At 44.7% G+C, this 65,406-nt stretch overlaps 2 protein-coding genes and 1 pseudogene across 7 annotated transcripts; all 3 read left to right on the forward strand.

Moving 5' to 3' along the window:
• Positions 1–11,650: 11,650 nt before the first annotated feature.
• On the forward strand, positions 11,651–31,919 carry GOT2 (glutamic-oxaloacetic transaminase 2). The gene is made up of 10 exons (XM_010967245.3): positions 11,651–11,857; positions 19,209–19,365; positions 20,936–21,064; positions 23,201–23,260; positions 23,795–23,956; positions 24,270–24,374; positions 25,591–25,741; positions 26,200–26,365; positions 29,514–29,664; positions 30,674–31,919. Exons 1-10 carry the CDS (start codon positions 11,775–11,777, stop codon positions 30,794–30,796), a joined length of 1,287 nt encoding a protein of 428 aa, XP_010965547.2. The 5' UTR covers positions 11,651–11,774; the 3' UTR covers positions 30,797–31,919.
• Positions 31,920–36,470: 4,551 nt separating this feature from the next.
• On the forward strand, positions 36,471–48,301 carry SLC38A7 (solute carrier family 38 member 7). 6 transcript variants are annotated; one of them, XM_010967246.3, is made up of 13 exons: positions 36,471–36,527; positions 37,125–37,253; positions 38,125–38,218; positions 38,320–38,742; positions 39,372–39,570; positions 39,801–39,945; positions 40,844–40,942; positions 41,533–41,590; positions 41,771–41,885; positions 43,187–43,334; positions 43,886–44,085; positions 44,978–45,032; positions 46,292–48,301. In XM_010967246.3, exons 4-13 carry the CDS (start codon positions 38,473–38,475, stop codon positions 46,392–46,394), a joined length of 1,392 nt encoding a protein of 463 aa, XP_010965548.1. In that variant the 5' UTR covers positions 36,471–36,527; positions 37,125–37,253; positions 38,125–38,218; positions 38,320–38,472; the 3' UTR covers positions 46,395–48,301. The 6 variants fall into 6 exon arrangements, with proteins under 6 accessions (XP_010965548.1, XP_010965550.1, XP_010965551.1 ...); XM_045504545.2 differs by having other exon boundaries at positions 36,509–36,527; positions 37,128–37,253; XM_010967248.3 differs by lacking the exon at positions 38,125–38,218.
• A 110-nt stretch (positions 48,302–48,411) lies between these two features.
• On the forward strand, positions 48,412–59,346 carry LOC141578677 (26S proteasome regulatory subunit 7-like; annotated as a pseudogene).
• Positions 59,347–65,406: the final 6,060 nt, after the last annotated feature.

A 65,406-nucleotide genomic window follows, 5' to 3' on the forward strand; every position in this document is an offset into this window, starting at 1 on the left:
AGTCCTGGTTTTGCCAGTCATTTCTCTCTCTCGGAGCCTTCATATTCTCATTTCTAAAATTAGAATATTGAGAGAGGTCAACACTTTAAAGATTTATTCTAAGGAATGTTAGACTCATGAGATTATTCTTAGGGGGAAAAAAAGACATAGAAGTCTGGGAAACTTTGCATCTTACATATCCCCCCTAGAAATCTATAATGCATATAGCAAAAACTCTGAGAAGCCCTGCAGAAAGGAAATCTGTTCGATTTGAATTAAGCCAAAATGTCCAAAAGTCATTTGACCACCAGGCCCTTTTTTCCTCCTGACAGCAAATTAGCATCCCATGGATTGTACTGTAGGAAATGTTGAAATGCTGAGCTAGTTGATCTAAGAATCTTTCCAGCGTTAACAGTCTTCCTTCTCTCTACCATCATTACCTACATCTAATGTTTCTCTCTGTAATTTCAGGTTCAGGTATGAGTGGGGATGGTCTTGTTGACAGGGGCCGTATTTATCACTTTTGAATCACAGGGCATAAGCAACTGACAGGTCTGTACTCTGAGTCACACCAGTAAAATACACACCCATAAGCAAGCACACCAAGAAGACAATGATATTGGAAATCTGTAAATGAGCTGCTCAACGTTCTTATTGCCACCAATACATTGTTTTCCACTGTTCCCAGGCAGCATTTCTTTTAATAATTAGATAGAAAGAAAAACTTGGAACCAGAAGTCTTTTTGTTTTTCCCTGCCTTCAAGCAGCTAAACCCATTAAGAGTAATGGTCTGGAATCTGGAAGATTTGGATTCGCACTCTGCCAACCTATGAACTCACTCTTGATTTAAAGCAAGTCATCTTTCCCTGTGTTCTCATCAGTTTGGGAATGTTGTTTCATTCTGAGTAAAAAGCATCTACAAGAAGCTTTTGATCCAGCAACATCATGGTTTGTCAGTACAGCCTTTGACAGGGGCCATCTGGTTCCATGGAGTGTGCAGTAGCCTCTCCAGCCTCCAAGAAGAAATAGCTGGAGATGGAAACAACTCAAGCCCATGTGGGTCTTTTTCAAGGAGGCAGCACCACACCCTTCAAGGTCAGTGCCCACACTGATGTCACCCTCACTACTTGGAACATGCATTCTCCAGTTTGGGGACAACCTGCATCCAATGGATCCATGGCTTGGACTGTTGTGATCCTCATATTCTCTTTTTTAATAATTAAAAAAATCAACAAGACCCTTCACTTAAGTTATGCTAAGCAGTTTACTTCAACCTACAAAATCTATGACAGCTATACCTAGGGCTGGAAGTGGGGCCAGACACAATGGCTTAGATTAAGGCAGGAGAATAGCTTCAAGTTTGAGATTAAAGTTTCTTAATTTTTTGTGCGAGGCTCGATCAGGCTCCTAGCATGATTCAAGCATAACTTAACTGGGGGAACCAGGTGCTGTAAAAGTGCACACTGGCTTTTCTTTCTCCAAACTGTGCTTAAGAGAAGCTCAAATCCTCTTACTATTGAGCACATGGAATGTCTCCCCAGTACAGTCTCCAGCGTTGGCTTTGAGGTCACTGACTGCACCCCTCTCCCTGCCTTTCCTACTGTCAGCTGAGTGACATCTGGGGCTTGTCTGAATTCCCCTCAGCCACCTGCTCAGGACTACAAAGTTGCAGGGAGAGGAACACTAAAGACCTGGTTCGCTCTGAGTTTACCCATCTGTGACCTTGAGCCAGTCATGTGACCTCTCTGGGTCTCAAGCATTTTCTTTGTATAATTGGGCTTGATAATCATGAAAACAGCAGACTGCTGGCGGTACATCTCTTGCCCTCCTCAACTTGTGCTGTAATATCTGAGAGCACCTTGACTTTGTCTAACTACCTGCACTTCATCCTCTGCTGTCTTCCAGCCTTGACAAATACTGCAGTTCCATTCTCCTAATATCCTTCCTTTTTTTACTTAATAAACATTTACTCATTCTTCTAGACTCAGGTCACTCTCCAGGTGATTTTTTTTTTAACATTTTTTATTGAGTTACAGTAATTTTACAATGTTGTGTCAAATTCCAGTGTAGAGCACAATTTTTCAGTTATACATGAACATACATATATTCATTGTCACATTTTTTTCACTGTGAGCTACCACAAGATCTTGTATATATTTCCCTGTGCTATACAGTATAATTCTGTTTATCTATTCTACATATGCCTGTCAGTATCTACAAATTTTGAACTTCCAGTCTATCCCTTCCCACCCTCCCCCTTGGCAACCACAAGTTTGTATTCTATGTCTATGAGTCTGTTTGTTTTGTATTTTTATTCTTTTTTTTTTTTTTTTAGATTCCACATATGAGCAATCTCATATGGTATTTTTCTTTCTCTTTCTGGCTTACTTCACTTACAATGACATTCTCCAGGAATATCCACATTGCTGCAAATGGCATTATGTTGTCGATTTTTATGGCTGAATACTATTCCATTGTATAAATATACCACAGCTTCTTTTTCCAGTTATCTATTGATGGACATTTAGGCTGTTTCCATGTCTTGGCTACTGTAAATAGTGCTGCTATGAACACTGGGGTGCAAGTGTCTTTTTGAAGTAGGGTTCCTTTTGGATATATGCCCAGGAGAGGGATTACTGGGTCATATGGTGAATTTGTTCCTAGTCTTTTGAGGAATCTCCATACTGTTTTCCACAGTGGCTGCACCAAAGTGCATTCCCACCAGCAGTGCAGGAGGCTTCCTTGATTTTTTTTAAATATATACTTTTTTTTATTTTATTGAAGTACACTTGACTTACAATATGATATTAGTTTCAGGTGTATAACACAGTGATTCAGTGTTTTTATAGACTATACTCCATTTAAAGTTATTACAAAATAATAGGTATATTTCCCTGTACCATATATCCTTGTTGCTTATTTACTTCATACATAGTAGTTTCTATCCTTTAATCCCCATCCCTACCTTGTCCCTGCCTCCTTCCCTCTCCCCACTGGTAACCACTAGTTTGTTCTCTGTATCTGTGGGTCTGTTTCTGTTTTGTTATACACATTCCTTTGTTGTTGTTGTTGTTGTTGTTGTTGTTGTTGTTGTTTTAGACTTCATATGTAAGTGATAACATACACTATTTGTCTTTCTCTGATTTATTTCACTCAGCATAATACCCTCTAGGTCCATCCATATTGTTGCAAATGGCAGAATCATTCTTTTTTATGGATGAGTAATATTCCATTGCATATAAATATCACATCTTCTTTATCCATTCATCAGTGATGGACACAGGTTGCTTCTGTATCTTGGCAATTGTAAATAATTTTGCTATGATCATTGGGGTGCATGTATCTTTTTGAATTAGTGTTTTCATTTTCTTCAGATACATGCCCAGCAATGAGATTGCTGGATCATGTGGTATTTCTGTTTTTAGTTTTTGAGGAACTTCCATACTGTTTTCCATAATGGCTGCACCAATTTACAATCCCACCAACAGTGTACTAGGGTTTCCTTTTCTCCACATCCCTCACCAACATTTATTATCTGTAGACTTGATGATAGCCGTTCTGACAGGTGTGAGGTAATATCTCATTGTGGTTTTGGTTTGCATTTTGCTGATGATTAGCAATGTTGAGCATCTTTTCATGTGCCTGTTGGCCATCTGTATGTCTTCCTTGGAAAGTCCAGGTCATTTTTCTGGACATCCCAGGCTGAATGTCTCCGTTCTGCACTCCTCTGGCAGAGGCAGATGTATTTATATTTGTTGGCACACTTAGAGAACCCAAAATCACAGTTCTGCCCTTTAAGATTTTCAGTCTTATGGCAGATGCAGCATAGTGTTTTGTAGCTGCCTTTTTTGCAATGTCCCGTAGAGTGGTTATATGTTTTAGAAGGATCCTGCTGGCTGCTCTAAAGGGAACATCCTGATGGGGCAAGATTGGAGTCCAACAGTCCAGTGAGGGGCTTTTGGTTTGACCCAAGAGAGGGCTATGATGTGGCCATGTGAATGAGAGGCATGTGGTTTCTGCTTCCTGTGGTAATGAGAGACAGTCGTGCCTGAATCCTGGCTCAGCTCCCCTCTGGCTATAAACTTTGGGCACCAACTTCCTGGCACGACTGTGAGGAATAAATGAGGGTATAAACGTTTAGTAGTAGTAGTGGTGTTCCAGATATATTCTGGAGGTCAACTGGGGAGTGTGGAAGGTGACAGAGAGCTGGATCAAGGACGACTCTTGGATTTCTGGTTTAAGCAAATGGGTGGATAAGTCAGAAATGACTCAACACTCAGCAAGTCAGGTCTTGATGGGAGGGCATATTTGGGATCTGAGGGTGGAATATGTTCAGCCCCTCACACTCATCCCTAGCTGGCTCTGAATCCTAGTGCTCACCCCAACGGGCAAGGCAGGGTGGATCCAGCATAGGCAGCCAGAGAGAAGGAACGGATTGGAAAAAAACTAAAGGCTAGACCCTACCAAAGGTGCTCTGTGTGGCCCTTGGTCAGTCACCTTACTGTCTGGGGCCTGAGCTCAGACACATGTGAATGAAGGAGACAACAGTGCCTGTCCCTGGCCTCCCAGACACTGAGCCATTAAGGACAGATGACAATGATGTTGAAACACCTCCTCTTCCTTCAAGGTCCCATTCATGTGTCACCTCCTCCACATTACCTCTCCTGGTTCCCCAGCCACAAGCAACCCCTCTCCACTCTGGGCTCCTAGAACCTCCCCCACTCTGGGCACTTACTCACAGGGATGTGTCTGGCCTCAACCCACCCCACAGTCCTGGCACAGCCTGGCAAAAACAGGCCACATACTGTTACGTTGGCTGCTCCCTCCCCATCCTTGCAAGTGGCCAGGAGGAGCCCAAGGCTGGTCCAGAACCCCCAGAGCTACTCATGATCCTAGCTGACAGGAGAACTGGGGCTCTTTGGGTGAAATATCTGAGTGTGAAGCAGAACAAAAGGAAATCAAGACAGACGCAAGGGATGTACACAGGGAGCCACAGATGGACACCATTCATAAAGGATTTTTTAAAATCATTTATTAAAATCCTTATAGTTATCAGGTGGAGGTGGGGGGTGTATTTTCCAGAGTAATTTCATATACACAGAAAAGTGTTTGGAGATAGTCTATGAGCCAGTGGGAGAGGTTTCCAGAGGGTCCACCAGCCAAAGACCAGTGTGTTCTATGGGGGCTTCTGGAGATGCTCTCTGACCCTAAAATGAGGGGCAGAGTCACCAGAAACTCCTCTTCCTGCCTCCTGTCAGCAGGAGGCTGACTGAGGTGAGGCAGTGCCTGCAGCCAGGCCTCCCCCAAGCTTTCTTCTGAGGCTTTGCATTTCCTGGGACAGGCTGGGCATGGAGGACAAGGGTTGAAGGGATACTGGTCAGTCCAAAGAAAGGGCTACTTCTTCAGACAAAGTGGTCCTCATCCAGCACCATCCCCTCCCCACCCAAGGCCACTGAGGCAGCCCAGCATGCCCTACCCTGGCTCAGGTAACCACCTCTGTCGTCTTCAGGAACAGGAAGCCACAGGCTTCTCATCTGATGGTTCTGGAAGCTGGCACACATCCATCTGCCACCATTCCCACATACAGAACACCTGCATGCAAACAGGGCACACCTAAACATCAGCACAGAGCCACACACCACTCACTGAATTCCATGTGTGCACACAAATGCAAGACAGGACAGGGTCACACTCAGACACAATCACCCCAAGTGCACATGAACACTCTCCATAGACTCCAAAGACAGGCAGGTTCATGTACAGCTACTCATACACACACATACACACACACCATACATACATGTGGGCACCTCACAAGTACTCTCCCCTTATACACTTCATATAAACGTCCATGCAGTAGCTGCTATTGGGTGCCACTCAGATCCCCTGCACCACCTTTCCCCTGAACCATTCACTTGTCCAGGCAAGGTCACACAGCAGAAGGGGGAGTCAATGCACGGATATAAACGCCAGGCCCCCTTGCCCCAGGTCAGGACCACTCTTCCGCACCATTAGAGCTTCAGAGACTTTGTTATTGGATAACACAGCTCCTCCCTCTGCTCAGTCCTGCTTCCTTCATTCCCGATTGGTGACGGCCACAGTGTTCCCTTAAAAAGTACAAGTCTATGCAGAGCTCCCTCTCTTTTTAAGCTCTCTCTCCTCTGGCCTGGAGGAGACTACATCTTTTCTTCCTGCAGCCTGAAGGCTGACCTGCAGCACCAATCCACAGCCTGTGCTGGAGCGGAAACCTCGAGATGATTCCTGGACAGGCCACCGCGGGCTGACTCAGGGCTGGGAACAGATTTGCATTTGGTGCTGAAGCTGGTAAAAGGAATCTACCCTCCATCTGTGCTTTTGTTCCTAGTTTCAAACTCCAGTTGGCTATGTGACTTTAGGCAGTATTTCTCTCCTACTGCCTCAGATTTTCCGTATATACAGTGGGAAGTCTGGAGTTTGGGACACAGGTTTCCTGTGACATCTATAAAGGGCTGGTAAGGCATGGTCCAGATTTACTCTGCTTAAAATGTGGTCACCTAGGAGCTTGTTAGAAAAGCAGAACACAGGCCCCAACCAAGATCTGCTGAATCAGTGCATTTCCACAAGATCTCTGGGTGGTTCTGATGCACATTACAGTGTGAGAAGCACTGTGCGGAAGAGCTCTGAAAGCCCTTTCAGTGTCTAGAGCTCTATAATCTATAGGTTTGGGGTGGAAAGTGTGGGACTTTGGGTTGAGAGTGGTTACTGATTTGCCAGTGAAGTTTTGTCTTTGTTGATCCCTGGCGACCAGACAGCTCAACTCCAGGCAGCTTTCATGACTCAAGCAGAATTCCCAGCACTGTGTTAGTTTAAGATGTGCAGCAAACTGACATATATATATATATGTATATATATATATACACACACACATATATATACACACACACATACACACACACACACATACATACATATAAATTTTTTTAGATTCTTTTCCTTATAGGTTATTATAAGATATTGAATAGAGTGCTATACAGTAAGTCCTTGTTATGTATCTATTTTATATATAGTAGTGTATATCTGTTAATCCCAAACTCCTAATTTATCCTTCCCCCTACCTTTTCCTTTGGTAACCATAAGATTGTTTTCTATGTCTGTGAGTCTGTTTCTGTTTTGTAAATAAGTTCATCTGTATCATTTTTTAAGATTTCACAAATAAGTGAGATCATATAATATTTTGCTTTGTCTGACTTACTACATTTAGTATGATAATCTCTAGGTCCATCCATGTTGCTGCAAATGCCATTATTTCATTCTTTTTTTATGGCTGAGTAATAGTCATTGTATATATATACATACATGTATATATATACACCACATCTTTATCCAATCATCTGTCAGTGGACATTTAGGTTGCTTCCATGTCTTGGCTATTGTAAATAGTGCTACTATGAACATTGGAGTGCATGTATCTTTTCGAATTACAGTTTATGTCTTTTCCAGATATATGCTGGAAATGGGATTGCTGGATCATAGTAACTCTGTTTTTAGTTTTTTAAGGAACATCCAGACTTCTCCATATTGGCTGCACCAATTTACATTCCCACCAACCGGTTGTACAGAAGGGTTCCCTTTTCTCCACACCTTCTCCAGCATTTATAATCTGTAGACTTTTTGATGACAGCCATTCTGACTGGTGTGAGGTGATACCTCATTGTAGTTTTGATTTGCATTTCTCTAATAATTAGTGTTGCTGAACACCTTTTCATGTGCCTATTGGCCATCTGTATGTCTTCTTTGTAGAAAGTCTATTTAGGTCTTCTGCCTATTCTTGGATTGGGTTGTTGTTTTTTTGATATTGAGTTGTATGAGCTGGTTGTATATTTTGGAAATTAAGCCCCTGCCAACAAGGGCCAATGGTTCGTGAATATTGGTAAGAGTAACTTTTAAAATAATAATACAAATGATGATGGGGGTCGAGTATGGTGAAGAACAGACTTCTCTGTGACTCAAGACCTCACCATTAGACATTCCCCACCCCCTTTAATCCAGGAAAATCCAATAAACATCTACCTGGAGCCCTGGAGGCTGACTTCTCTGAGCTCATCCTGGAAACACTACCTCTGGCTTTGCCTGGGGGTGACCAGGAAATGGGAGAACAGCCTGGAGAAGCTCCAGACAATGTGGAACAGAGCATGATACCTAGTAATTTCTAACTGCTGGAACCCAGAGCCTGTGAATGTCTTGAACCCAAATGCTGCTCAGACTGCCTAGTCCAGGGGCTTGCATGTGCTTTATTAAAAGTTACATTAAAAAAAAAAACTGATGGACTTTACACATATACATATACGGGCTTATTTGGAAGTTTATATTGTAAAATACAGAGAAGTACAAATATCAGGTTGACTCTAGGGCAGGACTGGCGGCCAGAGACTCTCTGATTGCAATGGCAAGTGGATGGCTTAAAGGATCTGCAGCTGCTAATTGGAAAATTAGGACCAAAATCTAAAATGGAGGATTCAAGAATCAAGTAATTAATAGTAGGACTGGGGATGAGAGGTGGGAGGGTGAAAAAAAATGGGAAATGGCCATAAGGGGTGATCAGTCAGAAGAAGGAAGCCAACCAGCCACTGCCTTCTCCTGGAGGGCGAGTCAAGAGGTAAAGAGCTGTGAGCTGGCCTTGAGATGAGTTAAGGCCGTGGCACCCAAGGCCACGATCAGAGCATGTTTGTAGTATGCAGTAAATAATTGCTGTACACATGCATCAATTATGGAAGATTTAGAACAAAGAAACTAGAAGTATGCATGTGCTAGAGATATTCTGTAAGCCTAATGAACGAAGAAACTCACATTGCGCATGTGCTGACAGAGAACACATAAAAAGCAGGACAGGTGCATCACAGGCGCGCACCTCCCTGTGGCAACAGAATAAAGTGTTGTTAACCCCATGGTGTCTCCTGCTGAAGTCTGTCCGGCAGTATGGCAACTCCTTGTGCATTTTTTCGTTTGGGCCACTCACCTCCTAGAAACCCACGTCAGCCTCCCTTGGCTGACAAGAGCCATCCTGATTTTGGTGAGGGAAAGAACAGAAGACAGAGGGGGCAGCAGGGACAAGTTAGACAGTGAGGACGAACATGGGCCATGCTTTTGCCTTCCTTCCTCCCCCACATGTCAAACACAGTATGGCCTGCAAAGTTCAGATAAAATGCTATCTCCTCCAGGAAGACCTCCCCGATTTCCACAACTAGCACTAAGCCATCCCTCCTGTGCCCTCCCTGGCTCTCTCTCCTTCAACTGATCTTTGCCACATTCTGCCTCCTCCCATTATATGTCTCTTAGAAGGTAAATAGTATGTACTCTTTGTACTTGATTTTTTTTGCCCCTTCCTTTAGGACCTTGCTTGGAATGGAGACGTGGTGGCTGAAGTTGTGACTATTATCTTGGACCACTGGGTGAGGGACACAACTTAAGGAGGGCAGAGGCACAATTTGGGTCCCTGAGAGCTTATAGAGGCAGAAATGCCACAACAACCCTGGACTGCCTATCTTCAGATTTTTATGTGAAAGAAACACATTTTATCTTGCTTAAGCCAATTATTTTGGGTCTCTGTTACTTGCAGACAACCCCAATTTTAACTGATACACTGGGAATTGTTTCAGACTCCTTTCCTGCTTCTCCCTGCATTTAATCACCAAACAATTTTGATTCTTCCTCCTTAATATGTCCCAGATCTGTAACCTTTTTTCCATCACTGCACTTCTACCTGAACTCAGACAATCAAGAATTTCTTGCCTGGATTACTGTGTCAGTCTTCTTTCAAGCCTAGTCTCCTTACCTCTTAGGGTTGTCCTTTCCAATCCGCCTTTCAGACCAGTAACCCAAATTAGCTTTCTTATGAGAAAATTAAATGTATGTATACATCACCCAAAATGGTGATAATTGTTAATATTCTTTTTTTATGAAGCAATATGACAAAGTTGTCTCGTTCCCCTCCCAAAGGCAAACACCCTCTTGTACCCTCCCGATCCTGAACTGAACTGTGTCCTTGGTGTAATTTTCCAAAATTTTACATACATTTATGAATGTTTATACAGTATGGTTTTGTGTATTTTAAAATTTTATCTAAATGGTCATACTATACCAATAGTTCTGCAACTTTCTTTTTTTCTTTTTTCCTCCTTCCCCCTACAACTTGCTTTTTTGCGTCTGAGGTCTATACATGTTGATACCTATAAGCTGAGCTCATTCATGTCAGTAGTCTGTAGTGTTCCATTGTGTGACGGTAACAACACATCTGTTTCCCTATTGATAGGCAACTAGGTTGTTCCTTGTGTTTTGCTTTTATAAACAAAGGTTCACTGACATTCTTAAACATGTGTGAGGTCCCTAGGATCTGTACTCGGAAGTACAATTGTCCCGTCCTGGGGATAGTGATTGTTATGGGTTGAAATGCATCCTCCAAAAAGATATGTTGAGGTTCTTACCCCACGTACCTGTGCATGTGACTTATTTGCAAATAGGGTCTTTGCAGATGTAATCAAATTAAGATCAAGCCATTAAAATGGGCCCTAATCAATATGACCGGCGTCCGTGTAAGAAGAGACACAGAGACACACAGACAGAGAACGCCATGTGAAGATGGAGCCAGAGATTGGAGTGATGAGTCATCAAGCCAAGGGACTGGCAAGGATTGCTGGCAACTTCCAGAGCTAGGAGGAAGGCATGGAACAGATTCTGTCTCAGAGATTCCAGAAGGAATGAACTCTGACACCTCTGGACTTACAGCCTCTAGAATTGTGAAAAATGACTTTGTTGTTATAAACTATCCAGTTTGTAGTAATTTGTTACGGGGGCTGTAGGAAACTAACACAGTGGTGGCTTCAAAGTGCTGGCCTGTGGGAGCACCGGCTGAGGTTAGAGAGAGCAGTTGAGTCTAAGAAAGTAAATTGGGGCTGGACTGGGAACGGTCTAGAATGTGACCCTAGGCGGGCAGCTAGACTTATTTATTCAGGAAACGTGACGCCAAAGAAGATAAATTAAGTTGCCAAGGAACACAGTTCTATCTGGGTTTTAGAGAGAAGTGTCAGAGAAACAGCCACTGTTTAGAGTGGACTTGTTTGAATCATTCAACTTCTGGAGTCTCAAATTCATTCGCCTTTTCCTTTAACAATGATTAATTCCGTACCACACACAACTGCACAGACTTTACAAACTCAAGTTTGTCATTAATAACCACGGGTTGTTACGTGTTTACTAAACCAGACCCTGTTTTTAGATATAATCGGCTAATCTCACTTAATCCTCACAAGTGCCCCAGGAGATAGGCATGTTATCTTCTCCATTACAGAGATTAGAAAACGTTCAGGAAGAAGGTGAGGTGATTTGAGGGAAACATCCAGCTAAAGATTTAGGGTCGCTGGCTCCATGGCCTTAGGCAAATTACTTCACCTACGTCAGCCTACCTTTTCCCATCTTTCAAATTGGCCTCTTCGGTCCAATCCTTCGTAAATAAATAAATGAAGCGTGTCGGGCGCTGTGAGCAGCGATAAACTGTGCTGTCACTGTTTTCTCGGGACCACTTGGCCCTGGCTGTGCAGACTCCCCGGCAGGCCGACCCGAGGCTACGCGGAGGCCTCGCCGCGCCGCTCCGGCCGCCAGGGTGCGCTGTGACACGGTCCCGGGTTTGGCGGGCGGCCGCTCTAGCCTCGCCCCGGGAAGTCGCTGTCCTTACCTTCAGCAGGAGCCGGCGCCTCTGTGTCCGCGCCCGCTGGCATCTCTGCTTCGTCCTGCATCAACCCACTGCCCTCTTGCCGCCCACCATGGCCCTGCTGCACTCCGGCCGCGTCCTGTCCGCCGCTGCCTTCCACCCAGGCCTCGCTGCCGCGGCTTCTGCCAGAGCCAGGTAAGCAAGGGATAAAGGAGCCGGGGCGACGGGCCTGCGTGGCCTCGCTGCCCGTGCACCAGGACAGCTAACTCGCCTTCAGAGCACACACGTGCACCCGCCACACACACTTTCTCTGCTATCCCCTCGGCTTCACTGGGGGCTGAGGGTCGAGCGTCCGCGCCTCACAATGACCCTTTGGGTCCTACAGCTCTCCTCTACCCTGCTCTTATGACCGTAGGCAAGCGTGCCAGCGCGTTCCCCTGGGTTAGGAAGTGTGGCCCTCTACGGCACCCGGACTCCCATTCAAGGTAGACGGGTCACGACAAGCAGATTCGGCGCAGTGGGGGTTGGGGGGCGAAGGGAGAGCCCGGGGCTGCGGCGCCGAATCACGCCTATTGGCTGCGGTGCTGGGGCTGCCTCGCGCCGATTGGCTGCGGTGCCGGGGGGGGGGGAGCCTTTGCCCTTGACCTGCTGCCCTAGGCGGCGGCGGGGCTCACCTGTCGTGGCCTCACTGGGCCCCAGCAGGGTTGGAGGGTCGACGACTGGCTGCCGTTTGTGCGTCGAGGAAAGGAAGCTCAAGGGAGGAAGGTTCCCAGAACTCTGGCTTTTGGGACCCGCTTTCCTCTCTGCATACTGTGACCTTGGCGCGCGGCATCTTCCCGCCTGAGTCACCCGTGACCCCCCCCCCCGGCCCTTTGGCCTTTGGATGGAAAAGAGTCTGAGTGTAATACCTTTATTTTTTTCTTTTAGCCCTGAGGAGGTCTAGCGGTAGGGAAGTTGCCTTTCTTCCCCTCCCTCTCGCTCTGCTCTTTTATTTAGTGAATATTTCCTCACCCCAGTTTCACAGAGCCAGGCACTGGACCAGATGCTAGTGCTGGATACAGTGGTGAACAAGCCTGAGGGAGGGACAGGTATCACTCAAAAAATTCCAAATATGTAACTTCTTACTGTAACGTGTTGCGGAGAAAAGGTTAACAAGCATAAACGAGTCTGTAATCCCTTCCTAGTGGAGAGACCTAAGCCAGGATATTTAATTCACTCAAAAAGCCGATTTGGGACAGTGCCCTTAATTCCTAATCAGGAACCGGGTCTCCAAACCACCCCAATCAGATATTAACTCTAAAGAGCAAAGCCTTGACCTCATACGTGCCTTGGCCTTTCCTTTGAATGTATGTACGATGTCTTTAAGCCAGCATAACAGTTTGTCCTTCCCAAAGCCCCACACTCTTGGCAGTACAGTTTTGCCCAGACTTTCTTCTCCCTGATTTGGTTCCTTCTTGGCCCACTGTCAAGGTGTGCTCTTTAAGGCAGCCTACCTCATGGACCAGAATTAGGGAGGGGTTATCATTTATGCAGCAAATTTGGAGAACAGAAGGAGGTATCTACAATTATGGGCAAGTAAATCTATTTCAACACTATAGTAATCTTCAAATAATCTCATTTTATGGACTTGGCTAGGTGGCCTACAGCTCTCCTTACAAAGTCGTTGGTAAGAATCCCTATGGGTGTGACCTTTTAATCATCGTTTCACTTCAAGAGCCTGACTCATTTTTCTTTTCTGTCTTTTCCCCATTAGAATGTAAATTCCGTGAGAGCAGAGACTGTACCTACTTTTTTCACTGTTATATCTCAGCAGTTAGAACACTGGATGGCATGTCTTTAAAATTGAATATTTTAACTTTAGACCTTGATTTTTAAATTAATGTCGTGGAAACAAATAAAACATTTTAACATCATATCTTAGTTCCAAGTTAAACATGAAAGAACCACAATGGTGCAAAAGTATACAAAAAAGTTTTAAAATATTTGAGTACCTGCAGCTGAGGAAGTGCTGTTCAGGTTTAACCAATGATGCACAATTGGGTGATAGAATCAGATGCCATATCTGGATATGACTGTTAACTGTTCAGACAAGGAAGAACCTCCACTCCCACCACTGTAGATGTGATCTTTACCCAACAAAAAATGGTAAAAGTGGAAAACATTTAAAATAAATTCAACTAATTGAAGTTTCTTTCTTTCTTTTTCTTTTTAAACAGCTCATTCTAATACAATGAAACCTTGGCAGTTGGTATTCTGAAGAACTGAGGATTTATCCTATGAAATACTTAGTTTTCATCCTTGGGTCATTTTAAATGGAACTCTCTAAGTTCAAATGTTTAACTGCATTTTTTTTTTTTTTATACAGAAAGCACTTGTTGACCTCTGCTGTAAAAGCATAGTAACATTAAATTAGACATGGTCACAGGTCAGTGAAGAAAAGAAAATATGCTAATGTATTTTTATTGATAATTATCTGTCCTTAATTATTTAATTCTGATTATTTAATTTATAGTGAAATAACTGAAGGAGTATCATGAGACCTTTTTTAAAATCTTATAGTTTGCAATTTCTTTCTTTCTTTTCTTTTTTGGAAGGGTAGGTAATTAAGTTTATTTATTGATTTATAGAGGAGGTACTGGGGATTGAACCCAGGACCTTGTGCATGCCAAGCATGTGCTCGACCACTATGAGCTATTCTCTCCTCTGTTATGAGACCCTTTAGAAAGGCAATGTGCAATAGTGTTACAATATCCAGTAAGAAAATGATAGTAGTATTGTCTTTGCCATTTTTAGCTCTGTGATCATGAGCAAGTTAATTAACTTCTTATTTTAAAATAAGAATGTGAGGGGAAGCATTTTTAAAATTATAAAGCACTAGGTAGGCTCCCAGAAAAACTGCAAGGTGTTTGAGCTGGAAATGCTTATCTGGATACTTTGTACCTAACAGCTTTTGGTTGGCTGATCAGTATTGCTCAATGGCTGACACTTTGCTCTTTTGTCCAAAGTGCACAGATAGGAATGCTTTGTCGGTCACAAGTTATCAGCATCAATTTTGTCCCTAGAGCACTCTTGGTTTCATCTAGCACTGTCTCTTAAAAACAGGAGAGTCCTTACAGTATGGACATGGTCTTTACCCTTTTCAGGAATGGAATAATAAAGGGTGTAGAGGATTGGAACATAATTACTGATGTAGGACTAATCAAATCAAGTATCTCTGCCTATATGTTTAGACTGTTTAACGTTTAATATTTTTAAATTCTTTTAGAATTCTTCTTAAAAGATACCTTTCTCGGTTAGTTCTCTGCCAGAAGACTCAAGGCTATGATTTCTGAGAGAATTTCTATACTAAATAAGCTTTTTAAAGAACTTGGTAAATAAGTGCTTTTCACACCCTTTAGTAAGAACTAAAAACAGTACCTTCTTGTGGTTTAGGAGCAGCAGCTCTGTCATTGTTGATGGAAGGCCTTGGAGACAGAACCATATTTTCAAAAATGAAAATCGCTTACCAAAAGTTCTCTTTAATATTTCCTTAGCATTCCGGGCATTCCTTGCACTCATCAGTTAATGACAGTGATATATAGACAGGCAGGTGGCTACATGTTCGCAGGGTCTGAATTGTGAGCAGAACATAATGAAAGCTCTCTTCAGGCCCAATTTAGAAGTTGCTTTGTGTCGCTTAGTTATTGGAATCCCCCAGGCAGCCTAGAACAGTTAAAAAAAAAAAAATGAGAAGGATTTTGAGTCCTGGCAGTAGCACTGGTGAGAAGGAAGAATGATAACGTCTTCCGAGACTCTAGGAAAGAATAAGTAGTAATGATTGAAAAGCAGGAAAGACCCTCATTTGATCATAAAGTTAAGACTTGAATTCTTTACCTACTTGCCTCACCAGTCTCCACATTAGTGGCATGGGAATTCTAAATTAAAGTGTAACAGTAATAATTTAGTAACGATACCAGCTAAAATCAAGCATTCACTCTGTACCAGGCTCTGTTCTGAGTGTTTTATATTTAATAACTCCTTTCATCATTATAACAACCTTATGAGATAGGTACTGTTCTGCCCCCATTTTATAGATAAGAAAAGTTGAGACTTAGAGAAGTTAATTGCTTTGCCTGTTCTCACAAAGCTGCTAAGTGGTGGAACATTTGAATCCATGCAGTTTGCCCAGTACTGACATTGCCCAGAGGAAGCTATTAAAAGAAGTAAAAGCCTGGGAAATCCAAAAATGAAATAATCCACCTTTTAATAACAGAGAATTAACTGTACATGCCAATTACAGCTGTTGAGACTGAGGCAGTTTTCAGCTTGTCAGGAGAGCTTACATTTAACTCTGCTGCCACATCCAACCAGCCATCCAGTGCCCCTCATGGCGGAGTGAGGTATATAAGTGCTGACGAGCCACAAGTTCAACAGGATGATTTTGGGAAAGAAATTCTAATGAAATAATTCACCAAGCTCTCAGCCTGGATGGTGAGCACAGAGAACTTGTACTGTGCTGTGCTGAAACCTTTGATTAGTTGAGACTGGATAAATGATTACTGAAAGAATGTTGGCTTTCTCACCTAAGTCATCGGGAACCCTGCTTCCCTAGCTTCCACTTTCTACCGCATCACCCCCAGCTCTTTGTCACCCTTAACCTGTATTCTGATGCCTCTGCTTAGAAGGTCCTTTTCCTCCTTTCATCTGTAGCACTCATGTCACCTCCTGGAAGCCTTCCTAAGCCTATACTTACCTCCCCTTCCCAGGCTATCTCCTCAGGGCCACCGTAGAAGATAAGCTGTGCCCTGAGCCTGTCTTCATCACTGTACATTATCGCCCCGTCTCCAGCCCACACTGTGTATAACTCCCTACTGGTCACTCCACTGGGCTCATCTGGTGGCGAGGGATTGATTTACTCTTCTTTACACCCCCAGCTCTTATCATACAGCAGGTTATCGATGATTTAAGAGATCATAAAGACTGTTTTCTATAATATGAAACTGTGTAAAACTTTTTGCTCATGTTTTCACTTCTTGCTCATTTTCCTTGGAAAACAAAAACATACACAGTTGTATATCTCTGTCACTATCAATCCTAGTATAGTCTCAACCATTTATTAAGTATAACTTTACCCCAAATAACTTCCATTTCACAGATAAAACGGGAGGATGTTGATTTCAGTCCTACACAAGCATTTTAGCAGATTGGTAATGCTCATGAACACACGTAGTACCACTTCGGTAGCCCCACCACCACCACACACACATCCCTTCCATACCTTCTTAAAATAGCAACAAAGAACATGTTCACTAACATGATCCAAAGCTATAGCCTCTCTGAAGCATACAAAAATAAGTAAAAGTATGTAAATTTTAAATTAGGCTTAGTAGTTAACATGTTGGTACTTTATCATACTTAAAAATTATTTAGGTATCCAGTCAGTAATTAATCCATTAACTCATTGTAATTTTAGTCCAAGATTTTAAGTTACTTAAAGATCTTGGAAATTGTCTTCAAGCTGACATATTAAAAAATATAATTACTGTTCTTCCCAAGACCCATAGCCCCATTCTAATCATAAGAAAAACATCAGATAAATTCCAATAGAGGAGCATCCTACAGTATCCTTAACCAGTACTCCCCCAAACAGTTAATGTCATCCAAACCAAGTTGTGTCTGATACTGACAGCCAGGAGGAGCCTAAGAAGATATGACAACTAAATGTAATGTGGTGTCCTGGAACGGATATATAGAACATTAGGTAAAAACTAAAGAAGTCTGAATAAATTGTGTATCAACACTGATTCATTAATTGTAAGAAATGTACCCTGCTAATATAAAGTGTTAATAAGAGGAAACTTGTGGGGGGAAGCTCTACTGTCTACTCAGTTTTCTCTAAATCTAAAACTGTTCTTAAAAAATAAAGTTAATAAAAGTAAAAAATATTGCTACTGTTGAAATTTAAAATTTGTCAAATAAAAATTAGTTTGACACATATCTACATTTTCCATAATTTTAAACATTATATAGGAGAAATGTTAGCTTGTTTTATTAGTGAACCAGTATAAGTTTAGGAAAAACAGACCCTCATAGAATAAAGTAAATAAAAGATGCTTTATATGAATATATAAAAGATATAGCTGTTTTTTATTCAAAATTAAACTAGTTTTATTTATCAGATTTATCTTATATGAACTTGAATTTTTAAATGTTTCTGAGTTCATCTCTTTAAGGAAAAAAATTAAATCTACCACATTTTAAGCACTAGAAATTCAGCTTCTGTAACAATCAGACAGAGCACCTTTAATGTGAGGTTTTTTTTCATAATTTATCACTACTCTCTGAGATGGAAGATATTTCACATTCAGACACCCAAAGGGGTAAAACCAAAAAAAAAAAAAAAAAGCCTTCCTGAAAATTATACATAGAGAGCTTATAGCTCTTCAGATCTACAACTTTAGCCACAGGTATAGAGTAAACACACAATCTCACAGCTCTGACGAGAAAGATTCAAAAAAAACAACAAACCAGATTATCTGTCATCTCAACAGAGAACAGATCTCTGCTATCCATTTACAGAGATCACTGAATGGTCACAGCATAAGGCCAAATTCACAGTCTGTTGCCAACAGGGACTACCTTATTGGTCATAAGGCAACCAGAAACCACATATCAGGAGGAAGTGGGGAACAAGCTAGAGAAAGTTATTTTAAGTTATACTGCCTCTTGGGATTCACTCAGGGAGTGCACTCCCCCAGCAACACAGTTCACTTGGCCCCACCAGGTAAATCCATTGGGCATCAGTGGATGACCCCTAACACTGTTAAATGATAATTTTTTAAGGGGAAATCTTGACTCATACAAATATAAAATAATGAACATTGTCAAACATTTTAACTCAATAAGTAACGAGGAAATCAGTAAGATGTTACATTCGGTTAGTTGCAAATACCTAGCAATTCTCTGTCCTCTCTACCCCTACTGCCTCACACCCTGGGTCAAGCCCTTATTTCTGTTATCTTTCTTACTGGGTAAGAACCAGATTTTTCAGTAAACTACATCCAACGTAGAGCCCAGGAACCTGTATTTTTTAACACACTCTCCAAAGGATGCCCTCAATAAGTTTGGAAACAAGATAAAACTCAATCTCCTTGGAGGGCCAAGGTGAGGGGTGGGAGGGATGGTCATGTAATACTGTCACATTGGCCCTTGCCTACTTCTCCAGCATCATATTTTACCACTCACAGCTTCTCATTGCCAAATTACTTGAAATATCCTTTGCCTGGGATTTCAGATCAGGTTTGAACTGCTCACACGTGCACCCTGTCCTCCCTAGCATGATTCAGTTGTTCTGCTTCTCATCGCATTTGTATTAATATGTTGGTCTTTACTCCTCTACAGTGTGCTCTGAAGTCTTATGCATTGTTGGATTATCGGTGCTTATTGCTATACCCTGTGCATAGTAAACATGCAAACACTTGTTGAAATGGAGTTTCGGCAGAACCAGGACACCTCTGGTCATGGAAATCTAGTTACTGTGACTGATGTCTTCTGTTTCCCATTCCAGCTCCTGGTGGGCTCATGTGGAGATGGGGCCCCCAGATCCCATCCTGGGAGTCACAGAAGCCTATAAGAGAGACACCAACAGCAAAAAGATGAATCTGGGAGTTGGTGCCTACCGGGATGATAATGGAAAGCCTTATGTGCTCCCTAGTGTCCGGAAGGTAAGTGTGCCAGACATCTCCTGTTTGATGGGGATGAGTAACTGAAGGGTGCCCCTGAAGAGACACAGAAAGACTGTCATACTGGGAGCCAGGAAACCTGGGTTCTAGTTCTGATACTAACTGCTTGAATCACTTAGGTTGTCTGGGCTGTAGTCTCCTTGGCTGTAAAAGTGACGGGTTGGAACTATGTGGTCTTTTCCAGGATTGAACTTCTGTGATTATCTATAAAACAGACATAGTGTCATATTTAATCCACAGGGTGTAGAAAAGGACCAAGAATTTACACATTGTCTCTTGGTGACAGAATTAATCCTTTGAGGATGGGGATTACTGTTGTTATTTTGCATTTCTCTTATTTTGATCACCTTAATAAAGCCATCCTATCCAGGCATACTCTGTCCTTTCTGTTGAACTATAGAGTAATTTTCTTCATTTTGTGTTATTTTTATTAGTAGTAGTCTGTTGGTTATCATAACTGTAAATAATATAATTAATTCCCTTAGAACAATTTTTTGAAAGTAAGTTAATGTTTCCTTTTCAACTACACCCTCTCTGATGAAATATGAATGTGCTGCTCTGTCGTTTCCAAAAGCGGGGTGATGATGTGTTGTTCCTCCGTACAGCAGAATTAGGCATCCTGAGTGGAAATTACAGGAGCATACTTTTGGGTGGGAGTAGAGAACCCTGTACACTGAGCTGTACACTATGCAGTAGGCTGGCTCAGGCTCTTATGAGCCACTGCAGTGATCGACGACGGGCTGAATGAACCACTGCAAGGAGAAATTTCTGAGTGCGTGGGAGTGTGAATTAGGTCATGTCTCTCTTAGAATAGAAAAAAAAGGACTCAAAAAATGTTTGTGATGAGAAGACTGATGAAAAATTGCCAGCTCCTGGGTCTCAGGTCATGCAGGGATTGCTTGTGTCAGTAAGTCAGTTTAAAGTATTTGGCATGTGTTAGCCATTGGTACAAGCTGGAACACCACCACACACTTTTGTACATTACCTCATCAACTCTTCACCTCAATCATATGAAGGGTAGAAACAGCTGTTCCCCATTCAACAGATGAACAAACTGAGACTCAGGAAGGTTAATAAATTGCCCAGGGTCACACAGTAAGGGACAGCCAGGTCTCTGACTGCAAAGCATGAAGATATGTGCTATTACTACTAAACCTTTGAAGTTCTTAAAGTGGCATATACCTTAAAATACTTCTTTGTATATTTAATTTGATTTTATCTCTCATACCTATTTTAAGTACTGCTCTTAAAGTTTGTTCTTGTGCATCCCAAGAATACCATTTTATGTTAAATGGTAACCAAGAGACATTGTATACCAATTTACATAAAACCTAACTTTAAAAAAATTAAATATGATAAAAATTTTTTTACTGTTTCTTCTCTGCAATATAAAATGTACTTACTTACCCATCATCTTCTTGGACAGTATCTCTAAATAAAAAACAAGGCTAAAATGTAACTTCTAAAATGTAACTTATAAAACATTAAGTGTTATTCACAGTAATTCCAGGTAAGGAGAAGAATCTAAATGGATGCATTTTCTCTTGTCTAGGCAGAGGCCCAGATTGCTGCAAAACATTTGGACAAAGAATACCTGCCCATTGCAGGACTGGCTGAATTTTGTAAGGCATCTGCCGAATTAGCCCTGGGTGAGAACAGCGAAGTGTTGAAAAGTGGCCGGGTAAGCAGAGCAGGCTCTGGCATCATACAGGGTCTGTTTCAAATTGAACAGTTTAAACAAACTGGAAATAATTTAAGCAAATGAGAAAGGATACATCACTTTGTGTGGGATGATTGTTTTGAGGTAGCCACGCTATTCCTAATATCTCTTCTTTAGATAGTAAATTGGCACTGATTAAGTGAAAGAGTTCATATAATACCAATTCCAAAAAATTCAGTAATCCTGAAAATGTAGTAGTGATTTTACTGAAGAGCTGACGCTGCTTTTGCTGTTTGTCTCTGTGTGCTTATGTTCATTTTACACTGAATAAATGCTTTTAGGAATGCCAAACTGTACCAAGTTTCAAAGCCTGTAATTAGCCCTACCCTCCTGCCCCAAGCTTCCAGCTTAGATGGAGGAAGCAGGCAGAAAACAAACCACAGGTGGACTGGTGGGGCCAGGACAAGTCTGGCACTCCTCTGCTGCCCCTTCATTGCCAGCCTGGACATTGAAAGGGAGTAGACCATGCTCCCTCCCCCTTCAGAGGGCAGAGAGCATCCCTGCTGCCGTGAGGGGAAAGACAAGCAGCTCCTAGGTATCTCCTCCTTCCAGCTCCCAGGGGACCCTCTTATTGTGGACGAAAGAGACCCTAAAGATCACTAGACCTAAGGTTTTTACAAAAAGATTCCTGTATGCACCCACAGAGTATATGCAGGCCCAGTGCTCGTAGTAGAAGACTAGCATCATGTGGGTGGGATGCAGCCAGACCACTGAATAGCCAGCCTGACACGTGAGCTCATGTACATTATAGTTTACTTTCTTTGGAAACGAATTTTTTTCCCCCTTAATAGAGGCACTGGGGATTGAACCCAGGACATTGTGCACACCAAGCATGCACTACTGCTGAGCTATACCCTCTACCCTTCTAAACAAAAGTGTTTTTTAATGGGTGCATTTATATGTTTAAATATTTATTTTTCCAGATAAGTCTGGGGGAAAACTCACAAAGTAGCAAAACTTAGCTAACACTTCTCCCCTCCCCACTCCCAAGGCCAAAATAAATACAGTTTATTCACAAGGCTGGTCTAAGTCCACACATTAGATCATTAACTCAGAGAAGAGCATACAGCCTCAACCCTAGGGTAATGTAATAATGATCCTAAGTCACAGATTTGATTGATGTCCATACAATCAACCACCTATGAACCCTCAGGAAAAAGTCAGCATTTTTCTGTAATTTTTGCTTAGTCTGTGTCCATCTAGCAAGTTGTAATCTAAGTATAAGACTGGCCTATCTTAAAATAACATCAACTTGTCTTTTATAAATTGCTGTACGTTGGTGAATCTTACTGTCACATCTACAGTTAAGTTTTTATTTCTATCTTGCCAGAGTTTGCACAGACAAACTTTGTTTACTAAAGAGTTTGTTAGTTGGGTTCTCCCCATTTAATCCACTGCCTCCCAGTCCACGAAGCAGATTTAGGTTTTGTAGAGCTTGTGCTGCTATGCTGCCTTAAAAAAACGCAAAACCTGCTGTGGTTTCCTGCTCATCCCCTAAAGCTGACCAGTTTGAAGAAACAGATTTTCCTCAGGCATCTCCCTGTTACCCAAAAGATAATAGTTTCAGATTATGGAAATTTACAGAAGGGGACCTCTTAGCCTTCAAAGTATAACAGTGTTATTCTAATGTACTTGTTGACTTTTCAAGATGACTTGCTTTTTGATGTTCAGAGAATCATTCAATTTTGCATAATTCTAGAATAATATTTTAATGTAGTGACTGTCATGTCTTTTTTCCTATTTATTAATCAGTCCTTTTTCGTATCTGGTGGGGGATTGTATCCTGAGAGTTTCTCATATAACTCAGTGCGATACTAACAATGGGCCATAAGGAATCAGCTTCCACGTCAGCAAAGATGTTGGAAACTGATGAGACAGCTCTCTTAAGAACCCATGAGGAGAGTCAGTCTGTCTCTTAGAAAATGGAATGAAACAATAGTGCTGTTCTCGCGTTTCTAAATATTCATTTGGAAGGGTGTCTTCAGCTCCTAAAGAGGGAAGGGTGTGCCTCTCAGTGGACTGGAGCTCAGGTTTACAGCGCTCAGGGCCTGTAGAGAGAGTGTTGCACCTCACTGACCCGGGGTGTCTCTCCTTCAGTATGTCACGGTGCAGACCATTTCTGGAACTGGAGCCTTAAGGATCGGAGCCAATTTTCTGGTGAGTCTGGGTCCAGGAAGGAGCGGTAAGATAGTCTGTAAGTTGAGATAATGGGGTTTCCTATTGCGTATGTGTTTGACTTCTGACCTAGAAATAGATTTCCTCTTTCTACAAAGCTGGAAGATTTCCTGTTCTCTGATAAATGGAATTGGGGGGAAAAAATGAAAGTACTTAGAAGAAATTATAAGTAAGAGATTGTAATAATAATAATATTAAATACAACTTACTGAGCACCTACTAAAACTAGAAGCTTTTATATTTTAACTCATTTAATCTTTATGAGGGAGGTACAATTAACGCCATTTTACAAAAGGAGACAGTAAGGCTCAAATAGGTCCTTGGCTACACAACCAGTATAACTGTCAGAGCCTGGATTCCAACCCAGGCAGTCTCGCCATTCAGTCAATACTGTCTCTCAATCATAGAGACAAGCTGAGTTTCAGCAGGAAAAAAATGTCCTATCAGTAAAATATATCAACTTTTTTTCCCCTCTCCTTGCTTCACTTTTCCATTCGGTTTCTTCTCATCTTTTAGCAAAGATTTTTTAAGTTCAGCCGAGATGTCTTTCTGCCCAAACCATCCTGGGGAAATCACACACCTATCTTCAGGGACGCTGGCATGCAGCTACACAGTTATCGATACTATGACCCCAAGACGTGCGGCTTCGACTTCACAGGCGCTATAGAGGATATTTCAGTGAGTGTGGCTTTCTGGGCAGGAGGGGTGAAGGAACAGGAATAAACCTCCTTGTAAGAATTTGGTGTATGTCAGCTAGGTCTCAATATTGGAACTAAAACGGGATTAGGGGGAGGGTATAGCTCAGTGGTAGAGAGCGTGCTTAGCATGCATGAGGTCCAGTACCTCCATTAAAAAAAAAGAAATAGTGGGGATGAGCTGATTCCCAGACCTCAGGTTATCTTTGTTACTTATCAAATAATAGTGACCCTGTGGCATTTCAGGTAAATGATCTCCTTAAAGCTACAAAGTAATCTGTTGTTTTTCACTTTAGAAAATACCAGCGCAGAGTGTTCTTCTCCTGCACGCCTGTGCCCACAATCCCACAGGAGTGGACCCTCGTCCTGAGCAGTGGAAGGAGATGGCGGCAGTGGTGAAGGTAGGGCGGTGAACTGACCAGCGACAGTTCCATGCTTAATAGCTAGCATTGGATGCTTCACTTGGCAAAGTCTTACAGTGAGAATTAACCTTGAGGCTGCATAAAATTTTCATGCATTGTGAAGTTGCCAGGAAAACACTCCTCGTTTGCATAATTAGCAGTTCTATTTCATGATACATGAGCAGTTTTAAAATAATTTTTGTTCCTCAGCCAAGATGTATGAAACTCTGATAAAACTTGTCACTGGCTATTCAGCACAGTTGGCATCCACCGGCCCTAGGATGTCTGCTTTTGGGGCCTACATTTGCCCTGGTCAGTGGTTACTTGTCCATCTTTTTTTTTTTTTTTTTTTTAATGACTCTTTTTAATCTGTTTTATCTATTGCTCTTATATTTGCTTTTTTTTTTTTTTTTTTGTCTTGGGGAGGAGGTAATTAGGTTTGTTTATTTATTAATTATTATTATGACTATTTTAACAGAGGTACTGGGGATTGAACCCATGACCTCCTGCATGCTAAGCATGCACTCTACCCACTGAGCTATACCCTCCCCCCAACTTGTGCATCCTTTTATCCATTTTTTTACGTCCCCTCCTGTCTTTGCCACTCTCCTCAGCATTGCTGTTATCATTCACAGTGATTTTTGTTCCTCTGTGAGAGAAGGCACTAGCCAAAATTCCTAAGGAGAAAGATATTTCTGTTGCCTCCGATCCCCATTCTCACTCCTTTTGGTTTCCCTTTTACATTCCGTCAAACCTAAGCTGTGAGCAGAATGAGACAGAGAAACAGCATTCAGAGAGCACTTTAAAGATGAGATGGTTATTAAGAGGCTATCTCATGAGCCCTGGGAATAAGATGATCTGCCAGAGTCATGTCAGCCCCAGTAGAGACTGTGGCTGGTCCTGTGTTGGCAGGATCAAAATAGTTACCCAGACTCCTGTGGGCCTTAGAAGAGCTTCCTGTTTGACCAAGCAGCATCCTGTGCAGATTGGATTAAAATTACCTTTTCTGAATAACTTCTTGAAGGCCCATATCCACCAAAGTTAAAAAGATGTTGGTATCTTAACTCTTGGAAAATTAAATATCTCCAGACTGCTATATGGGGAGAAAACTCTTGACTGTGTGAAGCTGGCAAGGTCCCGATAAGTTCAGGTAACCATCTGGGGCATCTTGAGAGGGACTGCCTAAAGCTTTGGCCATCTTTTCTTTTCTTCCCAGAAAAACAACCTCTTTGCGTTCTTTGACATGGCCTACCAAGGCTTTGCCAGCGGCGATGGTAACAAGGACGCTTGGGCTGTGCGCCACTTTATCGAACAGGGCATCAGTGTTTGTCTCTGCCAGTCCTATGCCAAGAACATGGGCTTATATGGTAAGCTGCAAGACCCTCGTGATGTGTGTTCTGTTGAGATTGAAGAAGTGCTGGGAGAGGATGCCACAAACGTGCAGACTTCAGGGTGTGTCTGTGTGTGCGTCATCCATGTCCTTCTTACCCAGAGAGGAAAGATGGGTCAAGTGGATTTTTTACTGCTCTTAGCCATATTTCCTTTAGAGTCCCTGAATTCCTCCAGCAAAGGAAACTGATCACTGCTTCTCTAATGAGCCAAGAAGATGGATACAATGAAAAGAGACCTCTGACCACTCTTGAGTACTCAGATTTTCTATTGTGCCTAGGTTCACCATTCTGCTTGTTGAACACCTACTTATAACAAAGAGTTATTTTTGTGGTGCATCTGATGGAAGCAGATAATGTGTAGCAAATGTAATCATGATTGTCTTTAGCATTTTAGATAGATGAACCAGAAGACAAGGTCCGTTTTATCTTTTCAGGTGAGCGTGTGGGAGCCTTCACTGTGGTCTGCAAAGATGCTGATGAAGCCAAAAGAGTGGAGTCACAGTTGAAGATCCTGATCCGTCCCATGTATTCTAACCCTCCCCTCAATGGAGCCCGGATTGCTTCCACCATTCTGACCAGCCCGGATTTGCGGAAGCAATGGTAAAGGCACTTTGCCACTCCCCAGCCATCTGCCTTTTGCACCACTGATCCTTCAAAGCTCCTTGATGGTTGGCTTATAGGGACGTACAGTATCACACAGCTTCCTTATGTGGATGGGGAGGAAGGAGAGAGGAGTGTGCATCTTAGCACTTTCAAACAGATAAGTTGGTCTTTCCCTGTAAGAAACAATTCAGAAATGGCAGTTCCTTTTAGTCTGTCATCTCCATGTTAAGTAAAACCTGCCTTCTAGACCTAAGTTCAAACTGAGGTATCTTACATAGGAAAACTTTCTTATGTATTTTTTACATTTATCCTAATAATAACTAGCATTGAATCCGTATTTCTGCATATTTTTCATTTTCATTATCTATACTATCTGTGCTATAAGTTAATGTTACTCATTTTTTTTTAACCACGATCCACATAAAGCTTATATTTTACATCATGACCCTGAACATACATCACCTATGTATGTATGTATATATAACTGAAGCAGTTTTCAAAACTCAATACTTGGGCTTCATGAGCTGTACTCCAGTATTTTTCAAATACCAGTTACATCCAGCTGTATTGAATTTATGAACTAATAATGGGTGATAATACACAATTTAGAAAACACTGCTTTAGATCAGTAGTTGGCAAACTATGTTTTGCCACCAGTTCTTATAAATAACACGTTACTGGAACACAGCCATACCCACTTCTTGATGAATTGTGTATGGACTCTTTCAGGTCATAATGACAGGGTTCAGTAGTTTTGACAGAGAACATACAGCCCACAAAACTTAGCGTATTTACGATTTGGCCCTTTAGAGAAAGCTTGCAAACCCTTGCTATATGCACTTAAGAGTTAAGAAAAAGCCAAGATGCCTATGGAAGATGTGTTTTGTTCTATAAGAGTTTATCCTGTATAGCTGATTAGCTGAGGGGGCACATCTCTAAGAAGCTTATTGGATAGAAAAGCTAAGTCTGTAAGAAACTTCATCCGCAGCTCACCTAGAAATCATGTGACAACTATTTTTTCTACCTTAAATTAATCCTCTGAACACTGAAGTGAATAGTCAGAGTCTAGTTGAGGATATTTCTTTTCAGTACAAGAGAGCCATGCTAGGCCTACCGAAAAAACACAACAGTTATTTAAATTAGAATTTTATTTTTTTCTGTTGTAAAATCAATGTCTAAGTACGTTTGAGAAAGTTTCAGAAAGTCACTATAACCCACCTCTTTTTTCTTTGCTCGTTATTATTCCTAGTTGTAATATGTTGTATTACGTTCTGTTATATATGTATGTGTAGAGTTGGTTTTGTTTTTGTCACTAAGAATTATACTAAGCTCTTTTTTTTAGTTAATATTTTTAAGTGGTTTTTTTTACATTTCCATAGTCCTTAATGATTATCAAGATTTTTTTTTTTTTAATATGTCCATTTCAGTACTCATTTGAAGCCTATCATGTTCAAAGATGACAGAGACACAGTGCTAGGTGACTAAGATGTCTCTCCCCTTGGGGAGTTTATAACCTAGTGAGAAAGATACACGTATGGTGTTGATACAAGACAGATGGAATAAATGCTGAGTAAAGGAAGAGAGCTATTAATTAGTGGGGAATTAGGATGTAATGCAGACAGCAGCATTTGAGCTGTGCCTTCAAGAAAGAAAGCACTTTTCTCCAAAGGAAACGAAGGGGAGAGGAAAACCGGACAGAGACGTGCATGAGGACAGCACAGGCACATGACATGTATCATGCAGGGTGTGCTTCGAATATCCCGAGTGGTTCTTGTGGCAGAAACACTGAGTTTGAGGAGGGTAGACAAGGCAGCAAAAATGGGAAAGTGGGAGCAGATCATGAAGCCCCTTGATAATTGTGAGAAGTCAGAAATTCATTCTGTGATCAACAAGGGGCATGGAGGAGGGCAGTGGTTGTAAGGTGGCCCCAGATCTAGCCACGGTCATGTACTCAGTGCCTTTAGGGCCCAGGCCTCAGTGGATGGTGCTGGATGGATGGGACTACAGGGAGTTTAAAGTCAAATGATATCCTTTAGTGGGGTCAGGGGCTCTAGCTTCAGCCAGTAATCGCGCTGCTGGTACAGTGTCACCAGCTTCTCATTTTTCAAGAGGCTACAAATTCACCTTTTTTATGTACAAGCACTAAATTTAAGAATGTTTAACTGGGTCAAATAAAACATGACTAAGACTCTTATTTGGCCTTTAATTGGCAATCTGTAACCTCTGTGCTAAATCTGCATGACATCATCTAGGAGAGATGGTTTGGAAAGTGAACACGTAAGAACAGGGAAATAAACTGTAAATGTATCTACAGTCATCTTGGTGAGAGCCCACAAGAATTTCCCATGGGGCCACAGGAATGGAATGATAAGGTAGATTTTGAGGAAGGGGAAGACTGTTCTGAATCCAGCGAGCCATGTGTAGTCAGAGGGTTGCCTCCTCTGCTCCCCCAGATAGAATTAACCCTCTCTTCTTGGGACTCTCTCAGCACAGCACAATTCTATTTTCTTAGCTTGTTCTGCCTTGTTCCATAGTTGATTGTTTACAGGTTTGCTCCCAGCCTCAATGGTAAGCTTTTAGAGGCAACGACCAGGTCTCAGTCCTCCTTCTTCTCAGCCCTTGGCACATGGCTGGGCACACTGGAGGTTCACTGTGCCTTGTCTTAATTGTGAAGGCAAGAATGTTTCTTCCACCCATGTTAAAGAATAAGATCATGTTTTACTGTTTAATCCACAGCTTTTGCCCTTTCTCGCCTTCACCCTCCTAAGTTTTAGAGTGATTTATTCATTTCTTTTCTTTTTCCTTTTTTTTAATTTGATAATCTTATTGGCTTTATTAAATAATTCATGGGTTGGACAGCATCCATCTAGTAAATAGAAAGGCACTTCCCATTCATTTTTCTTAATAACTCAATTATGTTAATGATTATAGTTGCCTGATCAAAATAGTGTTCTGATATAAAACAGAGTGCTACAAAATAGCTTTCTTCCCGGACCAGTGGCAACACGTGACTCGGTCAAGAATAGGTAATTGAGGCACACCAGGGGAGTACTCAAGGGAGGTAAAAATGCTGGGAGCTGGCTTTCTGTCAGTGCTTGGCCAGAACTAAGCTGCATCTCGGGTTTTGTTTTGTTTTTTTTTAAAGGTTGCAAGAGGTAAAGGGCATGGCTGACCGCATCATTAGCATGCGGACTCAGCTGGTCTCCAACCTCAAGAAGGAGGGCTCCTCCCACAACTGGCAGCACATCGTAGACCAGATCGGCATGTTTTGTTTCACAGGCCTGAAGCCTGAGCAGGTGAGTGGACTCCACTTTCTCTGCAGCCGACTGATTGACCAGTCCTTGCAAACCAGAATTCTTCAGAGGTCACCTGCCTTATTTAGGATTACTCTAAAAACAGTCATTTTGGAGCCCTCTTAGGTCAAAGAAGTATGAAGCATTCATTTCGTTTTCTTCTTTGCTTATCATTTACCTGTCTGTATCCTCTATGAGGTTGCAGACTTCTGAAGAACAGAGCTTGTTTTGAGCATTTTTACAACTACTGCTGCTTCTATGAGAGAACCCAGAACAAGCGGGAGGAGCCTGAATATTAAGAGAAGTAACTGTTCCGTACCTGGATTCTGGATCAGTTTTTCTACAGATGCTTACTCTAAGATTTTTTTCACCTGTTCACACCTCAGAATTCAGCAGCCTAGCTTTTTTATTCTTTTTTTTAATTCTTTTTATTCTTTCATTCTTTCATTCTTTTATTCTTTCATATCTAGGGGAGCAGAGGAGGCAATCCTCTGACTACACATGGGTCGCTGGATTCAGGACAGTCCTCCCCTTCCTCAGAATCTGCCCTTTCATTCCATTCCTGTGGCCCCGTGGGAAATTCTTGTGGGCTCTCACCAAGATGACTGTAAATACATATACCGTTTGTCTCCCCCGAAGCTCCGGTGGCGCAGTCAGTTAGCACGTGGTACTTACATAGTTTATCTCCACGTTCTTACGTGTCCTCTTTCCAAACTATCTCTCCTAGATGATGTCATGCAGAGGTAGCACAGAGGTTACAAATTGCCAATTTAAAGGCCAAATAAGAGCCTTAGTCATGTTTTATTTGACCCACTTAAACATTCTTGTATTTGGTGCTTGCACATAAAAACGTGGATTTGTAAACTAGCACACCAAATTCTGGGAATAGGGTTCAAGTGAAAAAACCGAGCATCTGCTATTTTTCTGTGCTAACCTATTGGCTCATTGTGCCTTGCCAGGGCCGGGCAGACCCCCCTGACCAGGAAGTGCCCACACACTCTTCTCTCTGCAGGTGGAGCGGCTGACCAAGGAGTTCTCCATCTACATGACAAAGGATGGCCGCATCTCTGTGGCAGGGGTCACCTCTGGCAACGTGGGCTACCTTGCTCATGCCATTCACCAGGTCACTAAGTAATTCCCCCGGTGAGAGGGAACAGAGACAACCTTCCTGTCTTCAGCCTGTGCTGTTGTGAGATTCACATGGAGGGAGAGGGAGGGTAGATGGTGGCAAGCGGATCAGTTTTTCCAACCAGTACTTAAAACTCAGAGACTGAATGTGTTTCTCAGAAAAGAATGTGCAGTGAAACAGGGCAGAGGCACCTGTGTCTGGTGTCTGGAACTTTGTGGCTGTAAACCAAAATCTCCCTCATCCTTTTATCTTGTTTTTTCAACAGAGTTTACATATATGAGAAAGACATAAGCCCAAAAAAAAAAAAAAAAAAAAACTTGTCCATCACACTATTGCAATACTTCAGAAGCTTTAACTGAAGCACCTCTTGGTGTTACGGGTTCCTCTGTAGAACCAGCAAGAAAATAGCACCTATTAGAGGCTTTGTAAAAAGACCTAGTTCTAACATTAACAGTCAGCCTCATGTTTGTGACTGAACAACCTTATCAACAAACATATTACAGAGATTATGTTTTACAGGCAGTCTGCTACCACTGCCGCAGAGAAAATAAAAGATGCTGTGTCCTGTCTTATTTAAGAAAAAAAGAAAGAAAGCTCTCCTTTTTAATACTTGCAGGCATTTTAATATTCCTCTCTTCTCCCTAATCACTGCTGTTCTTTTCCTTAGGCACAAAGATCTATACCTAGCCTAGATTTTCATCCTGTTATACTCTCTGACCATCAGTCCCATCCCATAGGATTGACTTATTTGAAGAATGAAGAACATTATTTACTGCTCATCCCATACCCTCGCTTTTCTCAGCAAAGAATAGCAGAGAGTAGGTAACTGCACTTTATTTCAGCATCCTCTTCGATGATTATTTAATTATCTCCCTTCGAGATGTTGCCTCTGCCCAGTTGGACCTCGTAATTCTGTTAAGTGTGGTTGTGCAGTCACGTATCTTGTCATGAGGCAGGCAGTGCAGGGTAGACCTGGGAAAGAGGATATTCTGGGCTTTGGTTTTAACCTTTGTGTGCTGCCAGCTGGGCTCAAGCTTCACCCTTTGGAAGGCTAACCACCATTTGCTCTAATCATGTAGACTTACTGCAGCCTGGTTTCTCTGTTACAATAAAATTACTGTAGACCCAACCACTGTCTACTATGTTATCTTTTTTCTTTTAATGGGATGAAAGGGTAGGAGTGGGTATATATCCCCCAAATCTGGAATCATGTCCATATGACCATAAGCCAGTAGATGTTTTAGCTGTTCCAAATGTAAACTAAAGCAACATCTTTGTCTTGTCATTCCTCACATCAAGTCCAACAATGCTGAAAATGTGGGTATAATCCTTTGGACCTTGGAGGACAAGTGGAGTACCTTGAAGGATCCTGTGGATATGGGCAGTGATGAGGAGAGGGAGGGGAGGTGGTAATTTCACGTGTCTACAGGAGCCAAGTGGATAATATAAACAGTGCGCGTAAAGTAAAAAAGTGATGCAAACTGATGTAAGATGATTGTTGGCGACCAGCCCACATCCTCAGAGATGAGGCATTATAGTAGTAAGTAACAGGCACTGTGAGAATGAAAGTCCAGCGTTGCAGGTCTTAAATTTTTCAAATAAAATAGAAATTCTGATTTCTATAGGAAGTCCTTTGATGCTTAAAAGCTAGCAATTAATTCCTTGTTTAAAATGATTTGTAAGAAATATGCAAACAGTAGGTCACCAGTGTGCAGCCTCTTTCATAAAGTCAGGCACTCTGTCAGCAGACTTCCCAAGGTTCTCTGTCATCTTCTGCTTAATGCCAAGAGTCATTCAAGATAGGACAGCTACTGGCCAGACAGGCAGTGGAGCAGAATCAGGTCCACAGCCCATCCACAGTGTTTTGATCATTGTTGGGAGGGGAAAGGGGCCTCAACTTGTTCCTTCTCCCTGCTTCTCCTCACTCCCTGAGGGGCACAGTGCATGGTGAGCTCACTCCTGCCCCTTGGCTCGTTCCTGTGGCTAATGGATATATGAAGGTGGTGAAAGGTAGAGTGAATGGACTGGTTCACTGCGTGTTTTTGGAAAAGTATCTTAAATGGGGAACCAATAAATGTGTTAGCTACTCTGTAAAGGAGCTGATTGCCTAGGTTAGAAGAAACTGCTTAAATCTCCCTCTCTGGAGCCAAAATGGTTGAAGTTGGCCGCCTAGACCTCAGCTGGAAAAGGAACTTGAACTCGTTATTTTTAAACACATGTATTTCCAGCTCACCCTGGACTAAGTCCTGCTCCTCACTGACGAGTCATGTGGGGTGTGAACCTGATGTTTTTCGCACAGTTCAGACTGTTTGCCTTCAGCCTTTTCCCAGTTTCCTGCTTAGGGCCCAAGATGTTAACTGTTCTTCCATTTGATGGAGGAGGTAGTTACCTGCTCAGGAAGAGCAGTCACGCCTTGTTTCACTGTAATTTAGGGAAGAATAGTTCCCAAAACTGAATTTTTTTTCTTAAATACTGGTTCCCTGGCTTTTCCTCTGGGCATTCTGACTCAGTATGTCTGAGATAACGCTTGAGAATCTGTTTTTCAAAATAAGAAAAAGCAAACCTTATAGGTTCAGATAAGCTGACCCATAGGCCAGCCCATTGTGTGCTATTAGACTAAACTGCCTCAGGCTTACACGTTAACAACCAAAGTCCAGCTCATTCAACCAACTTGCGCATTTTGTTTTGTTTTAAACCTTTTTCCTCACACCTAAGCTGTGGAAAATTTTTTCATTGAAATTATTGTATTTATATCTAGTAACTGAAAGACCAACTTTTTCTTTTTTTTAAATGACAGTCTTATAAAAATCTTGAGAATTGTATTAAAAACCATATATCTGATAAGGGATTTTAACCAGAATATATAAAGAACATTTACAACTCTATAATAAATAGACAACCCAATTAATAACTGAAAAAGGGGTCTGATAGACATTTCTTCAAAGAGGAGATACTAATGACCAATAAGAACAGGAAAAGATGCTAACATTTTGAGTCATCAGGGAAATGCAAATCAAAACCACAGTGAAAATCACTTCACAGCCACTAGGATGGCTATAATCAAAGACAATAACAAGGGTTATCAAGGATGTGGAGAGACAACCCTTATACACTATTGGTTATAATATAAAATGGTGTAGCTACTTTGGGAAACAGTCCTCAAAAGGTTAAACATAACTTACACCAGTCAGAATGGCCGTCATTCAACAGTACACAAATGATAAATACTAGAGAGGGTGTGGAGAAAAGAGAACCCTCCTACACTTTTGGTAGGAAAGCAGTTTGTTGCAGCCATTGTGGAAAACAGTTTGGAGATTCCTCAAAAGACTAGGAATAGACTTAACATATGACCCAGCAATCCCACTCCTGGGTATATATCCAAAAGGAACCCTACTTCAAAAAGACATCTGCACCCCAATGTACATAGCAGCACTATTTACAATAGCCAAGACATGGAAACAGCCTAAATGTCCATCAACAGATGACTGGATAAAGAAGTTGTGGTGTTTTAATACGATGGAATACTATTCAGCCATTAAAAATGACAACATAATTTGCAGCAACATGGATATCCCTGGAGAATGTCATTCTAAGTGAAGTAAGCCAGAAAGAGAAAAATACCATATGATATCACTCATATGTGGAATCTAAAAAAAAAACAAAAGAAAGAAATGAACTTAAATATAAAACAGAAACAGACTCACAGACAGAATATAAATTTGTGGTTGCCAGAGGGGAGGAGGGTGGGAAGGGACAGACTGGGAGTTCAAGATTTGTAGATACTGAGAGGTATATATAGAATATATAAACAAGTTTATACGGTATAGCACAGGGAAATATATTCAAGATCTTGTAGTAGCACATGGTGAAAAAGAATATGAAAATGAATATATGTATATTCATGTATGACTGAAAAATTGTGCTGTACACCAGAAACTGATACAACATTGTAAACTGGCTATAACTCAGTTTTTAAAAAATGATGTGTACAAGGAATACCAAAATTCTAAAACTGAAAAAAAAAGGCTAAACAGAATTACCATTTTAATTCTATTTCTATGTATATACCAAAAATAAATGAAAAAATGTGTGCACACAAAATCATGTACCCATTCATTGCAGCATTATTCCTAATAGCCAAAAAATGGAAACCATAAATGTCCAATCAACTGATGAATGAATATACAAAATGCGGTATAGCCAAGCAATGGACTATTACTCAGCAATAAAAAAGAATAAAGTACTAAATATGCCTCAACATGAATGGATAAACCTTGAAAACAGTTCATCCAGAGCACAAAGTTGATTAGTGGTTGCCGAAGGCTTGGGAGAGGGAGTAATAGAGAGTGATTGCTAATGGTTACAGAGGTTTTGGGGGAGTGATAACAATGTTCTGAAATTAGATAGTGGTGATGATTGCAAAACTCTGAATATACCAAAAATCACTGTATTGGGCACTAGAAGTATTACCTTTTGTGGTAAAATTCATAAATCTCAATAAAGCTATTTGTGTTCTTAAAAACCTGCAAACAGCTCAGATGTCCTTCAAAAGTGATTATTTACAAAAACTGCACATACCATGGGATACTGTTACTCAGTAATAAATAAAACATACACCCTGATATACAAAACAACTTGCATGAGCCCCTTGGCAATTATGCTGAGTAAAAGTAGCCAATCCTAAAAAGTTACAGATTGTATGACTCCATTTATATAACATTTTTTTTAAATGACAAACTTTTAGAAATGGAGAACAGATTAGTGGTTGCCAGGAGTTAGAGAAAGGAGGACTTGCTGGGGTGAGATGAGCGTGGTTATAAAAGGGCAGCAGGAGGGATCCTTGAGGTGATGGAAATATTCAGAATGCTGAATGCGGTGTAGATGTACAAACTTACAGTGGTTAAGGACTATAGAACTTAATACACACCAAAAAATGACTACAAATATAACTGAGGAGATCGGAATGTGATCAGTGGATTGTCAATGTCAGTATCCTGGTTGTGATATGGTGCTATAGTTTTGCAAAATGTCACTAGAGTGAACCTGGGGAAATAGTACACAGGATCTCATCAACAAGGACCTTTGATGCATCGAGAGGTAGGTGGAATGGAGAGCATACTCTCCTAACACAGATGAGGACACTGGGATGCCAAACATTATGTGACAACTTGCAAGTGGCACAGAGCCACAAACAGAAGCCAGGGCTCTGGACACCCAATCCTTCATTCAACAAATACTTCTGTGAGTGACAATGCCTCAGAAACTGTTCTAAAACCTAGACCCTGGAGTATAGCCATGAACAACACTCAGACCACCCACAACTCAAGGAAGTAAAAACATCCCCTCAGTCCTCAGTGAAAAGCTCCAGGGTCACTGGCTGCCAGTCTAAAGGCAAGGAGGGTGACAGAAGAGGATAAGGAGGCCAAATAGCTGTGGCCCAAGGCACCCAGACAGGCAAAGGCGCCAAACCTCCTAATGCTCTTCCTTGGAGGAAGCAGGAGTGTGGGCCTTGGCCAAGAGGCCAGAACTGAAAGTAACGGGATAAACACGGGTGGGCTCAGTATGAGGCTGGTTCAGGGCAGTCCTGTCCGGTTCACAATTAGGGAAGCAGTGTCCAAGATTGACGCCTGCGGAAAACTACAACTCCCAGCCTGTCTCGCGGCCGGCCCACGCCCCAGCGGTCATGTGACCCCTGATCACGTGTCTCCGCCGCCGGCTCGGGCTTGAAGCACCGCAGGTAGGTGACAGGAGGTACAGGTTGGTGGGGGATAGAAGGGTTAGGTCCCGGGTCCCCACCGCGGTAGAGCCCTGCTCACTCCTTGCAGGACTCCGCAGCCCAGCGTCCTCGGCTCCACGCCCACATTCGATCGGACCAGCCCTTGCAGCGCCTTAGCCGGCTTGTCTCCACCTAGTCCTAGGCCCGGATTGAGTCCCAGAGCCCCTCCCCAGTTTACCCCGCAGCAACCCACTGGCCTGGCTTCAGGCCTAGGGACCCGCCCTCGCCCCGGGTGCGCCCTGGCCCACTTCTCAATGCAGCCCACCCCTCGTTATTTATGGGATCCAGCCCCAGGGTGGCCTGAGATCCCACTCTGGTTGGGATCTGAGGGGCCTGCTGCCGTGGTTACAGCTCTGGCCTGAGCATGTGGGCATCAGGCTTCTAGTTCTGGCTCTGCCAACTAGCCACTGTGACATTGATCTAGCCTCTTTCCCTCAGTGGGCCTGTGTTCCTAACTGAACTGGTGCCCCATTCTGTGAGTTAGAGTCAGGGCACCTTGGTTCCCCATACTCTGCTGACCAGCAAAGAAACAGCTCAGACTCTTCTCTCTGCTAACAGCAGATTTTAGGTAAAGTTTTGAGAAAGAAGAAATCAAGGTCAGAGAGGGAATCATCCCAGATCTTTGGGGAGAAGGGGCTGCAAGAAGTAGCTCTCCCTTCACCATAGCAGGACAGGTAGAAAGAACAGGTAAGCAGGGGACCATGGTGGGGGAGAGAATTGCTGAGAGATCTCAGACCAATGCAGAGACCTCTGTGTCTAAGATGGGAGCAGGGTGGACGACGAGGCCTCACAGCTTTGGTAGCACTAACTTTGCAGGGCTCTCTCTGGAGCTACACTAGAAGCCCAGGAACCCACAACTGCCCCCGCTACTCACTGTTTCGATTTTTTGCTGAGTTGCTGGCTGGGGGGCAAGTTGCATAACAGGAAGCCCTGTGGCGTCTGACTGATCTTTCTGGACTTGGAGCCAGCAGGGAGACATTTCCCCTGGAGAGGTGTCCTTTGGGTGCATGCTTGGTGACAGATGTCTGAGAGCACCCACACTCCACCTTTTTCCTCTACTTTGTTCACCTGTCACCAAGAGGAGCCCTGGGAAGCACCTGACTACCTAAGAGGCCTCATTAGCCATTCTAAACCTCCCAGTTGCTGAGGGCATCAGAGAGGATGCCTGTGTGATGGGCAGTCACATGGGAGAAGAGTGAGAATTGGCCTGAAATTTTGACGAGCTTTGAAAGCTCCACAGAATTTAGACTCTGGGCTGGAGGGAGGTATGCTGGGCTGTAAGAAATTGAAATACCCATAGTTCTGGGTGAGGACTGTTCTTGCGACCCTGTGGTATAGAAACAGGTTTGGAAGCCAGACAGATCTGGATCCAAATCCTGTTTTGCAACTTGCTGTTGTTTGACCCTGGATGAGTGAGATCTCTCTGAACCTTGTGACCACTGTCATAAGGAATGAATGAGATAAGGTATGTCTATGGCACTCCTGCCTGATGCATGGCCCCTAGTGCTGACACATTAGTACCTCTCTCTTCTGTGTTTATGTCTTCTTTACCTGATAGGTCTGTAAACCTGATGCAGGCAGGAGTTGCATCTGACATATTTCTGTCTCTGCCATCGCACACTGCGGCAGCCTGTGTAGTGTTCTGCACAGAGGTACACCTGGGTTTGAATCTCGGCCATCTGATTTTGGGACAGTTGTTTCACCCTTCTGTGTCCACCTTTGGATAACAGTATTACCTGCCTTTCTTATCTAGGTTAAGGAGAGACAGAGCCCCGAGGCCTCCTAGGATAACAGCTCCAAATGAGCTGGTGCCACCCTCCCAGCTGAACGTGTTCCCTCAGCTCCCCAGGGGATGTGGTTGTGAGACAGAACCCACAGAACCTGAAGGAAGAGGACTCTCAGGGCCATGGCCCAGCTTAGCATCAACAGTGACCTTGGCGAGTGGGGCTTAAGCACAGACTCCGGGGAGCGGGCCCGTCTGCTGCAGAGTCCCTCTGTGGACGTGGCCCCCAAGAGTGAGGGAGAGGCTTCTCCTGAAATTGTGGGCAGAGGTACCACTTCTACACTTGGGGCCATCTTCATCGTTGTCAATGCCTGCCTGGGCGCAGGGCTGCTCAACTTCCCAGCAGCCTTCAGCACTGCTGGGGGCGTGGCAGCCGGCATCACGCTGCAGATGGTGAGTGTGCTGGCCTGGAGGGCAGTGGTGCAGTCTGGGTGGTGGGTCTAGGCTCTTTGCCTCAAAAGGGAGGCTTTGGATCAGGAATGGTCAGTCGGTGACACATGCTGGCAGACCTTACTAATCTATTCCAGCATTCTTTCTTCTGAGCCCAGATGAGGCTTCAGAAGCCTTCCCAGCAGTAAAGAAAGTCTGGGCATCAACTGCCTAGTTAATAATTTTGTGGTTATGTTTTTAAGGTGGGCCCTTTTCTTTTAGAACTACATGTTGAAATATTTACTGATGAAATAATAAAATAGCTTGTATTTTCTTCAAGATAACCCGAAGTGGGAGAGGGAATTAGATGAAACACGATGGGCTATGTGTTGATGATTTTTGAAGCTGAGTGACGGGTATGTGGGGGTCCATTATACCATTCTGTCTACTTTTGTGTATGTTTGACACTTTTCTCATAACTCTTTGTTTTTAAAGAATAACTCAGCAGCCTCCAGTAATCTATTAAAATTGCCTTGCAAGATAAGGCTCATTTGCCGGGCTTTGGGCACTGGCCCAGTAAATGCTGAGCAAGACCAGGCTGCATTTTGCTGCCAGGCCTTTCTCACACCCTCTTGCTCTGCCCCTGTCTGCAGGCCATGCTGGTTTTCATCATCAGTGGCCTCGTCATCCTGGCCTACTGCTCCCAGGCCAGCAATGAGAGGACCTACCAGGAGGTGGTGTGGGCTGTGTGTGGCAAGCTGACAGGGGTGCTGTGCGAGGTGGCCATTGCCATCTACACCTTTGGGACCTGCATTGCCTTCCTCATCATCATTGGGGACCAGCAGGACAAGAGTGAGGTCCCCCTCAGTACTTACCTCATCCCTCCCCCTGGGCCCTGGGGGTCCTGGGTGGGAGAAAAAGAACACAGAACACCTGCCCAAGGCCTAGCCTGGGCCTGGCACTCATCTGGGAATCCTCCCTGCTGGCTGCTGGGCCCATTAGAGAGATGGAGGCCCTGCAGAGCTGGAGGGCTGCACCCTGCAGTAGCCTGGCATCACATTCCCTCCTTCCTCCCTATGCAGTTATAGCTGTGATGGCAAAGGAGCCTGCAGGGGCCAGCGGCAGCCCCTGGTACACAGACCGCAAGTTCACCATCAGCCTCACTGCCTTCCTCTTCATCCTGCCCCTTTCCATCCCCAGGGAGATCGGCTTCCAGAAATATGCCAGGTTCGGAGGCCCCACCCCAGCCTGCACTGGACAGAAGCTCTGATCACAGGCAGCTGGAGACCCGAGGGCTGCTGGGGAACCCCTCTCCTCAATGCCACCTTGCCTCCTGGGGCAGCAAGTGTGGGAAAGGCAGGGCGCCAGGCCTTGCAGGGGTTCCAGCATAGGACCTTCCTTTTTTGTCAGCAGCAAGGGAGACAGTGGCTCTTTGCATCAGTGAGAGATTCAGTTCCAAGTGTCTGTGTCAAAGAAGGGGCGGGTGATAATCAGGATTATGAAGGCAGCCTCCTGGCCTGGGCCTTGTCTTTCCCACGGAGGATGATAATTTTGATCATTTGGGATTGTCAGCCTGGCAGCGTTTTCCGTACAGCTTGGTATGAAGGGAAGGAACTAGCTTCCTGGCTCAGAGTCTGAAAAGTGGTGGGATTCTACACTGTTTCCTGTGACCCATAATCGAGGGGGTCACACTCAGTATCTCCAAGGTTCCCTTTAATGTTGACATTCCAGTATTTGTGCCTTCAACCCTTTTACCTCCAGCATCTCCTAGTTCTCAAAGGCCCTTCTTGCAGCCCTCGCCAAATCTGGGCTGCTCTAATTGAAGTAGCGGATGTGCTTTGAAGCCCAGCCCCCTGCTGTGGTCTCTGAGCCATGGAACTGACCCATCTCCTTTCCCAGTGGCCACAAATGTCAGTCTGGTCCCCAGTTGGCCTCCTAGCTGTGGAGTGTTTCTCTGAAACTTATTTCTCATGCGTTTCTTGAGTCTTTGTTTGGAATAGTGTCCCAATTTGTTCATTAGATACTTGTGGTCACTAGAGTTAAGGGTGGATGTCCCTGGGGATGGAATCAAAGCAAAGGCAGCTGCAGCTGGGGAGGAGGATGCCTAATCCATCCTTCCTGGCAGCTTCCTAAGCGTCGTGGGCACCTGGTACGTCACTGCCATCATTATCATCAAATACATCTGGCCCGATAAAGAGATGACGCCAGCAGATGCCCTGAACAGGTAGGTGAGGGCCCCGAGGAGACACATGGGGTGGAAGCCACTACTTGGGCCCCAGGAGGTGCTGAGTCAGGCATCAAAAGGCCACACAGGTGCTCTTCTCAAGGCTCACTGGCCCCCAAGGGACATGACTCACTGGTCATTGTAGGAAGGAGGCAAGGGGCCCTGATCTCTTTTTACTAAAGAGAAGAGAGAGCCAGAGACAAGGGGAAACTACCAAGGTGGAATTGCACATTTTTTCAACATGTGCTCATCTGTAGTATCTGTATCTTCTATGAGAGGATGAATCAATTTTGTCATTTAAAAGAAAAGTTTCATTTTTGGGGGGAAAGGAACAAACCAGAAAAGCAAAAGCCCAAGTGCAGAGGCCAAAAATTCTGGATTTGGGTTCCAGGAGGGCCATCCAGAGCCTCAGTTTACTGACCTGTGAAAAGGAGGTGTGTCCTCTCCCCATTCCCAGATGCCCGTGGGCTGAACGTGTAGCATGCTGGCTGGTGGAGGCCATGGTGGGCTGAATGAAGAGCAAGGGCCTGGGGGCGGGCGGGCACTCTGAAGAGTTCACAGGCAGCAGCATCTTGTATGTCTATCCACAGGCCAGCTTCCTGGATAGCCGTGTTCAATGCCATGCCCACCATTTGCTTCGGATTTCAGGTGCCAGTTGCAAGGTCCCTGTCCTCCCTTAGCTCACGCCCCATCCTGGGATGGAATCAACATCATGGGCAGTTTGGGGGGATCCTGGAAGGAAGGATGGAGTGGGGGTCCCAGGACTTGCCTCTTATCCCTGGGGGTGAGGTGACTTGCCCACCATGACCCTGCCCTTCACCCTGACAGTGCCACGTGAGCAGTGTGCCCGTCTTCAACAGCATGCGGCGGCCCGAGGTGAAGACCTGGGGCGGGGTAGTGACAGCTGCCATGGTCATAGCCCTCGCTGTCTACATGGGCACAGGTGAGTGCTCCCCTCAAGGGCCGGGCTTACAGCGCTCCCACTTTCCCTCTTGCGTCCCCAAGTCCTCTGAACCAGGTTTTCCTGAGACAGCCCTGCACTCCCAGCACGTCAAACACTTGTGTAGGCATTGGGTTGAACTTGAGCTACCTTGGGCCGCTTCCTGCCCAAATGAGAGAGATGTGTTCATGCATTCATTCAGCAGCTCTCAGTGGGTGCCTAGTAAGTCCCAGGAACTTTTCTCAGCATGGGGAATGCCATGGAGATAGAAAGACTTGGTCCTGCCCTCATGGAATCAACAGTCTAGTTGGAGAGACAGTCTTAGAAGAATAAATCAGGAATCAATAAGGAATTCCAGACAGTGGTGAGTGCCACAGTGACAGTGAAACAGGGAAGATGTGAGTAGGACTGGGTGGGGTTGGCTTTGGAGGGTGGGTCTTGGGAGGCTCCTCTATGAGGAAGTGGCATTTGGGGGAAGCCCAAACCATGAGAAGCCAGAATCTGAAGAGCTAGGGGAAGAGTGTTCCAGACAGAGGAACCAGAAAATGCCAAGTCTCTGAGGCCGGGACAGAAGAAGGCCTGTGTGGCTGGAGTGCAGTGAGTTGGGGATGAGTGGCAAGCAGCAAGGGCAGACTAGGAGCAGAGCCAGAGAGGAAGCGTCTTCAGCAGGGGCATGGCCCTGGGTGCTGTGTAGAGAAGGGCTCGGATGAGGGAGCAGGACTGGGAGACCAGGAAGAATGTCCTTATGATTCCTTCCACAGATGGTTCTCAGGACCAGTACTGTTCTAGCCTCTTGAGGACACAGCCAGGAGCAAAGAAAGCAAATAGGCAGAGTCCCTGTTCTCCGGGGCTCGTGTTCTGGTTGGGAAGACAGACAATAAACAAGTTAAAAAAAAAATAGAGAGAGGAGTGAAGAAAACAGAACAGGATGATGTGAGAAAGTACCTGGGGGCAGGGGTTATTGAGGATGTCCTGGGTGGGGAAGCCCATCTCTCAGGAGGGGACATCTGAGCTGAGACCTGAGTGGAGAGGAGGTGGCAGAGGGAAGAACTGGGCCAACAGAACATTAGCACAGAAGCTCTGAGACAGGAACTGCAGGGTGAGTTCAAGATCAGGTACGTGTAGGGGATGTGAGAAGTCGGGGAGGAAGGCTTCTGATCCCAGCCTCCACACTCCTCCAAGCCTCAGTCTAAGCCTCCAGAGCTGCTCTGACACCTCCCTGTCTGCTGCTGGACCTAGCAGTGGACCCATCCCCTTACCCTCCCACGGTCGCCCTAACCCAACTCTCTCATCCCTGCTCTCAGGCATCTGTGGCTTCCTGACCTTTGGAGATGCCGTGGACCCCGACGTGCTCCTGTCCTACCCGTCAGAGGACATGGCTGTGGCCGTTGCCCGTGCCTTCATCATCCTGAGCGTGCTCACCTCCTACCCCATCCTGCACTTCTGTGGGCGGTGAGCCTCCTCCCCGCCCTACTGGGGTGCTCCCTCTCACCAGGGCCCCCGGGGCCCCCGAAAGCCCTTTGAACACGGTCCTCTGGCCTTATGTAGAATCCATTTTATAGAAGGAGAACCTGAAGCCCATAGGAAAGTCAGTGCCTTGGATGGCCCTGCAAGTACCCCCAGCTGGGTCTTGGGGGCCCCCTTTGTCCCAGAGTCACCAGAATATTCTGTGAGTCCTCTGAGGACCTCTAGTCCAGATCCTTTCCTGAACACTCTGCCTTCTAGGTACCCCAGGCCCTTTTCAGGAGACTGGTGGTGTCGGTTCCCATGGAGTGTGCACGTCCTGGGCCAGGCAAGGCACTAAGCCCTTCGCTTTCACCATCCCATCCAGTCCCCATGGCAACCCTGAGAGGACTGCTGCTAGGCCTGTTTCACAGAAGCAGAAACTGAGGCTCAGGGATTAGAGTCTTACCTACAGTCAGCCCAGTTGGGGGTCTGGCTCTGTGGCTGGAGGTGGGGGACCATTAGCAGGGGCGCCTCTGAGCCCCTCTCCATGTGGGCAGGGCGGTGGTTGAAGGCCTGTGGCTGCGCTACCAGGGGATGCCGGTGGAGGAGGACGTGGGGCGGGAGCGGCGGCGGCGAGTGCTGCAGACGCTGGTCTGGTTCCTGCTCACCCTGCTGCTGGCGCTCTTCATCCCCGACATTGGCAAGGTCATCTCAGTCGTTGGAGGCCTGGCCGCCTGCTTCATCTTCGTCTTCCCAGGTGTGGACCCCTGGCGCCCCCGCAGCACTGACTCCTGGGGCCCCCCGGCCTCAGCTCCTCACTTGCTCACCTACCAGGGAGGATCATCACCAGTATTTACTGATCAGCCACTTCAGGCTCCATGGGAACCCACTTAAGCATTATCTCCTGCAAACAATCCTGGAGTTGTCATCTCCATTTTACTGATGAGTACTCCTGAGGTTCAGAGAGGGTAACAAGCTTGCCTAGAGGTTAACAAACTCAACTAAAGAGGAACAGAACTGAAAAAATAAAAGAGAGGAACAGAACTTTTCCAAACCCAAGTCTATCTCAGTTCACAGCCTATGCTTTTAACTCTTCATTCAAGTATCTGTTCCTCCCTGACTATCAGGGATCTGGCTGGTTCAGCCCATTCCAGGGTAATAGGGTCTAGTGGCCGCACCCTGACATGGAGGTTGGGAGACCTGAGTTTCAGACACAGTCTGCCACCAGATCCCTGGGAAATTGTCCCATCTGCCCAGTCTTGAGTTCTGCCTATACCCAGCTTATTTCTACCCAGAGAGCCACCTGGAAAGCCCTTGCCAGTTTGCTTGAAGCAAGGGGGCCACACCTGCTCTGAGGTATACTGGGGAGGGGCAGCCCTGCAGTGTGGGCACCACTGAGTCACCTTCCAGCGCTGCCCCTTTAGCTCCGGGTCTTGCAGACAGCCCAAAGGGTGCCTGGCGGATGGGGGCCGCTCCTGGGAGAGCAGACGCCAGGCCTCCAGCTGGGCGCGGTGTGGAAGCAGAGAGGGAATATGTGGAGAAGTAAACACAGGCCTCTCTCTGTCCACCACCACTGCCTCTTGGCAAGGGGGAGGCTGGACTGCAGGAGGGAGCCCACCCAAGCTCCGGGACCACCTCTTGTTTTCCAGGGCTGTGCCTCATTCAGGCGAAACTCTCTGAGATGGAGGAAGTCAAGCCAGCCAGGTAAAGCAGGGCCTGGCCCGTGGTCTTCTCAGGGAGGTGCTGGATGGGTGGTGGCCTTTAAACAGGTAGGGTCAGGAGACTTGTGTACTTGGCAAAACATGAGTTTTTAAAAGAGGGTAATACATGCTAGCTGTAACGTTAGAGAAAAAAATTGGAAGTTCCTCTTTCCCCACAGCCCGCTCCCCACCTTCTCCTGGGAGAGCTCCGTGCCATCAGCACGGTCTGTGCCCTTGCAGGCTGGTTCTCTGCGTGCATAAGTGTCTATGTACACAAAGCTATGCGTGTGTGTACACAAACGTGGTGCTTTGTGTCTAGTTGGGTTCTTTCAAAAATGGTTTCATGCCAGACACACTTTTTTGCTACTTGTTTTCTTTCACTTAACCATGTGTCTTATAGATTGTCAACACAGGAAGATCAACTTCCATTTTCAGTGGCTATAGAATATTTTGTTGTATGAACAGGTCCTGAGTGTGAACACTCTTCTCCTTATACACCGTGGCACACCTGATTGAGGATCTTGTTACGATAGATTCTTAGAAAGAAACTGTTCCATCCCAAGGCACACTCATTTTCACTTTGGACATGAGTTCAAATTCAGTCAGTACCAGTCAGAGTCCCAGCAGCAGTGAATCAGAATGCCCTGTTCCCTGCTAGCACTATATATAACAGGCTTTTCAATTTTGTTAGTCCGATGAATGCAAAACACGATTTTACTTTAATATGTGCATTAATAGTAGAGAGATTTTGAACAAGCTGCATGCTTTTAAAAAAAAATACTGTGAGTAACACTCATTCATTATAGAAAACTTAAAAAACACAGACAAGTCTAAGGAAGAAAGTAAAAATCACCCTTAATCTCAATACCCATTTATAACCCTGTTGCTATTTTTGATCCATACATTTGCAGGTGTCTTGTGGGTTGCTTTTATTTTAATGAAATGGATCACATTTCACATGACCTGCTTTTTTCTGACCATCTTTTGGTCAGGAGACGTGCATTCTAATTCTGGTCCTGCCCTCGGTGTACTGTGACCAGTCAATTAATCCCATTAGGTCATGGTCGAGGGATCCTACACCTGGCCCTGCATACCTTTGTATGAAAAGTCTTTGAGAAGTAGGAAGTGCTCTACCCACAGGAGAAGTGGTATATGTAATTACAGTAGTTAACTGATACATATATATATATGGAAGTCAATGGAAGTCCGCAAAGTCATGGCTGGGTTGACTAACCATGCCTTCTCTCACCTTCTGCTCTACAGCTGGTGGGCGATGGTTAGTTATGGAGTCCTCTTGGTCACTCTGGGAGCCTTCATCTTTGGCCAGACCACAGCCAATGCCATCTTTGTGGATCTCTTAGCATAACCACTGCCTCCCAGGGAATACATGGCCTTTGCCATTGGACCTGGGAACCCATCTCATAGAGCTGCAGAGCCACCCTGCAGAGTCTGGCATTGTTGCCCTCTACTGGTGGGATGACATCTGAACATCCTTTCCAGGGACAGTTCTGGGGTGAAATCACGCCCCATACTTATGGACAGCTCAAACTCAGCTCCCTTCCTGCTCCCTGGTCCTGGCAGTGCCATGGATGGTGGGAAGAGATTTTGTGTCACAGAGGAGCCTTCCCCTGCCTCCTCCAACTGTCGACTTCTCCATGCCTGGAAGCCATGGGTGAAGAGGGTCAGTAGGTCTCTGAAGAAAGAACCCAGCCTGAACCCACTCTGGAGAAAGAGTGTGGGCCAAGGGCTCCCATCTTCCACAGAGAAGCGTGTCCTGAGTAGGGGCTGTGTTTATCACCCCAGGACTTATTGCTTGCTCCTGTCCGTTGGCAGCCCAACCAGCAGTGACTTTCTCTGGCAAGTTCCAAAGGTAGTACTGAAGTTATACAAGTGTGCAGAGGCAGGTAGATCGATGCCTTGTCCACTGCCTCCTGGGCCCACAGGGAGCCTAAGAGCCCTCATTCCCATGGCTGATTGACATTTCCCAAGCCTTCTGAGGCCTCATCCTATCTCTACCCAGACCTGAAGGTCCAGGCGTCCATCTGCTCCTCCATCCCCAGACATCAACAAGTCTAATGTTTACAAACGGTGTCAGCCCAGCTCTGAGCCAGGGGCCAGGGCCGTCCCGTGCCACGGTGCTGTGAGGACTCCTCCCTTAACTTTCCCCATGGCGGGAGTCTGCTTTTCTCTCACAGATTCCAGATGGGCCCCTCTTTTTTGAGGCACAAGGGTGGGTGATGGAGAAGGCTGGGAACCTCTCAGACCCATGAGGGCTGGGCTAGTGAGGATCAAGGTGAATCTGTCTGGTATCTTCACTTTCATTGGTTGCTTCTCTTCTCTCTGCCCTCCATGTGCCCCTCCCGCCAACCTGAGCCCAGCAGCCTGGAGACAAGAAAGACATCTGAGTTGTCACTGACTGAGCAACATCTGAGTGTGGTCATGCCAGCCTGGAAGTTTCCCTTCCAATCTGGATCTTGTCTGCTTCTTCCCCCATCACCACTTCACCCCTACCCCATTTTTCCTGTGTAGCTCAATCTCTCCTGCTAAGAGATGTATGGGGGTGGGGGTGGCCAAATTCTCTCTTGTCACTTCGTCAGCTCCACACATACACCAGGCCTGGCCTCCTCTTCGTTCACACTGAGGTCACACCTAGGTTGAGCCCCAGGAGGGTTGAAGAGGGATGTTACTTCCCCCTTTGTATTCCTGTTTTGAACACCTGGCCACTGACTTAGGCCGATCCCAGGCACCGCTTCTGCCTGGAAAACCCAGCACTTCCCTGGCCCCTCCTGCCTAAAACCTCTGAATGGAGGGGCGGGGGTGAGAGGGACCCCAGCCCTCAGGGCAGTGAGATAAGCAGCAGAGGCTGGCTGGAGGCCAGATCAGATTCTGCTCAGTCCCCAGACTGGGTGGCCTGCCTTTCCTCACATCCCCTCTCTGCCCCTTGGGCCAGACCCACTTGGCCGCTTTCTCTCAGTCTGTTGCACAGCACCGGGCCCCGCCAGTGCCCATCTCTGACAAGGTTAGGAGGATGGCCCATCAGCAGGGCTGCACTGCCTCCCAACGTTGGATTTCAGTTGAAGGGCGTGGGAATGTAAGGGGAGTCATGGCACAGAAACGAACGAGTCGGGAAAAGGAGCTGCAATCTGGCCCCTTGGCCTAACCTCAGGAGCCCCTTCCCCTGCCCTCCCTGCCAGGGCATTTTACTGTTTCTTTTCTACTTGTGCACATTCAGACCAGGGAGGATGATTAATAAAAAGGGACCTGTGCTGCTGAGCTGTGTGGCCTGTGTCTGGTGCCGGGGACAGTCCAGGCCACTGACAGGAGAGACGGGCTGGGGTCGGGGTGGCCGTTGGGGTGGGCCTTTTGGCCTCACCATCTAGAGAGAAGGGGCCTGCCATGCTCCTTACCAAGCTGGAAGCCTGCAAGGGTTCTCGACGCCCCTCTCTTCTTGCACATCCCCTTAGACCTTCCCCGCTGACTTGGGGATCTGCCTTGGTCTGTCCTGTTGCCTCTACCTTGGCTCAAGCCCTCACTGTGTCCTCCCTGCACCACTGTGACTTCAGGATGGCCTCTGTGTTGCATGTCCCTCCCTGACCCCAAACTTTGGGGTGAGCTTCAAACTCCTGAGCATCCACCCCTGTCCTTTCAGAGGCGTGTGTTGAGAGCAGGCCCTCTTGTCCTTGTTGTGGAGCCAGTCACCATGCTCGGTGCTGGCAAGAAGATGCTCAGCAAAACACACCAGCTCTGCTCTCAGTCTACTGGGGAAGACTGAAGCGTAGCAAGTCGTCACAAATACATGCATGCAAGTTGTGATAAGTGCCAAGGCGGGAAAATATAGGCTATTATATTTGAGGGCCTGGGGCTTGTCAGGGGAGTCAAGAAAGGCTTCCTGGAGGAATTGACATATAAACTGGCTCTTGAATGATAAGTAAGAACGAACTAAGTGAAGAGAGGTGGCGAGACCTTTCCAGGCCATGGGAAATGCTTGTGCAAAGGCCCTATGGTGGGAGGAACATGGTTGTTTGAGGAATTGAACAGTGGCCGTTGTCAGTGGAGCATTGCCTCGGTGTGGGAGAGCAGCAGAGGTGAGGATAGTGCATTCAAGACGGTCTTCAGTGGCTCCCCGGGCCTTAGAGTCTAACCAGCTCACCTACCATACTCTCCGTCCCTGCTTGGGTATTTTGCAAAGATCGCTCCCTCCTGGTGGGGATGGGGACTCTCTCCAAGAAGGAAACACTGCAAGGCTAGATGGGTGGGACAGCTCTGGGACATGGTTCACACCTGACTAGTGAGCCAAGAGCTTGAGGTTTGATTTCACTTTCTCTGAGTGAACAGAGGGAAAGAAAGGTCACATCTACACTATGGGCAAACACAGCCAAATTCATCCATTAGTCAAGACATCCCTGCCTTTTCCTCACCACCCTTGTAAGCACTTAATCAATGTCTGTCTCCCCCATTAGAAACAGTAAGTTCCATGGGAGCAGGTTATGTCTCCCTTGTCCATCAGGTATCTTAGCTCCTGGCACATAGCAAGCAAGTGCTCAATAGCTGTTAAACAAATTGAATGAATGCATGAATATCAACAAACATTTGTTGAGTCCTTACCTGGGCCAGCACTTAACTGGCATCATTTATATTTGTTCTTCACAAAGACCAAACTCTAGGAAGAAGTGAAAGCAGAGAGGTGTTACATAATTGCCCAGGGACACATAGGGAGTAAAACTGGAGCCAGACAGCCCTCTTTCCATGTATGAATGAACAAGTGAGCAGAGGGCTGGCTCAGAACCAGTCTGGTGATTTCTGACCCCAGAAGGCAAGCTCCAGAACCCACAACCCCCATGCCGGCACCAACATCAGATCCTGGAACACTTGGCTTACCCTCCCAGCTAATCCATGCCACATGGTGAGATGCCTGCCTTCTGGCTGGTGGCTCTGGGCAAGTCACTTCCCGTCTCTGGGCTTTTGTTTCCAGATCTCTAACATGCGAATGATGATCACTGACCTTACTTACCTCCCAAGATAAAGGAGAGCCAATGTCAAGAAAGTACATGAAAAATGTCAGAAGTGCTTTATAACCAGAAATCCACGTTTACAGAAGAAATATGAAAATTCAGTTTCTCCTCAGGAGGACACAGGCTGAGGTTCCCCTACCACTTCACGGGAGTCAGGGGCTTCTCAAACTTTAATGTGCATACAAATTTTTATCTCCTTGGGATATAAATTCTGATTAGTTACGTCTGGAGTGGGGCCTGCAATCTGCATTACTATCACTCCCAGTTTTGCTCAGGCTCTGGTCCAAGGAGCAGACTTTGAATAACAGGGGCCTGGTGGACAGAGCAAAGGCTCTGGCTTCAGACAGACCTGGGTTGGATCTCAGCAGTTCCTCTTACCCTGGGAACTCAGGAAATCAGCTCACTTCTCTGAACCCCACTTTCCTCAATTATAAAGTTGGGGAGAGTATAGCTCAGTTAGCACCTGCTTAGCATGCATGAGGTCCTGGCTTCAATCCCCAGTACATCCATTAAAAAAACTTTTTAAAAAATAAAGTGGGAGCAATGGTGCCTCCCTTGTAGATGTAAATATTATAAATCCAAGGGCAAATGGCATAATATATGTGAAGTACCTGGCAGATTGCAGGGATTATGTTGGTCATTTCCCTGTACTGGTTGGGGTGGGAGGCAGGGAGCAGTGTGTAACTGCAGTTTCTTCCTTTGGTCAGTAGAGGGCACCTCTGTGTTATTTCTGTATATGAAAGTGAAGAGCTTGTGGCCTCAGAGGACACGCCAGTTCTCTGAGTCATTAGAGTTCCAGGTGGTTTGGCTGCTGCCTAGTACTTCTGAGTGATGTCCCTGAATGGGGCAGGGCCACCTCTAGATCATGGCTTCCAATCTGGTAGGGGAATCAAACAAAGAAAATAATCACGGAAACTAATTGTGTAGGTACATATGCTAGATATAAATTCAATATTACAAATCTAGATTTGGTAATTCATTGCTATAATATAATGAAAAAAATTTCAGTAGATATGGAGGAAGTCTGGAGATGCTGTAGTCAGGAAGAAGGAGGAAAGCAGACACCCTGTCCTGCAAACACTTTGTGTTTCCTGAGGGGACGGGGGTGGGAGAAGGAAGAGGCACAAGACTCATCCATTTGGTTATTCTTCCATTAAATGTGAAACTGATGTGTTTCCAGTCCAGCATGTAAGAAGCTTGGAAGTGGCCACTCTATCCGAACAACAAGTAAAAAGTTGAACAAACCACTGCCCCCCAAATTGGAGAGAGTGGCAGCCAAATACAGAGCAGAAACCCACAAGCAAAAACCTCTATGGGAGTGAGTGCCGGGGTAGGGAAACCTGAACTATAATAGATGAATTGCTGGAGGCTCAGTGTGGACAAACTGAGAGAGAAAAACACCAAGGAGTCCAGTCATGTTGGGGGAAGGGGGCACACTATGACTTTGTGGGTTTTACCTGGAGCTCCACCAGGTTCTTGTAGTAAACGTCAGAGACAAATCCCCTCATGCTTCCAGCAGAGGAGGGTAAGAGGAACCATTTTGAAATGTGCCAGAGCATTCTGTTGTTGTTAACATGTTATGTACTCAGGAGAAACTTAAATTTTAACCAGAGCCTGACCTACTGAGATTCTTATCAGCACCTAACTGACCTAGGAGAAGGAAAACACACAACCCCATCCCACTCTAGCCACCCTGTCCCACCTAAGAGGGACTAGGGGCAGAGCTGGGAAGCATATGTGAAGTCCACAGTCCACAAGCACACAAGCTCACTAAGAGACTATGATCTAATCATGGGACTGTAGAACCCTTCCCCCTGCACTTTGCAACCTCTTTACTAAAGTCCTATGTACAGCACTTCCTTTTACCTAGTACCTTATGTCCAGCTATCAAAAAAAAAAAAAATAAAAGACATACTAAAAGGCAAAAAATAAAGTTGGAAGAGACAAAGCAAGCATCAGAGCTAGACAGATATGAAAAGTATGTTGGAATGATCAGACCAGGAATTTTGAACAACTATGATTAAAATGCTAAGGGCTCTCATGGATAACGTACACAGCCTGCAAGAACAGATGTGCAGTGTAAGCAGAGAAATGGAAATTCTAAGACAGAACCAAAAAAAAAAAATGCTAGAGATAAAAAACACTAAGAGAAACAAAGAATGCCGCTGATGGGCCTACCCTGTATAGACTGGATACAACTCAGGAAGGAATCTCTGAGCTTCAGGATATCACAATAGAACCCTCCAAAACTGAAAAGCAAATAGGAAAAAAGACTGAAAAAAAAAAGAAAAAATAAAAGAAAATCCAAGAACTATGGAACAACAAAAGGAGTAACGTATGCATGGTGGGAATATCAGAAGGAGAAGAGAGAAAGGAACAGAAGAAATATTTGAAACAATAATGACTGAGAATTTCCCCCAAATTAATGTCAGACACCAAATTAATTAATTAATGACAGATCCAGGAAGCTCAGAGAATACCAAGATAAATGCCCCCCCCCAAAAAATGCCACCTAGTCATATCATTTTCAAAATACAAAAAAAAAAATCAAAGGTAAAGTAAAAATCCTGAAAGAAGCCAGATGGGGGAAACACACCTTACCAACAGAGAAGCAAAGATTACAAATTACAGTCGAGGTGAAGAAGGGAAAGGAGGGTGGGGCACCACTGGAAGTGAGGAAGGGGCTGTGTGATCACCCAGGAGCTGAGGCACTTGGAGCTCCTAAAATGCTGGATGACTCGGTGCTGATCAGTGGAAAACCAAAGAAGACAAGCCCATCTGAGCTCAGGATAAGGGGGATACTGCCTTGCTGAAAACTTACAGTCAGAGCACTTACTCTAGGTAGATCAAACAGTTTGAAGATGACATTTAACAACTTCTCAAGAAAATTAATGAGCTCACTGATATTAAAGAGGCTGACAATGGCCTGGCCCCACCAGCACTTTGGGATTTGGCAGCCAGTAAGGAAACACTCCAGGGTGAACAGTCTTTGCAAGTTGCAAATGTATAAAGATCATCCATGCTGATTCCGAGGACCTGAAGTACATTATCAATGTGAAGCAGTATGCCAAGCTTGTGAAGGACCTCAGTGATCAGGTAGCACCCACCAACATTGAAGAAGGGATGAGAGTTGGTGTGGATAGAAATAAGTATCAGATTCACATTCCACTGCCTCCTAAGATTGACCCAACAGTTACTATGATGCAGGTGGAGGAAAAACCTGGTGTTACATACAGCTATGTGGGTGGCTGTAAGGAAGAGATCGAGAAACTTCAAGAAGTAGTTAAAACCCCACTGCTTCATCCAGAGAGGTTTGCTGACCTTGGCATTGAGCCTCCCAAGGATGTGCTGCTCTTTGCTTCCACTAAGTAGAGGCAAGACATTCTGTGCTCTGGCAGTTGCTAATAGGAGTGATGCTTGCTTCACTCGAGTTATTGGATTTGAACTTGTATAGAAATACGTCGGTGAGGGGGCTCCAAATGGTTAGAGAGCTCTTAGAAATGGCCAGAACAACAACAACAAAAAAAGCCTGCTTTATTTTCTGTGATGAGATTGATGCTATTGGAGGGATCTGTTTTGACGATGGTGCTGGAGGTGACAATAAAATGTGTAGAGAAGGATGTTGGAATTGATCCATCAGCTGGATGGGTTTGATCCTTGAGGCAACATTAAAGTGCTGATGGCCACAAACAGACCTGACACTCTAGACCCAGTGCTGATGAGGCCGGAGGGACTGGACAGGAAGACTGAGTTTAGTAGCTTAGCTGATCTACAGGGTCAGACTCACATTTTTAAGATTCATGCTCATTCAGTGAGTGTTGAAAGCGATATCAGATTTGAATTGTTAGCATGACTGTGTCCACTGGTGCTGAGATCAGAAGCATCTGCACAGAAACTGGTAGGTTTGCCATCCTAACAGGGTGCAAAACTGCTACTGAAAAAAGGATTTCTTGGAAACTGTAGATAAGGTCATTAAGTCCTATGCCAAATTCAGTGCTACTCCCCAGTATATGACATGCAACAGAGCCCTAGAGATGCTGGTAAAAATACTACTTTTCATTGGAATCCTAACTTTATATAGATTTCTTAAAAACCATTTCACACACACAAAAATAAATGGTTTCAAAATTGTATGCTTTTTTCCAGATGTCTTTTCTCTGTAGTACAATAAAGGGTGACATCTAATGCTATTGGGCAGAAAAGCCTAACAACGACAACAAGAAGAATTACAGTTGACCCTTGAACAACACGGGGGTTAGGGGCTCCAGCCCCCTGTGCTTGAAAAATCTCCATATAATTTATAGTCAGCCCTCTGCAGTTCCAACATACCCATGGTTCTGCAACCACAGATTCAACCAATTGCAGATCATGTAGTATTTACTATTGAAAAAAATCCGTGATAAGTGGACCTGCACAGTTCAAAACCATCTTCTAAACTGTACATCTGACTTCTCCTCAAAAGCTACCCAAGCATGAAGAGAATGGAATGAAATACTTCAACAGTTAAGAGAAACCTAGAATTCTATATCCTGTGAAATTATCCTTCAAAAGTGAAGGAGAAATACTTTCTTGGACAAATAAAACTTGAGGGAATTTGTTGCCATTGGACTTACTTTGAAAGATGTGTTAAAAGGAGTTCTTTAAAGAGAAGGGAAATGAAATAAAGCAGGTAAAGAATGCTTTGAAAAATGAAACGAAAAAAAAATTATAAAGCAAGAAAAGAATGCTTTGAAAAATGGACAAAATAAAAACCAGTACCTAAAAATTAAAAGTATGATTGCCAAATTTAAAAATAAATCAAAAGAAGAGTTAAAGTTAGTTAAGAAAATCTCCCAGAAAGCAAAACAAAAAGACAAAGAGATGGAAAAGAAGAGATAAGAAAATTAGAGTTTCAACTCAGATCCAGCATCTGACTAACAGGAGTTCCAGAAGGAAAGAACAGAGAAAATGGGCAGGGGCAGGAAGTGGAGGAGCAGAGAAAGGAGGATATTATCAAAGAAATAACTCAAGAAAATTCTGCAGAATTTGAGGGAGGGTATAGGTCAAGCAGTAGAGCTCATGTTTGCATGCACGAGGTCCTGGGTTCAATGCCCAGTACCCCCTCTAAAAATAAACCTAATTACCTCCTCCAGCCAAAAATAATAATAATAATTAAAAAAAAAAAAGAAAATTCTGAAGAACTGAAAGACACGTCTCCATATTTGTAAATTGAATTTTAAGAGCTGCATACTGGCAATAAAGAGAAAATCATAAAGATTTTCTGAGACGCTTGGGGGCAGGAGGGCATGCTTTTTGGCATCACTGCAAGCTAGATGATAATACATCAATGCTTTCATAATTTTGACTGAAAAATTTCCACCTAGATTTCAGTGTGTAACCAAACTCTCAATCAAGCAGGAGCCTAAAATAAAAATATTTCCAGATAAGTATGGAGTAAATAAATTTACATCCTTCGTAGTCTTTTTTAGAAAGTCACTGGAGAATATGCTTCAGCAAAACAGAGCTGTAAAGCACGAAAGTGGAAGACAAAGCATGCAGGAAACCAAGAATCAACCTCTGAAGAACAACCAAGTGGTTTTCAAATGGCGGCTGGGCAGCTGACCAAAACGTGACCAGTTCAGTTGGAGCGGGATATGGAGAGCTATCAAAGGAAGGTCTCCAGGAAGAAAATAAAGCTAAGAGGTTATCTGATTTGTCTAAGTACTTGGAATAATTACTGACAGATCTGTTGGAGCATTTGGACAAGCACATATATAACAAAGCAAATGGGAAAATATGGCAATTATTAACTACAGGAGAAACAAAGAAGTTTTAGAGAAAAAAAGGAAAGGTAATCACAGTAAACTACTTAGCACTGGCCATTCATCTGTATCCTTTATAATAAACCAGCAAACATAAGTGAATGTTTCCCCGAGTTCTGTAAGCCTTTTTAGAAAATTATCAACCCCTGAGGTGTGGGAGTCATGGGAACTCCAATTTATAACTGGTCACCAGGTTCACACAGGTGAGGAACTTCTCCTCTCCAAGAGAGAACTGAGAATTTGTGGCCATCTTTATCTCCCATATAATCTGGAAAATATACATAAAAACTTAGCTTAAAGGGTTGCAGCAAGAACTATACTGGATTTGTAAAAAGTACATTGCCTATATTAAGGAATAAACATAAATGTATTATTATTTTTATTCTTTTAAAAGATCACATTTGGCATCAGAGGGTACTTTAAGTAAACTAGGATAGCATTCTTTCCTATGAGTAAAAGAGGTCACTTCAAGTCACTTTAAAGAGCAAGCTCTTCTGGAAAAGAGGACCTGGGTCATATGTCATTTCACTGACATCCCACTAGCTACAGCTCCACCCTTGACACTCACTGAGGTGTCTTCTGAAGGCCCAGCTAGGAGAAAGAGGCTCTGGCTGGAAATGTGATGAGCTCCATCACCTGGAGCTGGCGGGGCAGTGGTTGGACCAGGGACCAGCTAAGACTGAATGACATCCCCTGGGCCTGGCCTCTATTAATGACCAAAAATGAGGATGACGGAATGAGGAGGTATGTCCACTGGCCACTTGTTATTCTCAGTGAGATTGATTCTGTGGTCCTTCCCAGCCCTGGCAGATTATATTGTCCTCAGCCTTTCGTCTTCAGTTCCTTACCCCAGGGGTTGTAAAAAGAAGCCCTTGTATATTTACATTTTACAAAGAAGGAGAATAGATAAACAGAAAGTTTATATGTATAGCACAGGGAACCATATTCAATATCTTGTAGTAACTTATGGTGAAAAAGAGTATGAAAACCAATATATGTATGTTCCTATATGACTGAAGTATTGTGCTGTACACTAGAAATTGACACAACATTGTAAACCAACTATACTTCAGTAAAAATATTTTTTAAAAAAGAAAAATAGAAGAAATAGAATTGAGAACAAGGTTTGAGTATCAAAAACAATTTTGGCGCTAATTTTGTAAATTATTTCTTTAAAAATAAAGATTTTTGCCTCACTTTAAAAAAAAGAAGGAGGAGGAGAAGGAAAAAGAGGAAGAAAGAAAAGACAGAAGGAGAGTGGGGGATGGAGGGAGGAAGGGAAGAAAGCAGGAAAGAAAAAAAGGAGAATTTTTAAATTTAAGAGCAATGACATAGAAATTCAGATGTTCAGCTTCTCCAAGAAAATGGTGTCTCTGGTAACACTGTCCTCAATCCTATCTGGAAACCACCCGCTGGAGCTGAGTGGACCTCTGCTTTCCAGTTCAGTACAGTACCAACCTGGTAGCATCTCTCAGCCTGGTCCTTGCCTGGCCCGTGGGATATCTGGGTTTTCGAGCCTGTAATTAACCTTGGACCAAATCAGCCAATCCCAGCCCACTCAGGTGCTACCCTGCAACCCAGCATCTGCCCTGAGGTTCTGAAATACCAGTGGGTGAGCAGATGCAGCAGCAGAGCTAGCTGTCCTACCAGCCTCTGCCCAGAAGCTCAAGCCAACAAAGGGAATGGGACTGGCCAGGAACTCTAGCCAGGGCTGTGCAGGTAGATGTAGCCTCCTAGCTTCACCATGAACTTAGGCTGTTCTTGGACCCCAACATCCTCTTTGCTTCTCTGGCTGCTTATGGTTAACAGAAAGCCTGGGAGAAGCTGACTCTGCCTTCTTTTGAGGCAGGCTCTCGGGGCACCATGCATATTAATACCAAGGAGGCTTCTGGGTGCTGTGCAAACAGAGCTGGACCTCAAGTAACCAGAACCAGTGACCAACCATTCTGCTTAACTGAATTCCTGATTATGGTTAGCTCCCTAACCTGTATATCCTTGATGTTTAAAATTAAAAACACTAAAATTGTCAGGAATCCTTTCTTCTTTAGCAAAGAATATCTCATAAATACAATATAACTGAATCTTTCTTTGTTGACTTGAGGTCTAGCAGAGAGCTTCTTTCCTTTCTTCTTTCCTTCCTTACTCCCCTCCACAAACTATTTTTAAGCCTAGACCCCTTGTCTAGGCTTGAGGACAGTGAGGTACAGGCAGTTGGCTGGAGTGGGTACTAACTAAAGAATATTCTAGAGAAATACCTTCATAAACTTCAGAATCCTAATTTGTTTTCTGTGGATTTTTCTTTTCTTTTCTTTTTTATTTCTTTTTTTCTTCTGTTTTCTTTTTTAACTAGTATGAATCAGAAACTCAGAAACTCAGAAAACAAAATTCAACCTAATTCTGAGCTCTAGGGAGCTGAGTTCAAATCAATCGAGGTTTACCTGAACAGGGCTGGGGCACCAGGAGATCGCAGATAATCAGAATATAGCACAGGGCTGGAACTGGATAGGTCTGAATTTGAGTTCTGGCTTTACCGTCCAGCTGGTGGGCTCTTGTAGTCCCAACCTTTACTGAGCACTTACAATGCACTTTGCACTGTATTCACCACATCCCATGCATTATCTCATGTGATCAGTGAGCTCTAAAAGCATTGCCTAAGAAATCCCAGGAGAGGCACTTTACCTCCCTGAGTCCGAATTTCTACATCTGCAAAGTGGAAACAAAAATAGCATCTGACAGGTATGTCGGGTGGATTAAGTGAGCTCAGTGTTGGAAAGGCCTCAGCACCAGGCATGGGCCAGGTGTGTGTGCACAGCAGGTGTGGCGACCAGGACAAGCCACTCCAAACGCGTCCTCCCAAGGTGCTCTGCTGAATAGTGAGGTTTGGGTTTTTTCTTTCTTTTTAAAAATCTTGTCTCTTTTCTGTCTTCTTCTCCTTCTTCTTTTTTCTCTTTTGGTCATTTTAAAGGGAATTAATGCTCCAGTTTGACTGGGCTTCTCTGCTTTTATTGAATCCCAGGCACGGCTGCTCCTAGCTTGTGGGGATCTTGCCTACCAGGAGCTAAAATCTAACTTCACACAGTTTAATTAAGGTGATGTAAGACTTTCAGGGCCCATCTCAGTGCTAAATGAGTGCTCCTTCTCTTCACTGCTTGCCTGCCCTCAGCAGGGTACAGGCAGTAAGGAAAGAAACACTTGTTAGTCCAGTGACTTGCTGTGCAACCCCACACAGGCTTTCTTCCCTCTCTGGGCCTCAGGTTCCCTTCCTCTACAGTGAAAGGGTTGCAGCAGATGACTGCTGAGGTCCTTCGGATTCAGGAACCCTGTGATTTCAGTTGGAGTTTGCCGCTAACTGTCCTGCATGCTCTCCCCAACCCCCAACTCATCACAAGTCAGTGACAGTGGAGCAGTCAACCAAGAGTGGGGACCTTCTAAACACAGGGCCCTGTGTGACTGCACAGGTCACATGTCCATGAAGCTAGCCCTGCCTGGACACCCCGGGATACAATGCCAAAGGATCACTTTCTGTCATTCCTGCAGCTTTGTGGAGTCCCAGGGGAACTCCTCATCTGACCATCTGGTGCTTTGGCTGAATGGTGGTCCTGGCTGGAGCTCCAGGGAGGGAATGCTGGCTGAGAGGGCCCTACTGGGTGAGGCAGGGGCTTCCTGGGAGCAGTGCTGGGGTGGGGCAGAAGGGATGTAGGCCATCTGAACCACTTTTTCCTTGATGTTCTAAGCCAGAGCTATAGTGAGTTTCCCTAAGGAGCCCGGCTTGACCTAGCACCAGGTGGTGAGGGTTGGAGAATTAGACTCAGGCCTTCAGAGCCAGAAACTCTGGGAGGGCAACAGAGTAGCCAGCAGCTTGATGTGGCAGAAAGAACACTGGACTTAGATTCAGGAAGCACGGATTGTAATTGGTGTCACCTTGGGCCAGTCACTCCTGCCTCTGGGTCCCAGCATTTTCACTGACCAATTGCCTTATGGACTTCTTAGGATCAGGTGAGTAAAGTTCCATGGAAAGCAAACCATCCTGAGCACTCCAGAAAGCTGCAGGGTCAATTCATATGCTGGGATAAGACAGAGGTTCAAGCCCCATTTCCAACACCTTCCAGCTGTGGGAACTTGGGTAAGTTACTTAAACCCTCTCTACAGGCCTCTATGAAGTGGACAACAATATTAGTGTTGTGAGGATTTAGATCATTTAGGAGAAGTTCAGCATAATATGTGCCCTGGAAACCAATGACTAGTTCAAATGTGAACTCTGCCATATACTAGCTGTGTGACTTTAGGAAATAAGCCTGTTTGGGCCTCAGTTTTCTCATCTGAGAAATGGGAATAATAACAGAACCTAAATCAAAGGTTGCTGTGAGGAACAAGGAGGCAATTCCTGTAGAGTACTTGGCACAGTAGCTGGCAAACAAGTTATGTCTTCACAAAAGGGAACAGGGAACAGAACCAGTCGGAAGCAGTTTGGGTGGTTCAGGAAGAAACTCCTTGCAAAGTTTGGCCTTAAATGGGAACAACCCTCTGTTGTTCAGGTGGTGGAAAGACTCTCTCTAGAGAAAGTTAAGAGAGGCTGGAAGAAAGAGGGCTTGCCTAGCCTTCCTCGTGGAATGCCAACCTAGGGGATCCCGTAGAGCCATCTGCTCCCTGACTGCAGCACCCATCTCTGTTCCTCCCTGGCTGTCATCTTGTTAGAAGACACTGGCAAGAGCCCCAAGACCACTGCATTCAGCCCTGTGGGTGCCCTTGGCTCCTGCATCTCAGAGGACACCTACATAACTTCCTCCTCCCTGCAGAGGAATGCTGAGGGATCCTTCCATGTAAACCCACACAGGTGGAACCTGGTGGCCAACATCCTGTCCCTGAAGTCCCCACTGGTGTAGGTTACTCCTACTCTCTTGGCCAGAACTACCAGACCAATGACCAGCAGGTGGGTGGCTGGGCTAATCAAGGTGGGGACAGGAGGAGGGAGGGGAAGGGAAGGAAAGGAAAGAGAGAAAGAAGGCAAGATGGAGGCAGAAGGAGGATAAGAGAAGAGGAGCTGGGGGAAGCAAGGCCTTCTGTTTCAGACAAGAGGCTGCTAGTGGCCTGAAGGCTGCAGGCATTCGGCCCATGGACATCTTTTCCTTGACCTGCCTATGTTTAGAGGGAAGAAAAATTGAATGTTGGTTGCTACCATAGTTGAGAGATTTCAATCTCTGACCTTAGTCCTTATCCCCTACCCCCTACCCAGCCTGTTTCCCCATTTGAAAATAAGGTTAATCTGAAAGGTGTCAGCTGCTCTGAGATTCTGTGTATGGTTCTATGTTAATCCTGCAAGAGGCAGTATAGCCAAGTAGCTAGACCTTGAGATGGTACCAACCTGGGTTTCAATCCTGGCTCTGCCACTGATTGGCTGTGTGGCCTTGAGCTAGCTCTATAAACTTCTCTGTGCCTCAGTTTGCTCATCAGTAAAATGGGAATGCACACAATAGTACCTGCTTCACAGGATTATGGTGAGTAAGGAGACAATGAATGTAAGGTGCTCAGAGTAGGGCTTAGCACTCAAGGTTAGCCTAGAACGTGCTGTTATCTTTGTGTCTTCTGGTTTCAAGGCTTTGAAGTGGGAAAGGAAATGAGCAACTACCAGTTGAATGGTGATACTCTAAAGAGTATGGTTACTCCCATGGCCTCGCTGGCAATGAGTAAGTCCTGTTTCCTTCCAGTCCTTGGCGTGTCTACTTCTGAGGTAGGTGGCTCTCTGTCATCCTTAGGCCAAAAGCAGGTGATGCCACCAGCTAGGCCAGTTTAGATTGATCAGAAGTAATTAATATGGCAGGAAACGGGGTAATAACAGCCATGGGAGTGGAGGTGAGCCCAGGTGGCCACACCCTCAATACCTGATTCCAGGTCTCAGCCCACAGCCTCTGGGCTTCCCTCATCACCTACTCCTGCAACTTCTTTTACACCATGGAGGACAACGCTTCAATGTGGTGAGTCACCTCTCTCCTGGGTGAGGGTTACAAAGAGAGTGCCCCTATCCTTCTCAGCTGGTGACAGAGCAAAGGAAAAGAGGAGCACGGAACCCCCGTGCACAGCACTGTCCTTACACACACATACACAGCACGCTCTCAGTTCAGTTTACAGCAACCCTGTGAGGCACACTGTTATTTCAAAATTCTTATTTTTGGAGGTTGGGGAAATTTCTGAAGATGGTCAAAAGGTACAAACTTCCAGTTATAAGACACGTAAGTTCTGGGGATGTAATGTACAGCATGGCGAACGTAGTTAATAATACTGTACTATATATCTGAAAGTTGCTAGGAGAGGAGATCTTAAAAGTTCTCATCACAAGAAGGAGAAACTGCAACTATGTGAAGTGATGGATTTTAACTAAACTTATTGTGGTAATCATTTTGCAATACATACATATGTCATATCATTATGGTGTATACCTTTAACTAATACAACGTGACATGTCGATTATGTCTCAATAAAACTGGAAAAATTTTAAATAAATGAAAAATAAATTTTTTCATTTTGTTTCTTCTTGCTTTTTAAATTACAAACGCAATATACTATCCTCATTCAAAATTCAGGCAATGTGGAAGTTTGGTGTGCTCCAGAGTTAATTTTTGTTCAGAACAAGCACTATTCTCCCCATCTTGCAGGAAAACAAACTACCCCAAGGCCTTCCAGCCAGCAAGAGGCAGAATGTGGACTAGAATTCAGGTTTTTTGTGTTCAAGGGCAGGGTTTGTCCCCTGGGCTCTGCAGCCTTCCATAGGGCCTCCAACTCTGCCCTCTACCCTGCCCTAATCCAGAAGAAACCTACAAGGCCTTGGGAAAACACTCAGCAGACAGGCCCTGATCCCTGTCAGAGATAACTCTGATACTCTGCCTCAGGAGATAGGACTGTCCCCAATTCCTCCTGCAGTATTTGCTGTCACACCACTCCTGTCTCTTCCTCCCAAGAGGGTGTGAGTGTCTGAATGCAAACTTCAGTATTCCACGATTTTTTTTAATATTATTGAAGTATAGTTGATTTACAATGTTGTGTTAGTTTCTGGCATACAGCATAATGATTCAGTTATACATACATATATTCTTTTTCACATTCTTTTTCATTATAGGTTACTACAAGATATTGAGCAGTCTGATTTTTTAAAACAAAATAACTGAGCAGGAGGTCTCACTAGGCATGGTGACAACTCTGAAGGGAAGACTGTCCCAGAGCAGTGCTCCTGCCTCTACTCCCTGTGCTGGTGCTGGGCCCTCAAGGTTCTGATTAGCCATCGCCAGACCCCCAAATGGCAAATGCCTCACACTTTCATTTGACCCTTGACAAAGGGTTATTGTACCCAGGGGGCTTTTACGGGTCACCAAATTTTGATTTTCAAATAAGAATGAGCATTTTAGGAGTGTTTACTGAGCAGTCCAACTCAAGATTTCTGCCAAGGAGTTTGTTTGCCAGGCAGCCTTGCAATTCCTGCTGTGCGTGCCCACATGGAGACAGTGGAAGGCCACCAGGAGTGGGAATGGGTAAGACAAGAGGACCATAGAGACTTTGGCTCTATCTAAATGTGCCAAGTTAAAAAAAAAAAAAAAAAGGTGACTCCTGGCCTCTAGCATATAATCCAGCCCACTTGTAGCTCTCGCCACAGGGAGGGTGGAGGCAGTACACTCAGCTGCCCATGGTAAGGCATGGATGTGTCCCCTGGGGTCAGCTCCAAGACTGCCCTCCCATCCAAGAGGCCAGAGGGCACAAGCTCAGGTTGCTCATGCTTTGCAGTCAGTTTTCACAGTGTTGGGTGTCAAAGTAGTTAGATCCTATGCTCAGAGGCAAACGGTGTTTTCACCCTACCCTAGAAAGACTTTGGCCTAATTCCTCTCTGCAGATCCTGGAATCTTATGCTATGACTCAGGGCATTGGCCTCAACATCTCCAACCTCTACTCACCCTGCTGGGGGAGCCATGGCTATCAGGGGCCTTATGTTGCTGACACAAGCAACCTCTTCCGAAGATACCAGTTCAAAGTGGCTACCCCAGTAACTGGTGAGGTGGGGTGGGAGATGATACGGGCTCTGCCCTGTAGTCTGGAGATAATTATTACAGGTAGTGCTTCTCTCCACCTTTGCAACTAGTCCAATCCACCATCATGTCTTGCCTGGACTATTACATCCTTTTACGTGGAGATTCTTGTTGCCTTCCTTCTCCTATAGTCTCTTCTTGCAGTAACCTTTTCAGACTAAGGATGCTCATATCACCCTCAGCTCAGAATCAATCCTCTCTGGCTTCTCTTAGTACCGGATGAATGCCAAAGTCCTTGCCATGGCTGACACGGCCCCACAGTTCCAGCTCCTCTCTGACTTCACCTTCCACTACTCCTCTCCCACTGCTCATCCTCACCGGCAGGCTTACCAAACTTCAGCCTCAGAGCCTGTGTACTTTGTGGTCTCCTGGCTGGAACCCTCTGCCACCAGATGTCTGTCTGGTTTCCTTGCTTACTTCATTTGGGTCTCTGCTCAGGTCCTTTATCAGAGAGGTCTCCCCCAAAATAGCTAGCCACCTCCCCAACCCTCCCACTTCTGTCACTCCAGCACCCTGTTCTGCTTCATTACTTTTCATAGCACTTTTACTGCCTAACATTATTTATTTAGTATTATTGTTTATCACAACCCCTGTTTAAATGCAGGAAGTTTTGCTTTTTTTGCTGCTGCGTTCCCAATACTTGTCACATAGGAGGCACTGAAAAATTATTTGTTGAATAAATGACCAAATAAATGAAGTTCCTCTATGCCAGGCACTGAATATTTTACATACTTCATCTCATCATTTAACTCTCTACAGAACCTCCATGGTAGGTATTATTGTGACCCCACTTCACTGATGAAGGAATTGAAACTTAGAAAGGTCGCATCCCAGTGCCAGGTTACCTAGGGCAGCCTTGGACTATGGACAGCATGGCCTGAGCCTGAAAGAGATCAGGATGTGGGCCTGGGGGACAGGCAGCACTCCCCTAGGGTCCCCTGACAGGTGTATCCTTGGAGTCCTCACTTCCTGGGACTATCCTATGGTGATGGTGAGAGAGGAAGGCATGCAAAAGGGCCTGGCTGCCCCTCCTCCCTTCATCCTACCTTCTCCAGGTAACTCTCCCTGACAACTCCCATTTAGAGTATAGGGTGGATCAGCGGCTGCTGTGTGAGTCAGGACAGTTCCAGATGGAAAGAACTTTGAGATCATCTAAGCCAACACAGAGTTTGTGGAATCCCAAAATAGCATCTCTATGAAGTTCACCAGGTTTGGCAGTAGCAGTGGAGTAGGGTGGGATTGGTCGGGAGGAAGGACAGGTTGGCACAGAATAATGGGATGATGGGAGGGAATATATAAGGCTTTCAGTCCCATAACTCCTTCCATACTCCGCCTCCAGCCTCCTAATGGTCTCATTCCTGGGATGCCTGAATGTAACAAGGCCACACCACATACATGTGGCTGAACCATGTAGCTGAGCCGGAAGGAACAATGTGGGGCAGGCCCGCCACATCCCCAACTCCCTCACTGCCTGGGCACGTAAGCCCCAGGAGATC

The sequence above is a fragment of the Camelus bactrianus genome, chromosome 9 (assembly GCF_048773025.1).
Source record: "Camelus bactrianus isolate YW-2024 breed Bactrian camel chromosome 9, ASM4877302v1, whole genome shotgun sequence".
NCBI lineage: Eukaryota > Metazoa > Chordata > Mammalia > Artiodactyla > Camelidae > Camelus > Camelus bactrianus.

Bases quoted from the DNA above. Each gene is read 5' to 3' on its own strand.
- GOT2 (XM_010967245.3), top strand. From the start codon at position 11,775: ATGGCCCTGCTGCACTCCGGCCGCGTCCTGTCCGCCGCTGCCTTCCAC. The intron at 23,261-23,794 runs GTGAGTCTGGGT...CTCATCTTTTAG, and splicing joins GGATCGGAGCCAATTTTCTG to CAAAGATTTTTTAAGTTCAG. The intron at 26,366-29,513 runs GTAAAGGCACTT...TTTTTTTTAAAG, and splicing joins CCGGATTTGCGGAAGCAATG to GTTGCAAGAGGTAAAGGGCA.
- SLC38A7 (XM_010967246.3), top strand. From the start codon at position 38,473: ATGGCCCAGCTTAGCATCAACAGTGACCTTGGCGAGTGGGGCTTAAGC. The intron at 40,943-41,532 runs GTAGGTGAGGGC...GTCTATCCACAG, and splicing joins CCAGCAGATGCCCTGAACAG to GCCAGCTTCCTGGATAGCCG. The intron at 41,886-43,186 runs GTGAGTGCTCCC...CCCTGCTCTCAG, and splicing joins CGCTGTCTACATGGGCACAG to GCATCTGTGGCTTCCTGACC.